Below are 69,990 nucleotides of genomic sequence, written 5' to 3'. Positions count from 1 at the left end.
ACTGCGGTTCAGATAGAGGGAGAGACACCCAGAATCTAACAGGAGGATATTTAGCAGAAAGCAGATACAGTGCAGTCTGACCCCAGTGAAACTCACACCGAAACTCCCAAGAAATAAACACACAAGAGTTACATTCATTCACAGAATGACCAACTGCGAAGGTCTGTTTACAAAGTTTAAACAGTGATTCCCTTTTATCTGTAAATATAATTGCATGAAATCAGACTTTACAAAACAAAAGTTGAAGATATTTTACCTGGGATGGTAATTGCCAAGAACAGGGCAGCTCGCAGACAATTCATTCTCTCTCTGGTTCTGCTCACGACCGTTCACAATCTAACCAACACTGGAACTCTCTCACTGCACACACACTCTCTCAACTCAAATCACTCGGAACGTTATTGAAGTCCCGCCTCTTGGGATTTAAGAGAGGAGGGACAGAGAGAGGGTGGGGGGGGGGTGAATTTAAAAGCAAAAGTATTCTCCAAAAACCCAGTATTAAAATTCTCAAGGTAATAGCTTGTTATCGACCTGGCTGCTCCTCGCCTAATTCTGAACAAATATTAACATGCAGACTGCAGCCCTTGTTTAAAAACGACAAGCACTGCCCCAGCACATCCAGTCCGTGCAGCTCTCCGCAGAGCAATCCACTCAGCTCCACTCCGACACGCCCTCAATACTGACCCTCCAACAGTGCAGCACTCCCACAGTACTGACCCTCTGACAGTGGAGCACTCCCTCAGTACTGACCCTCTGACAGTGCGGCACTCCCACAGTACTGACCCTCTGACAGTGCGGCACTCCCACAGTACTGACCCTCTGACAGTGCGGCACTCCCTCCGTACTGACCCTCTGACAGTGCAGCACTCTCTCAGTACTGACCCTCCAACAGTCCGGCACTCCCACAGTACTGACCCTCCAAGAGTGCAGCACTCCCACAGTACTGACCCTCCAACAGTCCGGCACTCCCACAGTACTGACCCTCCAACAGTCCGGCACTCCCACAGTACTGACCCTCCAAGAGTGCAGCACTCCCACAGTACTGACCCTCCAACAGTGCGGCACTCCCACAGTACTGACCCTCTGACAGTGTAGCACACCTTCAGTACTGACCCTCTGACAGTGCGGCACTCCCTCAGTACTGACCCTCTGACAGTGCAGCACTCCCACAGGACTGACCCTCTGACAGTGCGGCACTCCCACAGTACTGACCCTCTGACAGTGTAGCACTCCCACAGTACTGACCCTCTGACAGTGCGGCACTCCCACAGTACTGACCCTCTGACAGTGCAGCACTCCCACCGTACTGACCCTCTGACAGTGCGGCACTCCCTCAGTACAGACCCTCTGACAGTGTAGCACTCCCTCAGTACTGACCCTCTGACAGTGCGGCACTCCCTCAGTACAGACCCTCTGACAGTGTAGCACTCCCTCAGTACTGACCCTCTGACAGTGCAGCACTCACTCAGTACTGACCCTCTAACAGTGCAGCACTCCCACAGTACTAACCCTCTGACAGTGTAGCACACCTTCAGTACTGACCCTCTGACAGTGCAGCACTCCCTCAGTACTAACCCTCTGACAGTGTAGCACTCCCTCCGTACTGACCCTCTGACAGTGCAGCACTCCCTCCGTACTGACCCTCTGACAGTGTACCACTCCCTCCGTACTGACCCTCTGACAGTGCAGCACTCCCTCAGGACTGACCCTCTGACAGTGTAGCACTCCCTCAGTACTGACCCTCTGACAGTGCAGCACTCCCTCCGTATTGACTCCATGACAGTGCAGCACTCCCTCCGTATTGACTCTCTGACAGTGCAGCACTCCCTCCGTATTGACTCTCTGACAGTGCAGCACTCCCTCAGTACTGACCCTCTGACAGTGCAGCACTCCCTCAGTACTGACCCTCTGACAGTGCAGCACTCCCTCCGTATTGACTCTCTGACAGTGCAGCACTCCCTCCGTATTGACTCTCTGACAGTGCAGCACTCCCTCAGTACTGACCCTCTGACAGTGCAGCACTCCCTCAGTACTGACCCTCTGACAGTGCAGCACTCCCTCCGTATTGACTCTCTGACAGTGCAGCACTCCCTCCGTATTGACCCTCTGACAGTGCGGCACTCCCTCAGTACTGACCCTCTGACAGTGCAGCACTCCCTCAGGACTGACCCTCTGACAGTGTAGCACTCCCTCAGTACAGACCCTCTGACAGTGCAGCACTCCCTCAGTACAGACCCTCTGACAGTGCAGCACTCCCTCAGTACTGACCCTCTGACAGTGTAGCACTCCCTCAGTACAGACCCTCTGACAGTGCAGCACTCCCTCAGTACAGACCCTCTGACAGTGCAGCACTCCCTCAGTACTGACCCTCTGACAGTGCAGCACTCCCTCAGTACTGACCATCCGACAGTGCAGCACTCCCTCAGTACAGACCCTCTGACCGTGCAGCACTCCCTCAGTACAGACCCTCTGACAGTGCAGCACTCCCTCAGTACTGACCCTCTGACAGTGCAGCACTCCCTCAGTACAGACCCTCTGACAGTGCAGCACTCCCTCAGTACTGACCCTCTGACAGTGCAGCACTCCCTCAGTACTGACCCTCCGACAGTGCAGCACTCCCTCAGTACTGACCCTCTGACAGTGCAGCACTCCCTCCGTATTGACTCTCTGACAGTGTAGCACTCCCTCCATACTGACCCTCTGACAGTGCGGCACTCCCTCAGTACAGACCCTCTGACAGTGCAGCACTCCCTCAGTACTGACCCTCTGACAGTGCAGCACTCCCTCAGTACTGACCCTCTGACAGTGCGGCACTCCCTAAGTACAGACCCTCCGACAGTGCAGCACTCCCTCAGTACTGACCCTCTGACAGTGCAGCACTCCCTCAGTACTGACCCTCTGACAGTGCGGCACTCCCTCAGTACTGACCCTCTGACAGTGCAACACTCTCTCAGTACTGACCCTCTGACAGTGCAGCACTCCCTCAGTACTGACCCTCTGACAGTGCAACACTCCCTCAGTACTGACCCTCTGACAGTGTAGCACTCCCTCCGTACTGACCCTCTGACAGTGTAGCACTCCCTCAGTACTGACCCTCTGACAGTGCGGCACTCCCTCAGTACAGACCCTCTGACAGTGCAGCACTCCCTCCGTACTGACCCTCCGACAGTGCAGCACTCCCTCTGTACTGACCCTCTGACAGTGCAGCACTCCCTCCGTACTGACCCTCTGACAGTGCAGCACTCCCTCAGTACTGACCCTCTGACAGTGCAGCACTCACTCAGTACTGACCCTCCGACAGTGCAGCACTCCCTCCGTACTGACCCTCCGACAGTGCAGCACTCCCTCCGTACTGACCCTCCGACAGTGCAGCACTCCCTCTGTACTGACCCTCTGACAGTGCAGCACTCCCTCCGTACTGACCCTCTGACAGTGCAGCACTCCCTCAGTACTGACCCTCTGACAGTGTAGCACTCCCTCAGTACTGACCCTCTGACAGTGCAGCACTCCCTCAGTACTGACCCTCTGACAGTGCAGCACTCCCTCAGTACTGACCCCCTGACAGTGTAGCACTCTCTCAGTACTGACCCTCTGACAGTGCAGCACTCCCTCAGTACTGACCCTCTGACAGTGCAGCACTCCCTCAGTACTGACCCTCTGACAGTGCAGCACTCCCTCAGTACTGACCCACTGACAGTGCAGCACTCCCTCAGTACAGACCCTCTGACAGTGCAGCACTCCCTCAGTACAGACCCTCTGACAGTGCAGCACTCCCTCAGTACTGACCCTCTGACTGTGCAGCACTCCCTCAGTACTGACCCTCTGACAGTGCAGCACTCCCTCAGTGCAGACCCTCTGACAGTGCAGCACTCCCTCAGTACTGACCCTCTGACTGTGCAGCACTCCCTCAGTACTGACCCTCTGACAGTGCAGCACTCCCTCAGTACTGACCCTCTGACAGTGTAGCACTCCCTCAGTACTGAGAAACATACGTTCACACACACATCCACCCACACATGCATACTTACACACAAAGACATGGCCACACTCATCCACATGCCCTCAGACATGTGTTCACACACACACACAAAAAGTGTGTCCTCGTGTTATACTTCTCTCTCTCACACAGGCACAACCCCACCTGCAGACAAAATGAGAGGACGGTGCCTTGTGTAATTAGTGTTTTCGGTTTTTCAATGTTGTCCGTCAGTGCCAGCCGTCGACAAAGGAATTTCTGATGGAAAAGTGTTGCAAGAGTTTGTGTGCAGCTGTTAGATTTCAGCACATCTGCAACAGGACTCACTCATAATAAAGTCAAATTCTCCTCCACATGTGTTTCGAGTTTGACAAAACTGAGCACTGATGCTTCCAAACAGGTTTGGAAAACAATGAGCTGTGCAAATTGCTCGGACGGCTGCATCAGAACACTTGGAAACACATCAAGGGGACTCAGCCCCCCCCCACCTCCTCCTCCCTCTACTCTTGACTGATTCTCTCTCCCTTCTGTTATCCGACAATCCGAGATGTTTATGCCCAGGCTGGCAGGTGAATAGCTTTTGAAAAATGCAGGCGGGACTGTGGAGCAGATAGGGGGAGGGGGAGGGGAATTGGACCAACAAAGACAAATCACTTCGAGAAATTCAAAAGGTGCAGTTGTTTTTACTGGCTGGTGTGGAGTCTGGCCTGGAAATGATCTTTGTGATGCAGAGCAGGGGACTCCTGATGTCTACCTGCACATCTCTCCATATATCTGTCTCTCTCTCTCTCTCAATGTCTACCTATGTCTCTCTCCCTTTCTCTCCATAAATAAACATATCAAAGATAGTTGCACACACATGCCTGTCTCTCCCTACCTTCACCTATCGGTCTTTCTCTCCCTATGTTTCTCTCACTTCCCCTCTCTCTGTAAATGTACGCCTCATTATTCCGAACTGATCAGTGGGAGCAACAACACAAGCTCCCAGCTTGACCAATTCACTTCAAAGGTACCTTTGTAACCTTGCAGAACAGTCCCCCAGGATGGAGTAAAGGGGCACAGAACAGTTCCCTCGATGAGCAAACTCTTCTTTTAAAAAAAAGCATCGTTCGCCCCGCTTAAAAATTCAGTGCACACGTTGGGAGTGACACGGTGCCTTGCTAACTGGGATTGTGTGTTGAGACCTCCCTCTGCTGGCTCAATCTGCAGCCGCACACATCGCAGAGTGATGGGGTGAATCTCACTTGTGCACAGCTTGTAAAAAGACAGGGCAGGTTGAGAAAGTGGAGAACAGGCCAGTGAAAGGATCCTGCACTTTATAAATAGAGGCATCGAGTACAACAACAAGGAAGGTTTGGTGACCTGTTATAAACAACAAGAATTTGCATTTGTGTAGCACCTGTAACGCAATAAAACATCCCAAGGTGCTTCACAGTAGGGATTATCAAACAGAATTTGACCCCCAGCCACATCAGGAGATATTAGGGACCGGGGACCAAAAGCTCGGTCAAAGAGGTCGGTTTTTTAAGGAGCGTCTTAAAGGAGGAGAGAGAGAGGCGGAGAGGTTTAGGGAGGGAATTCCAGAGCTTAGGGCCCCAGGCAGCTGAAGGCACGGCCGCCAATGGTGGAGCGATGGGAATCGGGGGATGGGCAAGAGGGCGGAATTGGAGGGAGCGCAGAGATCTCAGAGGGTTGTCGGGACTGGAGGAGGTTACAGAGATAGGGAGGGTTGTAGGGACTGGAGGAGGTTACAGAGATAGGGAGGGTTGTCGGGGCTGGAGGAGTTTACAGAGATAGGGAGGGTTGAAGGGACTAGAGGAGGTTACAGAGATAGGGAGGTTTGTAGGGACTGGAGGAGGTTACAGAGATAGGGAGGGTTGTAGGGACTGGAGGAGGTTACAGAGATAGGGAGGGTTGTCGGGACTGGAGGAGGTTACAGAGATAGGGAGGGTTGTAGGGACTGGAGGAGGTTACAGAGATAGGGAGGGTTGTCGGAGCTGGAGGAGGTTACAGAGATAGGGAGGGTTGTAGTGACTGGAGGAGGTTACAGATATAGGGAGGGTTGTAGGGACTGGAGGAGGTTACAGAGATAGGGAGGGTTGTCGGAGCTGGAGGAGGTTACAGAGATAGGCAGGGTTGTAGAGACTGGAGGAGGTTACAGAGATAGGGAGGGTTGTAGAGACTGGAGGAGGTTACAGAGATAGGGAGGGTTGTAGAGACTGGAGGAGGTTACAGAGATAGGGAGGGTTGTAGAGACTGGAGGAGGTTACAGAGATAGGGAGGGTTGTAGAGACTGGAGGAGGTTACAGAGATAGGGAGGGTGTGAGGGACTGGAGGAGGTTACAGAGATAGGGAGGAGTTGTAGGGGCTGGAGGAGGTTACTGAGATAGGGAGGGTGTGAGGGGCTGGAGGAGGTTACAGAGATAGGGAGGGTTGTAGGGACTGGAGGAGGTTACAGTGATAGGGAGGATTGTAGGGACTGGAGGAGGTTACAGAGATAGGGAGGGTTGTAGGGACTGGAGGAGGTTACAGAGATAGGGAGGGTTGTAGGGACTAGAGGAGGTTACAGAGATAGGGAGGATTGTAGGGACTGGAGGAGGTTACAGAGATAGGGAGGGTTGTAGGGACTGGAGGAGGTTACAGAGATAGGGAGGGTTGTCGGGACTGGAGGAGGTTACAGAGATAGGGAGGGTTGTCGGAGCTGGAGGAGGTTACAGAGATAGGGAGGGTTGTAGTGACTGGAGGAGGTTACAGAGATAGGGAGGGTTGTAGGGGCTGGAGGAGGTTACAGAGATAGGGAGGGTTGCAGGGGCTGGAGAAGGTTACAGAGATAGGGAGGGTTGTAGTGACTGGAGGAGGTTACAGAGATAGGGAGGGTTGTAGGGACTGGAGGAGGTTACAGAGATAGGGAGGGTTGTTGGAGCTGGAGGAGGTTACAGAGATAGGCAGGGTTGTAGGGACTGGAGGAGGTTACAGAGATAGGGAGGGTTGTAGAGACTGGGGGAGGTTACTGAGATAGGAGGGTGTGAGGGACTGGAGGAGGTTACAGAGATAGGGAGGAGTTGTAGGGGCTGGAGGAGGTTACTGAGATAGGGAGGGTATGAGGGGCTGGAGGAGGTTACAGAGATAGGGAGGGTTGTAGGGACTGGAGGAGGTTACAGAGATAGGGAGGGTTGTAGAGACTGGAGGAGGTTACAGAGATAGGGAGGAGTTGTAGGGGCTGGAGGAGGTTACTGAGATAGGGAGGGTGTGAGGGGCTGGAGGAGGTTACAGAGATAGGGAGGGTTGTAGGGACTGGAGGAGGTTACAGAGATAGGGAGGGTTGTAAAGACTGGGGGAGGTTACAGAGATTGGGAGGGTTGTAAAGACTGGGGGTGGTTACAGAGATTGGGAAGGTTGTGAAGACTGGGGGAGGTTACAGAGATAGGGAGGGGTTGTAGGGGCTGGAGGAGGTTACTGAGATAGGGAGGGTTGTAGGGGCTGGAGGAGGTTACAGAGATAGGGAGGGTGTGAGGGGCTGGAGGAGGTTACAGAGATATTGAGGGTTGTAGAGACTGGGGGAGGTTACAGAGATTGGGAGGGTTGTAAAGACTGGGGGAGGTTACAGAGATTGGGAGGGTTGTAAAGACTGGGGGAGGTTACAGAGATTGGGAGAGTTGTAAAGACTGGAGGAGGTTACTGAGATAGGGAGGGTTGTAAAGACTGGAGGAGGTTACTGAGATAGGGAGGGTTGTAGGGGCTGAAGGAGGTTACTGAGATAGGGAGGGTTGTCGGGGCTGGAGGAGGTTACAGAGATAGGGAGGGTGTGAGGGACTGGAGGAGGTTACAGAGATAGGGAGGGTTGGAGAGACTGGAGGAGGTTACAGAGATAGGGAAGGTTGTGAAGACTGGGGGAGGTTACAGAGATTGGGAGGGTGGTAAAGACTGGGGGAGGTTACAGAGATTGGGAGGGTTGGAAAGACTGGGGGAGGTTACAGAGATAGGGAGGGTTGTCGAGACTGGGGGAGGTTACAGAGATTGGGAGGGTTGCAGAGACTGGGGGAGGTTACAGAGATAGGGAGGGTTGTAGAGACTGGGGGAGGTTACAGAGATAGGGAGGTGTGTAGAGACTGGGGGAGGTTACAGAGATAGGGAGGGTTGTAGAGACTGGGGGAGGTTACAGAGATTGGGAAGGTTGTAGAGACTGGGGGAGGTTACAGAGATTGGGAAGGTTGTAGAGACTGGAGGAGGTTACAGAGATAGGGAGGGTTGTAAAGACTGGGGGAGGTTACAGAGATATGGAGGGTTGTAGAGACTGGGGGAGGTTACAGAGATTGGGAGGGTTGTAGAGAATGGGGGAGGTTACAGAGATTGGGAGGGTTGTAAAGACTGGGGGAGGTTACAGAGATAGGGAGGTTTGGAGAGACTGGGGGAGGTTACAGAGATTGGGAGGGTTGTAGAGACTGGGGGAGGTTACAGAGATTGGGAGGGATGTAAAGACTGGGGGAGGTTACAGAGATTGGGAGGGTTGTAAAGACTGGGGGAGGTTACAGAGATAGGGAGGGTTGTAAAGACTGGGGGAGGCTACAGAGATTGGGAGGTTTGTAAAGACTGGGGGAGGTCACAGAGATTGGGAGGGTTGTAAAGACTGGGGGAGGTTACAGAGATTGGAAGGGTTGTAAAGACTGGGGGAGGTTACAGAGATTGGGAAGGTTGTAAAGACTGGGGGAGGTTACAGAGATAGGGAGGGTTGTAGGGACTGGAGGAGGTTACAGAGATAGGGAGGGTTGTAGAGACTGGGGGAGGTTACAGAGATAGGAAGGGGTGTAGAGACTGGAGGAGGTTACAGAGATAGGGAGGGTTGTCGAGACTGGGGGAGGTTACAGAGATAGAAAGGGGTGTAGAGACTGGAGGAGGTTACAGAGATAGGGAGGGTTGTAGAGACTGGGGGAGGTTACAGAGATAGGGAGGATTGTAGAGACTGGGGGAGGTTACTGAGATTGGGAGGGTTGTAAAGACTGGGGGAGGTTACAGAGATTGGGAGGGTTGTCAAGACTGGGGGACGTTACAGAGATAGGGAGGGTTGTAAAGACTGGGGGAGGTTACAGAGAAAGGGAGGGTTGTAAAGACTGGGGGAGGTTACAGAGATAGGGAGGGTTGTAAAGACTGGGGGAGGTTACAGAGATTGGGAAGGTTGTAAAGACTGGGGGAGGTTACCGAGATTGGGAGGGTTGTAAAGACTGGGGGAGGTTACAGAGATAGGGAGGGTTGTAAAGACTGGGGGAGGTTACAGAGATAGGGAGGGTTGTAAAGACTGGAGGAGGTTACAGAGATAGGGAGGGTTGTAAAGACTGGGGGAGGTTACAGAGATTGGGAGGGTTGTAAAGACTGGAGGAGGTTGCAGAGATAGGGAGGGTTGTAGAGACTGGGGGAGGTTACAGAGATAGGAAGGGGTGTAGAGACTGGGGGAGGTTCCAGAGATAGGGAGGGTTGTAGAGACTGGAGGAGGTTGCAGAGATAGGGAGGGTTGTAAAGACTGGAGGAGGTTACAGAGATAGGGAGGGGTTGTAGGGGCTGGAGGAGGTTACTGAGATAGGGAGGGTTGTAGGGGCTGGAGGAGGTTACAGAGATGGGGAGGGTGTGAGGGGCTGGAGGAGATTCCAGAGATAGGGAGGGTTGTAGAGACTGGGGGAGGTTACAGAGATTGGGAGGGTTGTAAAGACTGGGGGAGGTTACAGAGATTGGGAGGGTTGTAAAGACTGGGGGAGGTTACAGAGATTGGGAGGGTTGTAAAGACTGGAGGAGGTTACTGAGATCGGGAGGGTTGTAAAGACTGGAGGAGGTTACTGAGAAAGGGAGGGTTGTAGGGGCTGGAGGAGGTTACTGAGATAGGGAGGGTTGTAAAGACTGGGGGAGGTTACAGAGATTGGGAGGGTTGTAGAGACTGGGGGAGGTTACAGAGATAGGGAGGGTTGTAAAGACTGGGGGAGGTTACAGAGATAGGGAGGGTTGTAAAGACTGGAGGAGGTTACAGAGATCGGGAGGGTTGTAAAGACTGGAGGAGGTTACAGAGATAGGGAGGGTTGTAGAGACTGGAGGAGGTTTGAGAGATAGGGAGGGTTGTAAAGACTGGGGGAGGCTACAGAGATTGGGAGGGTTGTAAAGACTGGGGGAGGTTACAGAGATAGGGAGGGTTGTAGAGACTGGGGGAGGTTACAGAGATCGGGAGGGTTGTAGAGACTGGGGGAGGTTACAGAGATAGGGAGGGTTGTAGAGACTGGGGGAGGTTACAGAGATGGGGAGGGTTGTAGAGACTGGGGGAGGTTACAGAGATTGGGAGGGATGTAAAGACTGGGGGAGGTTACAGAGATTGGGAGGGTTGTAAAGACTGGGGGAGGTTACAGAGATAGGGAGGGTTGTAAAGACTGGGGGAGGCTACAGAGATTGGGAGGTTTGTAAAGACTGGGGGAGGTCACAGAGATTGGGAGGGTTGTAAAGACTGGGGGAGGTTACAGAGATTGGAAGGGTTGTAAAGACTGGGGGAGGTTACAGAGATTGGGAAGGTTGTAAAGACTGGGGGAGGTTACAGAGATAGGGAGGGTTGTAGGGACTGGAGGAGGTTACAGAGATAGGGAGGGTTGTAGAGACTGGGGGAGGTTACAGAGATAGGAAGGGGTGTAGAGACTGGAGGAGGTTACAGAGATAGGGAGGGTTGTCGAGACTGGGGGAGGTTACAGAGATAGAAAGGGGTGTAGAGACTGGAGGAGGTTACAGAGATAGGGAGGGTTGTAGAGACTGGGGGAGGTTACAGAGATAGGGAGGATTGTAGAGACTGGGGGAGGTTACTGAGATTGGGAGGGTTGTAAAGACTGGGGGAGGTTACAGAGATTGGGAGGGTTGTCAAGACTGGGGGACGTTACAGAGATAGGGAGGGTTGTAAAGACTGGGGGAGGTTACAGAGAAAGGGAGGGTTGTAAAGACTGGGGGAGGTTACAGAGATAGGGAGGGTTGTAAAGACTGGGGGAGGTTACAGAGATTGGGAAGGTTGTAAAGACTGGGGGAGGTTACCGAGATTGGGAGGGTTGTAAAGACTGGGGGAGGTTACAGAGATAGGGAGGGTTGTAAAGACTGGGGGAGGTTACAGAGATAGGGAGGGTTGTAAAGACTGGAGGAGGTTACAGAGATAGGGAGGGTTGTAAAGACTGGGGGAGGTTACAGAGATTGGGAGGGTTGTAAAGACTGGAGGAGGTTGCAGAGATAGGGAGGGTTGTAGAGACTGGGGGAGGTTACAGAGATAGGAAGGGGTGTAGAGACTGGGGGAGGTTCCAGAGATAGGGAGGGTTGTAGAGACTGGAGGAGGTTGCAGAGATAGGGAGGGTTGTAAAGACTGGAGGAGGTTACAGAGATAGGGAGGGGTTGTAGGGGCTGGAGGAGGTTACTGAGATAGGGAGGGTTGTAGGGGCTGGAGGAGGTTACAGAGATGGGGAGGGTGTGAGGGGCTGGAGGAGATTCCAGAGATAGGGAGGGTTGTAGAGACTGGGGGAGGTTACAGAGATTGGGAGGGTTGTAAAGACTGGGGGAGGTTACAGAGATTGGGAGGGTTGTAAAGACTGGGGGAGGTTACAGAGATTGGGAGGGTTGTAAAGACTGGAGGAGGTTACTGAGATCGGGAGGGTTGTAAAGACTGGAGGAGGTTACTGAGAAAGGGAGGGTTGTAGGGGCTGGAGGAGGTTACTGAGATAGGGAGGGTTGTAAAGACTGGGGGAGGTTACAGAGATTGGGAGGGTTGTAGAGACTGGGGGAGGTTACAGAGATAGGGAGGGTTGTAAAGACTGGGGGAGGTTACAGAGATAGGGAGGGTTGTAAAGACTGGAGGAGGTTACAGAGATCGGGAGGGTTGTAAAGACTGGAGGAGGTTACAGAGATAGGGAGGGTTGTAGAGACTGGAGGAGGTTTGAGAGATAGGGAGGGTTGTAAAGACTGGGGGAGGCTACAGAGATTGGGAGGGTTGTAAAGACTGGGGGAGGTTACAGAGATAGGGAGGGTTGTAGAGACTGGGGGAGGTTACAGAGATCGGGAGGGTTGTAGAGACTGGGGGAGGTTACAGAGATAGGGAGGGTTGTAGAGACTGGGGGAGGTTACAGAGATGGGGAGGGTTGTAGAGACTGGGGGAGGTTACAGAGATTGGGAGGGTTGTAGGGACTGGGGGAGGTTACAGAGATAGGAGGGAGGGTTGTAGAGACTGGGGGAGGTTGCAGAGATAGGGAGGGTTGTAGGGACTGGGGGAGGTTACAGAGAAAGGGAGGGTTGTCGAGACTAGGGGAGGTTACAGAGATAGGGAAGGTTGTAAAGACTGGGGGAGGTTACAGAGATAGGGAGGGTTGTAAAGACTGGAGGAGGTTACAGAGATAGGGAGGGTTGTAAAGACTGGGGGAGGTTACAGAGATAGGGAGGGTTGTAAAGACTGGAGGAGGTTACAGAGATAGGTAGGGTTGTAAAGACTGGAGGAGGTTACAGAGATAGGGAGGGTTGTAAAGACTGGGGGAGGTTACAGAGATAGGGAGGGTTGTAAAGACTGGGGGAGGTTACAGAGATTGGGAGGGTTGTAGAGACTGGAGGAGATTACAGAGATAGGGAGGGTTGTAAAGACTGGGGGAGGTTACAGAGATTGGGAGGGTTGTAGAGACTGGGGGAGGTTACAGAGATTGGGAGGGTTGTAGGGACTGGGGGAGGTTACAGAGATTGGGAGGGTTGTCAAGACTGGGGGACGTTACAGAGATAGGGAGGGTTGTAAAGACTGGGGGAGGTTACAGAGAAAGGGAGGGTTGTAAAGACTGGGGGAGGTTACAGAGATAGGGAGGGTTGTAAAGACTGGGGGAGGTTACAGAGATTGGGAAGGTTGTAAAGACTGGGGGAGGTTACCGAGATTGGGAGGGTTGTAAAGACTGGGGGAGGTTACAGAGATAGGGAGGGTTGTAAAGACTGGGGGAGGTTACAGAGATAGGGAGGGTTGTAAAGACTGGAGGAGGTTACAGAGATAGGGAGGGTTGTAAAGACTGGGGGAGGTTACAGAGATTGGGAGGGTTGTAAAGACTGGAGGAGGTTGCAGAGATAGGGAGGGTTGTAGAGACTGGGGGAGGTTACAGAGATAGGAAGGGGTGTAGAGACTGGGGGAGGTTCCAGAGATAGGGAGGGTTGTAGAGACTGGAGGAGGTTGCAGAGATAGGGAGGGTTGTAAAGACTGGAGGAGGTTACAGAGATAGGGAGGGGTTGTAGGGGCTGGAGGAGGTTACTGAGATAGGGAGGGTTGTAGGGGCTGGAGGAGGTTACAGAGATGGGGAGGGTGTGAGGGGCTGGAGGAGATTCCAGAGATAGGGAGGGTTGTAGAGACTGGGGGAGGTTACAGAGATTGGGAGGGTTGTAAAGACTGGGGGAGGTTACAGAGATTGGGAGGGTTGTAAAGACTGGGGGAGGTTACAGAGATTGGGAGGGTTGTAAAGACTGGAGGAGGTTACTGAGATCGGGAGGGTTGTAAAGACTGGAGGAGGTTACTGAGAAAGGGAGGGTTGTAGGGGCTGGAGGAGGTTACTGAGATAGGGAGGGTTGTAAAGACTGGGGGAGGTTACAGAGATTGGGAGGGTTGTAGAGACTGGGGGAGGTTACAGAGATAGGGAGGGTTGTAAAGACTGGGGGAGGTTACAGAGATAGGGAGGGTTGTAAAGACTGGAGGAGGTTACAGAGATCGGGAGGGTTGTAAAGACTGGAGGAGGTTACAGAGATAGGGAGGGTTGTAGAGACTGGAGGAGGTTTGAGAGATAGGGAGGGTTGTAAAGACTGGGGGAGGCTACAGAGATTGGGAGGGTTGTAAAGACTGGGGGAGGTTACAGAGATAGGGAGGGTTGTAGAGACTGGGGGAGGTTACAGAGATCGGGAGGGTTGTAGAGACTGGGGGAGGTTACAGAGATAGGGAGGGTTGTAGAGACTGGGGGAGGTTACAGAGATGGGGAGGGTTGTAGAGACTGGGGGAGGTTACAGAGATTGGGAGGGTTGTAGGGACTGGGGGAGGTTACAGAGATAGGAGGGAGGGTTGTAGAGACTGGGGGAGGTTGCAGAGATAGGGAGGGTTGTAGGGACTGGGGGAGGTTACAGAGAAAGGGAGGGTTGTCGAGACTAGGGGAGGTTACAGAGATAGGGAAGGTTGTAAAGACTGGGGGAGGTTACAGAGATAGGGAGGGTTGTAAAGACTGGAGGAGGTTACAGAGATAGGGAGGGTTGTAAAGACTGGGGGAGGTTACAGAGATAGGGAGGGTTGTAAAGACTGGAGGAGGTTACAGAGATAGGTAGGGTTGTAAAGACTGGAGGAGGTTACAGAGATAGGGAGGGTTGTAAAGACTGGGGGAGGTTACAGAGATAGGGAGGGTTGTAAAGACTGGGGGAGGTTACAGAGATTGGGAGGGTTGTAGAGACTGGAGGAGATTACAGAGATAGGGAGGGTTGTAAAGACTGGGGGAGGTTACAGAGATTGGGAGGGTTGTAGAGACTGGGGGAGGTTACAGAGATTGGGAGGGTTGTAGGGACTGGGGGAGGTTACAGAGATTGGGAGGGTTGTAGGAACTGGGGGAGGTTACAGAGATTGGGAGGGTTGTAAAGACTGGTGGAGGTTACAGAGGGGTGGAAGGGGTGTGAGGGCCATGGATGGGTTTGAAAACAAGGATGAGAATTTTAAAATTAAGATGTTGCTTGACGGGGAACCAGTGTAGGTCAGTTAGTACAGAGGGTGATAGGTGTACGGGGCGTGGTGCAAGGTAGGACACGGGGCAGCAGAGTTTGGATGACCTCAAGTTTAAACACTGGTTCGGCCTCAGCTGGAGTACTGTGTCCTGTTCTGGGCACCACGCTTTAGGAAGGATGTGAAGGCTTTAGAGAGGGTACAGAAAAGATTTACGAGCATGGTCCCAGGGATGAGGGACTTGAGTTACATGAAGAGACTGGGGAAGCTGGGGCTGTTCACTGTTGAGAAGAGAAGGTTGAGAGGTGATTTGATAGAGGTGTTCAAAACCATGAGGGGTCTGGACAGAGCAGATAGAGAGAACCTGTTCCCATTGGTGGAAGGGTCGAGTACGAGAGGACACAGATTTAAGCTGATTGGCAGAAGAAGCAGTGGTGCCATGAGGAAAAACTTTTTCACACAGCGAGCAGTGAGGATCTGGAATGCACTGATTGAGAGTGTGGTTGGAGGCAGATTCAATCGAGGCTTGAAAAACTTTGCGGGGCTACAGGAAAAGGATGGGGGAGTGGGACGAGCCAGGTTGCTCTTGCAGAGAGCTGGCACAGACTCGATGGGGTGAATGGCCTCTTTCAAGGAAAGATGAGGGGAAGGCAACTGGCAAGAGGGAAAGCGAAGGGGCAAAGCCCCAAAGCCACAGTTCACAGTGTGCTGGAGTACGCACTGAAACAATGGGACAGTGCAGACTCACTGCAACAAGTTAATGGCTGAACAACCACACACACCCTTCAACTCTCTGTGGAATTATATTAACAATGCCCTTTTCTGACAACCGAAAGCAACAAGTGACACCCTTCCTGTTTTTGCCACTGTGCTCAAACTGTTTGCCAAATGCAAATACTCGCCTTATGTCGCTTTGTGTTTGTGTGTGCTCACCTTCATATATGTCCAGTTGTGTTTATATATGTCTGGTTGTATTTGTATATGTCCAGTTGTGTTTGTATATGTCCAGTTGTGTTTGTATATGTCTGGTTGTATTTGTATATGTCCAGTTGTGTTTGTATATGTCTGGTTGTATTTGTATATGTCCAGTTGTGTTTGTATATGTCCAGTTGTGTTTGTATATGTCCAGTTGTGTTTGTATATGTCTGGTTGTATTTGTATATGTCCAGTTGTGTTTGTATATGTCTGGTTGTATTTGTATATGTCCAGTTGTGTTTGTATATGTCCAGTTGTGTTTGTATATGTCCAGTTGTGCTTGTGTATGTCCAGTTGTGTTTGTATATGTCTGGTTGTATTTGTATATGTCCAGTTGTGTTTGTATATGTCTGGTTGTATTTGTATATGTCCAGTTGTGTTTGTATATGTCTGGTTGTATTTGTATATGTCCAGTTGTGTTTGTATCTGTCCAGTTGTGTTTGTATATGTCCAGTTGTGTTTATATATGTCCAGTTGTGCTTGTATATGTCCAGTTGTGTTTGTATATGTCTGTTTGTATTTGTATATGTCCAGTTGTGCTTGTATATGTCCAGTTGTGTTTGTATATGTCTGTTTCTATTTGTATATGTCCAGTTCTGTTTGTATATGTCTGGTTGTATTTGTAAATGTCTGTTTGTATTTGTATATGTCCAGTTGTGTTTGTATATGTCTGGTTGTATTTGTATATGTCTGGTTGTATTTGTATATGTCCAGTTGTGCTTGTATATGTCCAGTTGTGTTTGTATATGTCTGGTTGTATTTGTATATGTCTGGTTGTATTTGTATATGTCCAGTTGTGTTTGTATATGTCTGGTTGTATTTGTATATGTCCAGTTGTGTTTGTATATGTCTGGTTGTATTTGTATATGTCCAGTTGTGCTTGTATATGTCCAGTTGTGTTTGTATATGTCCGGTTGTGTTTGTATATGTCTGGTTGTATTTGTATATGTCCGGTTGTGTTTGTATATGTCTGGTTGTATTTGTATATGTCTGTTTGTATTTGTATATGTCCAGTTGTATTTGTATATGTCTGTTTGTATTTGTATATGTCTGTTTGTATTTGTATATGTCCAGTTGTATTTGTATATGTCTGTTTGTATTTGTATATGTCCAGTTGTGCTTGTATATGTCCGGTTGTGTTTGTATATGTCCGGTTGTATTTGTATATGTCCGGTTGTGTTTGTATATGTCTGGTTGTATTTGTATTTGTATATGTCTGGTTGTATTTGTATATGTCCAGTTGTGTTTGTATATGTCTGGTTGTATTTGTATGTGTCTGGTTGTGTTTGTATATGTCTGGTTGTATTTGTATATGTCCAGTTGTGTTTGTATATGTCCGGTTGTATTTGTATATGTCTGGTTGTGTTTGTATATGTCTGGTTGTATTTGTATATGTCTGGTTGTATTTGTATATGTCCAGTTGTGTTTGTATATGTCCGGTTGTGTTTGTATATGCCTGGTTGTATTTGTATATGTCTGGTTGTGTTTGTATATATCTGGTTGTATTTGTATATGTCTGGTTGTGTTTGTATATGCCTGGTTGTATTTGTATATGTCTGGTTGTATTTGTATATGTCTGGTTGTGTTTGTATATGTCTGGTTGTATTTGTATATGTCTGGTTGTGTTTGTGTGTGCTTGCATTTGTATATTGTAATTAAAGTTGTTCTGTTTTTGTTAAAAAAAATATATATTTTTCTGAGAATTCAAACTGAGGAAATGTTGGACCAGTTTTATTTTTCAAGATGGTCCATCAAGTGAACACTGAAAGAACTTATTTGACAACAACAATTTACTGGTTGTCGCATGACTCAAGTTAAAAATAGAACAGGAACCTTGGTAACTGGGGAGGATGTGTACAGAGAAGTGACAGAGCAGAAGGTGGACTTTCTGTTTCCGGCTTCACTTTTGAATTGTCTGGAGTTGGGAATGAATTGTCTAAAAGGGGTTGGAGTTTTAAAAAATAAAACTGGAGGACAGACGCTCAGCTCAGCCCAGCCTGTTCCATCGCTTTAAAAAGCCTGCAGAAAAAGGGAGAGAACCTCCAAGGAGAGAAGAGAATTCCCAAGGAAGGAGGGAAGACCACAACCCAGCTCAGCTTTCCAGCACCTCTCTAAAAGACCCTGAGAAGTCCACTGTGTCAACTCATCTCGTTTCCTGTCTTTGAAGAAAAGCCTGATAAATTAATTCACAATGCAGCGTGAAAAGAACTTTTCTAAAAGTTCCCAGTGAACCGTCTATGTGTACTCAGAGGCCAGACTGTATGCCAGCTTTGGAACACAACAAATCTCATTTGCTATTTTCTTCAAGAAAAAGCAAGTATTCAGCCCAAGTGTGTTATTTTGTCTGTAACAGAGCTCTAAACAAAAATCCCTTTTATTTTTCGAGTTAACCAATGCGTGTGTGTGAGGGGCTAAGGTAAAAAGGGAACTTTAAAATTTCAATCTGTGTGTTTATGTTTTACATCATTACTGGTTAAGACTTGTTTTATAATAAACTAACAATTTTGTTGTACATTAAGGAATACATTGATCCCTGTACCCATTGAACCCTGAACCCATTGGACCTGTTCCCATTTTGTCCTTTGCCTATTGAATCTGATGTTGTCTGAACTCAGAACCCATCCTCTGTCCATTAGATTCTCTGTCCATTCAACCCTCTGGCCATACAACACATTGTCAGCCATGGTTCGGTGGGTCACACCCTTGGATCTAAGTTTGGGAGGTTGTGAGTTTAAATCCCACTCCAGGACCTGAGCTCAAAATCTAGGCTGTCACCCCCTTGCAGTACTGAGGAAACCCTGCACTGTTGGAGGTGCCGTGTTTCGGGCTGTGATGTTAAACTGAGGCCCCCCCCCCCCCCGCCCCGCCCACCCCACGTCTGCCCTCTCGGGTGGGTGTCAAATATCCCACAACCACTATTTGGAAGAAGAGTGGGGGAGGGGGAGTTCTCCTCAGTGTCCTGGGGCCAATATTTATCCCTCAACCAGCATCGCAAAAGCAGATGGTCGAATGGTTATCACATTGCGATTTGTGGGATTTTGCTGTGCGCAAATTGGGTTTCCTGCATTACAACAGTGACTACAGGGAAAGTACCTTAATGGCAGTAAGGTGCTTGAGGTTGTGAAAGGCACTATATAAATGCAAGTCATTTATATATGGATAGGTGTAGATGGATTACATGCTTGTGAAGCGCCTTGGAACACTTCTCCGCATTCAAGGCGCTTTATAAATGCAATTTGTTGCCGTTGTTGTTGTACGCCGCCCGGGTATCTCCAGCGTTTTCGGACTCTCATCTTGATTGTCCCACTCTTCTCTCCTGGTGCAAAGATGTCCCAGTCGTTCTCCGCAGCTCTGTGCAAGATCTTTTTAAATGAGCTCGTGCAGTGAGAATTTTCGGAACGGCTTCCGGTGATGAACGAAGTCGATGTGATTTCATAAACACCTGGCCTTTCCTGACTTGATAAACAAGGGCGGTTAATGTTTCAGTCACGGAACTCGCAGTTACTCAGACACGATCTGCCCAAACTGTGAGTTAACCCACTCCCAGCTCCTCCCCGACAAGCATAAGCTTTGTGTGTCGCAAAGACGTGCGGCTCAGCAAGATCCCAGGGTACATCCCTGTTCCCTCCCGGATTGACTGATGGTTTACAAGGCCTGTGTTCTCAGCACACGGCTATGAAACATGGGAGACTTACAGCTACCATGGTAAAAAGCTCAATAGTTCCCATCTTCACTGTCTGCGGCCCATTTTGGGTATAACCTGGCAAGTAACCAGACAATCCTGCCTCACATACCCAAAGCATTTTCTGGTGTATGCAGCCCGAGGGGTTTCTCACGGGTTCCAGCCCCTCCGTTCACTATGGTGGGAGGACCTTACACTGTGGTCTTTCCCCATTGAGCCTGCGGCTGCCCCAAGCTTTAGTGCGTCCCTCAGCACGTAGTCTTGTACCTTGGAATGTGCCAGTCTGCAACTCGCGGTCGTGGACAACTCTTTTCACTGGAAGAACAGCAAGTTTCGGGCAGACCAAAGAGCGTCTTTCACCGAGTTGATGGTCCTCCAGCAGCAGTTGATGTTTATCTCGGTGTGCGTCCCTGGGAACAGCCCGTAGAGCACAGACTCCTGTGTTACAGAGCTGCTTGGGATGAACCTCGACAAAAACCACTGCATCTCTTTCCACACTTGCTTTGCAAAGACACATTCCAGAAGGAGGTGGCAACCGTCTCTTCCCCACCACAGCCACCTCGAGGGCAGCGTGTGGAGGGGGCGAGACTCCAGGTGTGCAGGAAGGATCTGACGGGGAGGGCCCTTCTCACCACCAGCCAAGCTACGTCTTGGTGCTTGTTTGAAAGTTCTGGTGATGAGGCATTCCGCCAAATGACTTTGACGGTCTGCTCGGGGAACCATCCGACAGGATTCACCATCTCCTTTTCCTGTAGGGCCTTGAGGACATTCCGTGCAGACCACAGCCTGATGGATCGGTGGTCAAAGGTGTTTTCCCGCAGAAACTTTCCCACGAAGGATAGGTGGTACAGCACGGTCCAACTGGATGGAGCGTTCCGCAGCAATGTGACCAGACCCATCCTTCACAACACCGGGGACAGATAGAACCTCAGCACACAGTGACACTTGGATTTGCATACTGGGACTCCGCACACAGCTTGATGCAGCCGCACCCAAAGGTGGTCATCAGGATGAGGGAGACGTTGGGTACGTTTTTCCCCCTTTATCTAGACTCTATGTGGGCAATGGTTGACTACTAATGCAAGCAAAACCAATGCCAGGCATGTAACTAAGCCTGTGTTCAAGATAGTGACGAGAAAGTAAGTTAATAAATTAGTCTTCTCATTTAAAGCTTCTTCACAAAAATGCACGAGTTGTTGTTTTGATTAATAGTAAGATAAATTTTGTAATACCTTTATCTTTCCAAAATGTTCTCACCTTCCCCCTATGTAGGACAAATATTGGTAATGTTGTACCCCCACACGAAAAGTTCAGACACTCCTGATCGAGAGGTTATGTGACTAGACAAGAATCAAGAGTTCAAATCCCACCATGACTGCTGGGGAATATAAATACAGTTAACTGAGAAAAATGCGAGTCTTATTAGTGACCATTGAATTACTGGATTGTGGCAAAAGAACTATCTGGCTCACTAATGTCCTTCACGAAGGAAATCTGCCGTCCTTATCCGGTCTGGCCTACATGTGACTCCACAGCAATGTGGGTGACTCTTAACTGCCCTCTGAAAAGGCCTGGCAAGGCACTCTGTTGTTAAGCGATGGACAATAAATGTTGGTGTTGAAAGCAACACCCACATCCTGTGAATGAGTAAGGCAAAAGTCAGACTCCTGACGTCAGCTGCTGGTCTCGGGTTACCGAGTGCCTCGCACTGTGCCAAGTCCTTTCATCTCTGCAGGTCAGGTCTGTCATTGGCAGAGTGAAGCAACTCTAACTCACATGTTTCATTAAGTGTTGCTGTTGTAGTTTTAGATCTGAGTCTGCAGGAACTGCCTTGTGCAAAGGGTGAGGTGCAGGCAGACTAGTAAAAACCCAACTGAAAACAGGGTGAGGAATATCTCCCTCCTCGTCAGGGGATGGTTAACGCTTTCTGAGAGACCACGAGGCATCAATAGATAGCATTCACAATTCTGAGTGCTGTGGTCTCGAGACCCACTCCAGGGACCACCGCGCATAATCAGGGTCTGTAACATGGTCACCTCCAGTCAGGACATTCCCCCGTCGGCGGAGGAGAGGGCCCTGGTCGTCCGGATAGATCGGTGGGCGGAGGAGTAGCCGAAGCCCCCCGGGACGCCCCTTACTGCGGGTGGAGAGGGGGCTCGGGAGTGCGGAGCGATCCCGGCCGAGCTGACCCCCGCTCGGCCGGAACTGCTCATCGGACCCAGGCCCCGAAGCCCTCCTCGGCAGCCGGTCCCGCACAACCCGAGCTGCCTCTCGGAAATGCCCTCCGTGCCATTCCAATCGGCGAGGGGGGGTTTCCTGTACGGGCTGCTCCTGCACACTCTCCACTTCCTCGCCCTCGTCAGCTGGCCGGACACGCCCTGGCGGTCCGCCTTGAAATCTGGCGGCGAGGGGAAACCCCGATGGAGGTCTCTCTATGCGGGAGTCTTCCCCCTTTACATCGGGGACCTGGGGTGGAGGGTGCTGCACAGGGCAGTCCCATGCAATAGACCTTTAAGCAGGTTCACAGACTCCCAGGCCGCCTGTACTTTCTGCGGCCTGGACGAGTCCGTGTTCCACATTTACACGGAGTGTGCGAGGTTGCAGCCCCTCTTTGAGTATCTGAAGGGGCTGCTCCTCAAGTTCTGGCTGCACTTCAGCCCCACGCTCTTGATCTTTGGGCACCCGGTGTGGGGGGGCTTGGGCCGGGAGGAGGATCTCCTCGTCGGTCTGCTCCTGGGCCTGGCCAAGGTGGTAATTCACAGGTCCAGGTTGCGGGCCGTCGGGGGGGGTCCGTCCTCCCCGATTGCCTGCCCCTCTTCCGCAGTTACGTTCGCGCCCGGGTGTCCCTGGAGAAGGAGCATACGATGTCCACCGGTACGCTTGAGGCCTTCCGCGACCGGTGGGCACCGCAGGGACTGGAGTGCATGGTCGACGCCGTGAATGGCATTTTAATTTGAGTTTTTTTTATTTATCTGTCTTTAATGAAGTAAAAAACAAACAGGGTTCGAGAGAGAGGAAAGCGCCGGCTCCCATTGTGTGAACATGGTACAATGTCGCCACATGGTGGCGATTACCTGTTACTACAGAGAATAGATGAAATGCCTGGCGGTGGGTTGGAACGGAAATCTGGTACTCCCATATTCCTGTACCTGAGTAATTGAGACACTGAGTTGTGCCGTTGCCAGGTGAAGCCACCCAGGGAATGGGCCTTCCTGTCACTTATTCACACCGCCACCCACTGACTGCTGAGGCAGTAAAGAAAGACTTGCATTGAGATAGAACCTTTCTCAGCCGAGGACGTCCCGAAGTGCTTCACAAACTTAGAAGCACTTTTGAAGTGCGGTCACTGTTGTAATGTACTCAATTTGCACACAGCAAGATCCCACAAGCAGTGTGATAATGACCAAATCATTTGATTCTTCTTGATGTTGGTTGAGGATAGGTGTTGGCCACATCACCCATTCAGTACTGACCCTCTGACAGTGCAGCACTCCCTCAGTAATGACCCTCTGACAGTGCAGCACTCCCTCAGTACTGACCCTCTGACAGTGCAGCACTCCCTCAGTACTGACCCTCTGACAGTGCAGCACTCCCTCAGTACTGACCCTCTGACAGTGCAGCACTCGCTCAGTACTGACCCTCTGACAGTGCAGCACTCCCTCAGTACTGACCCTCCGACAGTACAGCACACCCTCAGTACTGACCCTCTGACAGTGCAGCACACCCTCAGTACTGACCCTACGACAGTGCAGCACTCCCTCAGTACTGACCCTCCGACAGTGCAGCACTCCCTCAGTACTGACCCTCTGACAGTGCAGCACTCCCTCAGTACTGACCCTCCGACAGTGCAGCACTCGCTCAGTACTGACCCTCTGACAGTGCAGCACTCCCTCAGTACTGACCCTCCGACAGTACAGCACACCCTCAGTACTGACCCTCTGACAGTGCAGCACACCCTCAGTACTGACCCTACGACAGTGCAGCACTCCCTCAGTACTGACCCTCCGACAGTGCAGCACTCCCTCAGTACTGACCCTCTGACAGTGCAGCATTCCCTCAGTACTGACCCTCTGACAGTGCAGCACTCCCTCAGTACTGACCTTCCAACAGTGCAGCACTCCTTCAGTACTGACCCTCTGACAGTGCAGCGCTCCCTCAATACTCACCCTCCAACAGTGCAGCACTCCCTCAATACTGACCCTCTGACAGTTCAGCATTCCCTCAGTAGTGACCCTCTGACAGTGCATAACTCCCTCAGTACTGACCCTCCGACAGTGCAGCACTCCCTCAGTACTGACCCTCTGACAGTACAGCATTCCCTCAGTACTGACCCTCTGACAGTGCAGCACTCCCTCAGTACTGACCCTCTGACTGTGCAGCACTCCCTCAGTACTGACCCTCTGACAGTGCAGCACTCCCTCAGTACTGACCCTCTGACAGTGCAGCATTCCCTCAGTACTGACCCTCTGACAGTGCAGCACTCGCTCAGTACTGACCCTCTGACTGTGCAGCACGCCCTCAGTACTGACCCTCTGACAGTGCAGCACTCCCTCAGTACTGACCCTCTGACAGTGCAGCACTCCCTCAGTACTGACCCTCCGACAGTGCAGCACTCTCTCAGTACTGACCCTCTGACTGTGCAGCACTCCCTCAGTAATGACTCTCTGACAGTGCAGCACTCCCTCAGTACTGACCATCTGACAGTGCAGCACTCCCTCAGTACTGACCCTCTGACAGTGCAGCACTCCCTCAGTACTGACCCTCCGACAGTGCAGAACTCCCTCAGCACTGACCCTCCAACAGAGCAGCACTCCTTCAGCACTGACCCTCCGACAGTGCAGCACTCCCTCAGCACTGACCCTCTGACAGTGCAGCACTCCTTCAGCACTGACCCTCCGACAGTGCAGCACTCCCTCAATACTGACCCTCTGATAGTGCAGCACTCCCTCAGTACTGACCCTCTGACAGTGCAGCACTGCCTCAGTACTGACCCTCTGACAGTGCAGCACTCCCTCAGTACTGATCCTCTGACAGTGCAGCACTCCTTCAGCACTGACCCTCCGACAGTGCAGCACTCCCTCAGTACTGACCCTCCGACAGTGCAGCACTCCCTCAGTACTGACCCTCTGATAGTGCAGCACTCCCTCAATACTGACCCTCTGACAGTGCAGCACTCCCTCAGTACTGACCCTCTGATAGTGCAGCACTCCCTCAATACTGACCCTCTGACAGTGCAGCACTCCCTCAGTACTGACCCTCTGACAGTGCAGCACTCCCTCAGTACTGACCCTCTGACAGTGCAGCACTGCCTCAGTACTGACCCTCTGACAGTGCAGCACTCCCTCAGTACTGACCCTCTGATAGTGCAGCACTCCCTCAATACTGACCCTCCGACAGTGCAGCACTCCTTCAGCACTGACCCTCTGACAGTGCAGCACTCCCTCAGTACTGACCCTCTGATAGTGCAGCACTCCCTCAATACTGACCCTCTGACAGTGCAGCACTCCCTCAGTACTGACCCTCTGACAGTGCAGCACTCCCTCAGTACTGACCCTCTGACAGTGCAGCACTCCCTCAATACTGACCCTCTGACAGTGCAGCACTCCCTCAATACTGACCCTCTGACAGTGCAGCACTCCTTCAGCACTGACCCTCTGACAGTGCAGCACTCCCTCAGTACTGACCCTCTGACAGTGCAGCACTCCCTCAGTACTGACCCTCCGACAGTGCAGCACTCCCTCAGTACTGACCCTCTGACAGTGCAGCACTCCCTCAGCACTGACCCTCTGACAGTGCAGCACTCCCTCAGTACTGACCCTCTGACAGTGCAGCACTCCCTCAGTACTGACCCTCCGACAGTGCAGCACTCCCTCAGTACTGACCCTCTGTCAGTGCAGCACTCCCTCAGTACTGACCCTCTGATAGTGCAGCACTCCCTCAATACTGACCCTCCGACAGTGCAGCACTCCCTCAATACTGACCCTCCGACAGTGCAGCACTCCCTCAGTACTGACCCTCTGACAGTGCAGCACTCCCTCAGTACTGACCCTCTGACAGTGCAGCACTCCCTCAATACTGACCCTCTGACAGTGCAGCACTCCCTCAGTACTGACCCTCTGATAGTGCAGCACTCCCTCAATACTGACCCTCTGACAGTGCAGCACTCCCTCAGTACTGACCCTCTGATAGTGCAGCACTCCCTCAATACTGACCCTCCGACAGTGCAGCACTCCCTCAGTACTGACCCTCTGACAGTGCAGCACTCCCTCAGTACTGACCCTCTGACAGTGCAGCACTCCCTCAATACTGACCCTCTGACAGTGCAGCACTCCCTCAGTACTGACCCTCTGATAGTGCAGCACTCCCTCAATACTGACCCTCTGACAGTGCAGCACTCCTTCAGCACTGACCCTCCGACAATGCCATTCCTGCTCAGTACTTGCACTAATCTTTCAGTAAAGTCTGATTGTTGAAAGAAATACTCTAAACTCCATCAGTGCCATTATGTTTTGGAATAGTTTAATTCCTTTCTACCTGATATATCAGCGCAATCAAAATCATTATTAGTATTATTTTCAAAATAATGTGACAAATCATCGGGATCATGTGTTTGAAAATCCGTGTGATAACTTTCCATGAGCAAAGTATTCAAAGTCCATGTAACAATCGCAATGAATACAGGATTTAAAATTCGTACAACAATCACAGTGAACAACGGATTCAAAATCAGTGTGACAATCATAGTGAGCAAGGGATTTGAAATCAGTGTGGCACTCATGTTGAACCAGGGATTTAAAGTCAGTGGGACAATCATGGTGAACAAGGGATTTAAAGTCAGTGTGAGAATCATAGTGAACAAAGGATTTAAAATTCGTGTGGCAATCATGGTGAACAAGTCTTTTAAAATCAGTGTGACATCATCGTGAACAAGGCTTTTAAAATCAGTGTGACAAGCATGGTGAGAACGTGTTTTAAAATCAATGGGATAATCATAGTGAACAAGGGATTTGAAATCAGTGTGACAATCGAGGTGAACAAAGATATTAAAATCCGTGTGACTGTCATAATGAATAAGGGATTTAAAATCAGTGTGACAATCATGGCGAACAAGTGATTTGAAATCAGTGTGGCAATCATGGTGAACCAGGGATTCGAATTCAGTGTGGCAATCATGGTGAACCAGGGATTTGAAATCAATGTGGCAATCATGGCGAACCAGGAATTTGAAATCAGTGTGGCAATCGTGGTGAATAAAGATATTAAAATCCGTGTGACTGCCATAGTGAACAAGGGATTTGAAATCAGTGTGGCAATCATGGCGAACAAGTGATTTGAAATCACTGTGGCAATCATGGTGAACCAGGGATTCGAATTCAGTTTTGCAATCATGGTGAACCAGGGATTTGAAATCAATGTGGCAATCATGGTGAACAAAGATATTAAAATCCGTGTGACTGTCATAGTGAGTAAGGGATTTAAAATCAGCGTGACAATCATGGCGAACAAGCGATTTGAAATCAGTGTGGCAATCATGGTGAACCAGGGATTCGAATTCAGTGTGGCAATCATGGTGAACCAGGGATTTGAAATTAATGTGGCAATCATGGTGAACCAGGAATTTGAAATCAGTGTGGCAATCGTGGTGAACAAATATATTAAAATCTGTGTGACTGTCATAGTGAACAAGGGATTTAAAATCAGTGTGACAATCATGGCGAACAAGCGATTTGAAATCAGTGTGGCAATCATGGTGAACCAGGGATTCGAATTCAGTGTGGCAATCATGGTGAACCAGGAATTTGAAATCAGTGTGGCAATCATGGTGAACAAAGATATTACAATCTGTGTGACTGTCATAGTGAACAAGGGATTTAAAATCAGTGTGACAATCATGGCGAACAAGCGATTTGAAATCAGTGTGGCAATCATGGTGAACCAGGGACTCGAATTCAGTGTGGCAATCTTGGTGAACTAGGGATTTGTAATCAATGTGGCAATCATGGCGAACAAGGGATTTGAAATCAGTGTGGCAATCGTGGTGAACCAGGGATTTGAAATCAATGTGGCAATCATGGTGAACCAGGGATTCAAAATCAGTGTGGCAATCATGGTGAACCAGGGATTCAAAATCAGTTTGGCAATCATGGTGAACCAGGGATTCGAATTCAGTGTGGCAATCATGGTGAACCAGGGATTCGAAATCAGTTTGGCAATCATGGTGAACCAGGGATTCGAAATCAGTTTGGCAATCATGGTGAACCAGGGATTTGAATTCAGTGTGGCAATCATGGTGAACCAGCGATTTGAAATCAGGGTGGCAATCATGGTGAACCAGAGATTTGAAATCAGTGTGGCAATCATGGTGAACCAGCGATTTGAAATCAGGGTGGCAATCATGGTGAACCAGGGATTTGAATTCAGTGTGGCAATCATGGTGAACCAGGGATTTGAAATAAGTGTGGCAATCATGGTGAACCAGCGATTTGAAATCAGGGTGGCAATCATGGTGAACCAGGGATTCGAAATCAGTTTGGCAATCATGGTGAACCAGGGATTTGAAATCAGTTTGGCAATCATGGTGAACCAGGGATTTGAATTCAGTGTGGCAATCATGGTGAACCAGCGATTTGAAATCAGGGTGGCAATCATGGTGAACCAGGGATTTGAAATAAGTGTGGCAATCATGGTGAACCAGGGATTATGAAATCAGTGTGGCAATCATGGTGAACCAGGGATTTGAAATAAGTGTGGCAATCATGGTGAACCAGGGATTATGAAATCAGTGTGGCAATCATGGTGAACCAGGCATTTGAAATAAGTGTGGTAATCATGGTGAACCAGGGGTTTGAAATCAATATGGCAATCATATTGAACAATGGTTTGCAGCACATCTTTCCGAGCCCTTTCAGTGAGAACGATGTTCGTTCTAAATGATCAAGAAAGTGAATACGGCAAGTATTTGTTCCCCATCAGATGGCTGATAATCCTCGAGATCTGTTGTGAAATGATGTGGAAAGGAACAAGAAGACAGTTTTATTCTGGGAAAACGATACTTTTATTTTCACTGACAGAGTTCCTTGACATTGGAAGAATGAGTCCCAGATTTTGGAAAAATATTTTCACCTTTTGTGAAGTGCAGGGTATTTTCACTGAGAATTCCGAGGATTGCGTGTGTTTCAGAGAGAAACTTTGTGACGGTGGGTATATGTTTGCGAGCCTCAGTGTCAGGGTTTCTATGTGTTAGTGTCCACATCTGTGTGTCTTACATTACAAAGGATTAAAAACTTCTGTCAGGTCACCCTTCTCTCTGGAGAAAAGAGAGCTCATTCAAACTTCTCATTCTTGGTATCATCCCTGTGAATATCTTTGTACCTTCTCCAGTGTCTCTCTATCCTTGGAGTAATTAACAAGTCGCTTGGACAAATGTGGATTTTCATTAGGGAAAGACCACAAGGATTTGGCAAATGGTTTTATCTAGCTTTCTGGAGTTTTTGGACGAGGTAACGTAGTTGATGCGGTGGATCTGGTGTACATTGACTTCCAAAAAGCATTTGATAAAGTGCCACACAACAGACTTGTGAACAAAGTTCTAGCCCACTGAATAAAAAGGACAGTGGCATCATGGAGATGAAATTGGCTGAGTGACAGGAAACTGAGAGTATTTTATTTATTTATTTATTTAGAGATACAGCACTGAAACAGGCCCTTCGGCCCACCGAGTTTGTGCCGACCATCAACCACCCATTTTTTATACTAATCCTACATTAATCCCATATTCCTACCACATCCCCACCTGTCCCTATATTTCCCTACCACCTACCTATACTAGGGGCAATTTATAATGGCCAATTTACCTATCAACCTGCAAGTCTTTGGCTGTGGGAGGAAACCAGAGCACCCGGAGGAAACCCACGCAGACACAGGGAGAACTTACAAACTCCACACAGGCAGTACCCAGAATTGAACCCAGGTCGCTGGAGCTGTGAGGCTGCAGTGCTAACCATTGCACCACTGTGTCACCCGTGAACAGCTGTGTTTCAGTTGTTCTTGTGTGTGTGTACATGTGTGCGAGAGTGAGAGAGTGTGAGTGTGTGAGAGTGTGAGTATGTGTGGGAGTGTGAAATGTGAGAGTGTGAGTGCGAGTGTGTGTGAGAGACTGTGCGAGTGTGTGTGTGAGAGTGTGGTGGGTATGAGTGTGAGTGTGAGAGTGTGGTGGGTGTGAGAGTGTGTGAGAGTCTGTGTGAGTGCGAGAGAGTGTGTGTGAGAGTATGTGAGTGTGTGTGAGAGTATGTGAGAGTGAGGGTGTGTGTGAATGTGAGTGTATGTGTGTGAGTGTGCGTGTGAGAATGTGAGTGTGAGAGTGTGTGCGAGTGTGTGAGAGAATGTGTGAGATGTGTGTGTGAGAATGTGTGTGGGTGTAAGTGTGAAAGTGTGTGTGTGTGTGTGAGTGAGAATGTGTGTGTGAGTGTGTGTGTGTGAGAGTGAGTGAGAATGTGTGTGTGAGTGTCAGAGTGTGTGTGCAAGTGTGAAAGTGTGTGTGGGTGTGAGAATGTGTGTGTGAGTGTGAGTGAGTGAGAATGTGGGTGTGAGAATGTGTGTGTGTGTGAGAGAGTGAGTGAGAATGTGTGTGTGAGAATGTGTGTGTGTATGTGAGAGTGAGTGAGAGTGTGTGTGTGTGTGAGTGAGTGAGAATGTGTGAGAGAGTGAGTGAGAGTGTGTGTGTGAGTGTCAGAGTGTGTGTGCAAGTGTGAAAGTGTGTGTGGGTGTGAGAATGTGTGTGTGAGTGTGTGAGAATGTGTCTGGGTGTGAGAATGTGTGAGTGAGTGTGTGTGTGTGTGTGAGAGTGAGTGTGTGTGTGAGAGTGAGTGAGAATGTGTGTGTGAGTGTGTGTGTGTGTGAGAGTGAGTGAGAATGTGTGTGTGAGTGTCAGAGTGTGTGTGCAAGTGTGAAAGTGTGTGTGGGTGTGAGAATGTGTGTGTGAGTGAGTTAGAATGTGTGAGTGTGTGAGAATGTGTCTGGGTGTGAGAATGTGTGTGGGTGTGAGAATGTGCGTGGGTGTGTGAGTGTGCGTGGGTGTGAGAATGAGTGTGTGAGTGTGTGAAAGTGTGTGTGTGAGTGTATGAGTGTGTGTGTGCGTGAGAATGAGTGTGAGTGTGTGAAAGTGTGTGTGTGAGTGTGTGTGTGAGTGTGTGCGTGTGTGAATGTGCATGTGTGTGTGAGTGTACGAGTGTGTGTGTGAGAATGAGTGTGAGTGTGTGAAAGTGTGAGTGTGTGTGCGAGTGTGAGAGAGAGTGTGTGTGTGAATGTGCATGTGTGTATGAGTGTACGAGTGTGTGTGGGTGTGAGAATGAGTGTGAGTGTGTGAAAGTGTGTGTGTGAGTGTGAGAGAGTGTGCATGTGTGAATGTGCATGTGTGTGTGAGTGTACGAGTGTGTGTGGGTGTGAGAATGAGTGTGCGACTGTGTGAAAGTGTGTGTGTGAGTGTACGAGTGTGTGTGGGTGTGAGAGTGTGTGTGCGAGTGTGAGAAAGTGTGTGCGTATGAGAATGTGCATGTGTGTGAGTGTACGAGTGTGTGTGTGTGTGAGAATGAGTGTGAGTGTGTGAAAATGTGTGTGTGAGTGTGAGAGTGTGTGTGGGTGTGAGAATGAGTGTGCGACTGTGTGAAAGTGTGTGTGTGAGTGTACGAGTGTGTGTGGGTGTGAGAGTGTGTGTGCGAGTGTGAGAAAGTGTGTGCATATGAGAATGTGCAAGTGTGTGAGTGTACGAGTGCGTGTGTGTGTGAGAATGAGTGTGAGTGTGTGAAAGTGTGTGTGAGAGTGTGTGTGCGAGTGTGAGAGAGTGTGCGTGTGTGAATGTGTGTGTGAGTGTACGAGTGCGTGTGTGTGTGAGAATGAGTGTGAGTGTGTGAAAGTGTGTGTGTGAGTGGACGAGTGTGTGTGGGTGTGAGTGTGAGAAAGTGTGTGCGTATGAGAATGTGCATGTGTGTGAGTGTACGAGTGTGTGTGTGTGAGAATGGGTGTGAGTGTGTGAAAGTGTGAGTGTGAGAGTGTGTGTGTGTGTGAGAATGGGTGTGAGTGTGTGAAAGTGTGAGTGTGAGAAAGTGTGTGCGTATGAGAATGTGTGTGAGTGTACGAGTGTGTGTGTGAGAATGGGTGTGAGTGTGTGAAAGTGTGTGTGTGAGTGTGAGAGTGTGTGTGTGTGTGAGAATGGGTGTGAGTGTGTGAAAGTGTGAGTGTGAGAGTGTGTGTGGGTGTGAGAATGTGTGAGTGTGAGAGTGTGTGTATGAGTGTGTGTTAAATGTGTGAGTGTGAGTGTGTGAGACAGACTCACTGTTTAATTGGGATGTACAGACTGAGTGGTGTTGATGTGACGACAAACACGGAAACCCTGGATAATCAACCATTGTTTCACAGTGAAATTTCTGCTATTTTCAAACACATTTACTCACTGTGAATCAGAACGTGCTCTCCAGTAAAAAACAGCCATCTCCCGCTGAAGAAGTCAGCAGCTAAACCGTGAATCCTGGTGATGAAAGGACCCCAAGGTGTGTAGAGAAAGTCAAAACTGTGTGAGGCACAAAAACAGTCAGGAATTAATTCGACCCCATGACGATGATTTTTTCAGCACCTCCCCTTAGGCTCAGTTACACTCGGTTGATCAAACTCTCAGTCAGAACTCGGCCTTCGAACCCCATAAATCAGACAGAAACTCCACAGTGAGGGAGTGCTGCACTGTCGGAGGGTCATTACTGAGGGACTGCTGCACTGTCGGAGGGTCAGTATTGAGGGAGAGCAGCACTGGCGGAGGGTCAGTATTGAGGGAGAGCAGTACTGTCGGAGGGTCAGTATTGAGGGAGCGCAGCACTGTCGGACGGTCAGGACTGAGTTGTGCTGCACTGTCGGATGGTCAGTACTGAGGGAGTGCTGCACTGTCGGATGGTCAGTACTGAGGGAGTGCTGCACTGTCAGAGGGTCAGCATTGAGGGAGAGCAGCACGGTCGGAGGGTCAATACTGAGGGACTGCTGCACTGTCGGAGGGTCAGCATTGAGGGAGTGCTGCACTGTCGGAAGGTCAGTATTGAGGGAGAGCAGCACTGTCGGACGGTCAGGACTGAGTTGTGCTGCACTGTCGGAGGGTCAGTACTGAGGGAGTGCTGCACTGTCGGAGGGTCATTACTGAGGGACTGCTGCACTGTCGGAGGGTCAGTATTGAGGGAGAGCAGCACTGTCGGAGGGTCAGTATTGAGGGAGCGCAGCACTGTCGGACGGTCAGGACTGAGTTGTGCTGCACTGTCGGATGGTCAGTACTGAGGGAGTGCTGCACTGTCAGAGGGTCAGCATTGAGGGAGAGCAGCACGGTCGGAGGGTCAATACTGAGGGACTGCTGCACTGTCGGAGGGTCAGCATTGAGGGAGTGCTGCACTGTCGGAAGGTCAGTATTGAGGGAGAGCAGCACTGTCGGACGGTCAGGACTGAGTTGTGCTGCACTGTCGGAGGGTCAGTACTGAGGGAGTGCTGCACTGTCGGAGGGTCATTACTGAGGGACTGCTGCACTGTCGGAGGGTCAGTATTGAGGGAGAGCAGCACTGGCGGAGGGTCAGTATTGAGGGAGAGCAGTACTGTCGGAGGGTCAGTATTGAGGGAGCGCAGCACTGTCGGACGGTCAGGACTGAGTTGTGCTGCACTGTCGGATGGTCAGTACTGAGGGAGTGCTGCACTGTCAGAGGGTCAGCATTGAGGGAGAGCAGCACGGTCGGAGGGTCAATACTGAGGGACTGCTGCACTGTCGGAGGGTCAGCATTGAGGGAGTGCTGCACTGTCGGAAGGTCAGTATTGAGGGAGAGCAGCACTGTCGGACGGTCAGGACTGAGTTGTGCTGCACTGTCGGAGGGTCAGTACTGAGGGAGTGCTGCACTGTCAGAGGGTCAGCATTGAGGGAGAGCAGCACTGTCGGAGGGTCAGTACTGAGGGAGTGCTGCACTGTCGGAGGGTCAGTATTGAGGGAGAGCAGCACTGTCGGACGGTCAGGACTGAGTTGTGCTGCACTGTCGGAGGGTCAGTACTGAGGAAGTGCTGCACTGTCGGAGGGTCAGTACTGAGGGAGTGCTGCACTGTCAGAGGGTCAGTACTGAGCGAGTGCTGCACTGTCGGAGGGTCAGTACTGAGGGAATGCTGCACTGTCGGAGGGTCAGTACTGAGGGAGTGCTGCACTGTCAGAGGGTCAGTACTGAGGGAGTGCTGCACTATCAGAGGGTCAGTACTGAGGGAGTGCTGCACTGTCAGACGGTCAGTACTGAGGGAGTGCTGCACTGACGGAGGGTCAGGACTGAGGGAGCACCGCACTGTCGGAGGGTCATTACTGAGGGAGTGCTGCACTGTCGGAGGGTCAGTACTGAGGGAGTGCTGCACTGACGGAGAGTCAGGAATGAGGGAGTGCTGCACTGACGGAGGGTCAATACTGAGCGAGTGCTGCACTGTCAGAGGGTCAGTACTGAGGGAGTGCTGCACTGTCGGAGGGTCAGTACTGAGGGAGTGCCGCACTGTCGGAGGGTCAGTACTGAGGGAGTGCTGCACTGTCAGAAGGTCAGTACTGAGGGAGTGCTGCACTGTCGGACGGTCAGTACTGAGGGAGTGCTGCACTGTCAGAGGGTCAGTACTGAGGGAGGGCTGCACTGTCGGAGGGTCAGTACTGAGGGAGGGCTGCACTGTCAGAGGGTCAGTAGTGAGGGAGTGCTGCACTGTCGGAGGGTCAGTACTGAGGGAGTGCTGCACTGTCAGAGGGTCAGTACTGAGGGACTGCTGCACTGTCAGACGGTCAGTACTGAGGGAGTGCTGCACTGTCAGAGGGTCAGTACTGAGGGAGGGCTGCACTGTCGGAGGTTCAGGGGGACGGGATATGGGGATGGGGAGGGAGATGGGGAGGGGGACAGGGTGGGAGATGGGGAGGGGGACAGGGTGCAAGATGTGAAGGGGGACGGGGGAGGGGGACGGGGGAGGGGGACGGGGATGGAGACGGGGAGGGAGACGGGGAGGGGGACAAGGAGGCAGACGGGGAGGGGGGACTTGAAGGGGGACGGGGAAGGGGGACGGGGAAGGGGACGGGGAGGGGGGACGGGGTGGGAGACGGGGAGGGGGACAAGGAGGGAGACGGGGAGGGCGGACTTGACGGGGGATGGGGAGGGGGGATGTGGAGGGGGGACGGGGTGGGAGACGGGGAGGGGGGATGGGTTGGGAGATGGGGAGGGGGACGGGGAGGGGGGACGGGGTGGGTGACGGGGAGGGGGACGGGGAGGGAGGACGGGGTGGCAGATGGGGAGGGGGATGGGGAGGGGGACGGGGAGGGAGATTGGGAGGGGGACGGGAAGGGGGGGCGGGGAGGGGGGACGGGGAGGGGGGACGGGGTGGGTGACGGGGAGGGGGACGGGGAGGGGGGAACGGGGTGGCAGATGGGGAGGGGGATGGGGAGGGGGACGGGAAGGGAGATTGGGAGGGGGACGGGAAGGGGGGGCGGGGTGGGAGACGGGGAGGGGGACAGGGTGCGAGATGTGAAGGGGACGGGGATGGAGACGGGGATGGAGACGGGGAGGGGGACAAGGAGGCAGACGGAGAGGGGGGAGTTGAAGGGGGATGGGGAAGGGGATGGGGAGGGGGAAGGGGTGGGAGACCGGAACGGGGACGGGGAGTGGGACAAGGAGGGAGACGGGGAGGGGGGACTTGAAGGGGGATGGGGAGGGGGACGGGGAGGGGGGATGGGGTGGGAGATGGGGAGGGGGGACGGGGAGGGGAACGGGGAGGGAGATGGGGTGGGGGACGGGGAGGGAGATGGGGAGGGGGACAGGGTGCGAGATGTGAAGGGGGACGGGGGACGGGGATGGAGACGGGGACAAAGACGGGGAGGGGGACAAGGAGGCAGACGGGGAGGGGGGACTTGAGGGGGAACGGGGTGGGAGACGGAGAGGGCGACGGGGAGGGGGACAAGGAGGGAGACGGGGAGGGGGGACTTCAAGGAGGATGGGGAGGGGGACGGGGAGGGGGGACGGGGTGGGAGATGGGGAGGAGGACGGGGTGGGAGATTGGGGGCGGACGGGGTGGGAGATGGGGAGGGGGATGGGGAGAGGGACGGGGAGGGGGGACGGGGTGGGAGATGCGGAGGGGGATGGGGAGAGGGACGGGGAGGGGGGACAGGGAGGGAGATGGGGAGGAGGACGGGGTGGGAGATTGGGGGCGGACGGGGTGGGAGATGGGGAGGGGGACGGGGTGGAAGATGGGGAGGGGGACGGGGAGGGGGGACGGGGTGGGAGATGGGGAGGGGGACGGGGAGGGAGATGGGGAGGGGGACGGGGTGGGAGATGGGTAGGGGGACGGGGAGGGGGATGGGGAGGGGGGACGGGGAGGGGGATGGGGAGGGGGGACGGGGAGGGGGGACGGGGTGGGAGACGGGGAGGGGGACGGGGAGGGAGACGGGGTGGAAGATGGGGAGAGGGACGGGGAGGGGGGACGGGGTGGGAGATGGGGAGGGGGACGGGGAGGGAGATGGGTAGGGGGACGGGGAGGGGGGACGGGGAGGGGGACGTGGTGGGAGAAGGGGAGTGGGACGGGGAGGGAGATGGGTAGGGGGATGGGGAGGGGGATGGGGAGGGGGACGGGGTTTGGGAATGGGGAGGGGGACAGGGTAGAGATGGGGAGGGGGACGGGGGACGGGGAGGGGGACGGGGATTGGGAATGGGGAGGGGGACGGGGAGGGGGACAGGGTAGAGATGGGGAGGGGGACGGGGGATGGGGAGGGGGACGGGGAGGGGGATTGGGGATGGGGAGGGAGATGGGGCGGGGGACGGGGAGGGGGGCAGGGTGGGAGATGGGGAGGGGGACGGGGTGGGAGATGTGGGGGGAGACGGGGATTGGGGATTGGGAGGGGGATGGGGAGGGGGATGGGGAGGGGGATGGGGATTGGGAATGGGGAGGGGGATGGGGAGGGGTACCGGGAGGGGGATTGGGGATGGGGAGGGGGACGGGGTTTGGGAATGGGGAGGGGGACGGGGAGGGGGACAGGGTGGAGATGGGGAGGGGGATGGGGGATGGAGAGGGGGACGGGGAGGGGGACGGGGATTGGGGATGGGGAGGGAGATGGGGCGGGGGACAGGGAGGGGGGCAGGGTGGGAGATGGGGAGGGGGACGGGGTGGGAGATGTGGGGGGAGACGGGGATTGGGGATGGGGAGGGGGATGGGGAGGGGGATGGGGAGGGGTACCGGGAGGGGGACGGGGATTGGGGATGGGGAGGGAGATGGGGAGGGGGAGGAGGACGGGGAGGGGGAACTGGGAGGGGGACGGGGAGGGGGGACGGGGAATGGGGACGGGGTGGGAGATGGGGATGGGGATGTGGATTTGGATGAGGAGATGGATTGGGAATGCTGCCTACCTGAATCGAGAGGGTGAGACACGTTGAGCCTCCATCATCAGATCCATCACTGTGGATCCAAGGGGCACCTTTAACAGCTGCCAATGGGTGAAACTGTTGGACACAGCATCCATTACTGTGTAATTCACACTGATGTCATGTGTGGGGGAGCTGGGCGAAGGGAGGGTGAGGTTCGGGGAGGGGAGGGTGAGGTTCGGGAAGGTGAGGGTGAGGTTCGGGGAGGGGAGAGTGAGGTTCGGGGAGGGGAGGGTGATGTTCAGGGAGGGGAGAGTGAGTGTGGGGAAGGTGAGGGTGGAGGGGGGAATAGTGGGGATGGTGCTGGGGGTTTTGGGGGCAATTGCGACGCGTCCCATTCGGGCATTGAGCAGGAGGTTATCTGCAAAGTGAAACAGCATCAGGTTAGTCCACCTTGAGTAAATCTTCCATCGGAGAGGGAGAGAGGGGGGGGGGGACGGGGAGGGAGAGGGAGTGAGAGGGGGAGAGAGAGAGAGGGAGAGAGAGAGAGGGAGAGAGAGGGTGAGGGGGAGAGAGAGAGGGGGAGAGAGAGGGAGAGGGAGAGAGAGGGAGGGGGGAGAGAGAGAGGGGAGGAAGGGGAGGAGATTGAGGGGGGGAGGGAGAGAGGGGGAGAGTGAGGGGAGAGAGAGAGCAAGAGAGATGGAGTGAGAGAGAGGGAGAGAGAGCAAGAGGGAGAGAGAGCGAGAGGGAGAGAGAGCGAGAGGGAGAGAGAGAGGGGGGAGAGAGAGAGAGAAGGAGAGAGAGGGGGAGAGAGAGGGGGAGAGAGAGGGGGAGAGAATGGGGAGAGTGAGAGGGGAGAGAGAGAGCGAGAGAGATGGGGGGGAGAGAGGGAGAGAATGGGGCGAGAGAGAGGGAAGAGAGAGAGCGAGAGAGATGGGGGGGAGAGAGAGAGGGGGGGAGAGAGAGAGAGAGACAGGGAGAGGGGGAGGGGAGAGAGAGAGAGGGAGAGTGGGAGAGAGAGGGAGGGAGGAGAGAGAGGGGAGGAGAGAGAGAGAGGGGAGAGTGAGAGGGCGGAGAGAGGGGTTAGAGAGAGGGAGAAAGTGGAGGTAGAGACAGAGAGGGGGAAAGAGAGGGAAAGGGAGAAGGGGTAGGGGAGAGAGTGGGGAGAGAAAGAAGGGTGAGGGGGGTGAGATGTGGGAGGGAGAGATGTGGGAGAGAGAGAGGGGGAGAGAGAGAGAGGGGGAGAGAAAGAGGGGGAGAGAGAGAGAGAGAGAGGGGGAGAGAGAGAGAGAGAGAGGGGGGAGAGAGACGGAGAGACATGGAAGGGAGAGTGAGCGGAGAGAAAGTGGAGAAGAGAGAAACAGGGAGAGGGGAGAGCAGAAGAGAGAGACAGGAGTGAGGCGAGGAAAGGATAAAGGGAGAGTGAAGGAAAGGGACGGAGTGAGTGAGTGACAGAACGAAAGAAAGAAAGAGAGAGAGAGAGACAGAGAGAAGGAGGGAAAGGGAGAGACTGAGAGAGAGAGGGAGAGAGAGGAAGGCAGACAGAGGGAGAGAGAGAGAGACACCCTCTTTCTCCAGATCTTGGGACTTATCGACTAACCAATGTCCCACAAGCAGTTTGTTGTGTCGATGTCCAGGTAGGTTCGATTATACAAGGAAGGCACCACGAGTGACAGTGCCAGGGGGTTCTCAAACATTCCATTGGAGATTCCCTTGAGGAGTCTTTCCACAGAGCTTTGACAATCCCAGGATTCTGGAGGGATCAGATCATGATTGGCTGACAGTGCCTGACAAATGGAGCACACAATCAGATAATCTCTTTGAACACTGAGCAATACAACAACAAAATCTTCCATTCATCTAGCACCTTTAACATATGCAGCCATTGGACAGAAATTTGACCCCGAGCCACATCAGGAGATATTAGGGACGGGCGACCAAAAGCTCGGTCAAAGTGGTCGGTTTTTAAGGAGTGTCTTAAAGGAGGAGAGAGAGAGAGAGGCGGAGAGGTTAAGGGAGGGAATTCCAGAGGTTAGGGCCCCAGGCAGCTGAAGGCACGGCCACCAATGGTGGAGCGATGGGAATCGGGGGATGGGTGAGAGGCCGGAATTGGAGACATTCTCAATGCTGGGTCATAAGAACTCCTGACTCTCATAACAGCAAAAGAAATAGGAGCAGGAGAAGGCCATTCAACCCCTTGAACCTACTTTCTGTTCATTAAGATCATGGCCGATCTCCTACCTCAACTCCACCTTCCCGTCCTATCCCTCGATTCCCCTCAGTGCCCAAAAATCTCTCGATCTCAGTCTTGAATATACTCAATGACTGATCATCCACAGATCTCTGGGATAGAGAATTCCAGAGATTCACAACCCTCTGAGTGAAGACATTCCTCCCCATCTCAGTCCCCAATGGCCGAGCCCTTACCCTGAGACTGGGACCCCCCCCCCCAACTAATTCTAGACGCTCCAGTCAGGGGGGGAAGCGACCCCTCAGTATCTACCCTGTCAAACCCTCGCAGAATTTTATTTGTTGCAATGAGATCACCCCTCATTCTTCTAAACTCTGAAGACTATCAGCCCAGTCTACTCAATCTCCGACCATAGGACAAACCTCTCACTCCAGGAATCAGTCTGAAACCTTTGCTACACCTCAGGTACGGAGACCAAAACTGTACACAGTACTCCAGATGTAGTCTCACCAAAGCCCTATATCATTGCAGCAAGACTTCTTCGCTCTTGTACCCCAATCGTCTTGCAATAAAGGCCAATCCACGGCATTTGCATGATAATGTTCTGTGATTCATGTACAAGGACCTCCCAAATCCTTCTGAATACCAACATATACTAGTCTCTCACTTGTATCATGATCGATTGTAAATAGCTGAGGACCTAGCTCTGCTTATTGCGGTACACTATGCAATACAGCTTGTCCACTCGAAAATGACCCATATAGTACGTAATATATTCGCCAGCTTGCTGGATATTTTATATATCTGATTTATCTCAGAGCAATGCAGAGGTGACACTAGTTCTAAGTCAACAACTAGTTTATTTAAGTACTTTAAAATATCTCGGCACTTACAAGATTTCAGTACAATGTCTCCATCAGAATACAATCTCTATTTCTGGAGCATTCCAGCATCTAGTTTCTGTTGCCATCAATTCTGGGCTTAAGCAATCAAGCACAGTGAACACTGATCAGTGAACAGACTAATACAATCAAACCCAGATCAATCAAAGCATTGGAAACGACATAATCCGACCCTGTTTTCTATTAACCAGTCCTCAATCCCTGGATTACTAATTCAGGAATATGACTGCATTGATAAGGGGCAAAAGGCAGACACAGGAATAAATGCTTGACATTCCATGTGCCAAGACTGTATAAATGAGAGGAGCATTACCTGAATTGCAAGCCCAGTTGTGCTGAGGTCTCCAATTACCCCGTCATGTTGAACATTGGCAAGGATCCGGTCAATTACATTCTGCAATGCCCTCTTCATCTTGGGAGTACCATGGTGTTGGCTTTCAAAACTCACACACCTCAAAGCAAGGGCAGCCACTGCGAGGGTATCTAGGATTTTTCCAAACATCAATTGTAAAAAAAAGATGGCACAGATGTATATCGATCTATGTCACGTATCTCACACAGACCATACCTGGAGCACTGTGCACAGTTCCAGTCTCGATATCCCTTGGTTAGACCACACTTGGAGCACTGTGCACAGTTCCAGTCTCGATATTACCTGGCTTAGACCACACTTGGAGCACTGTGCACAGTTCCGGTCTCTGTGCACCTTGGTTAGACCACACTTGGAGCACTGTGCACAGTTCCGGTCTCCATATACCTTGGTTAGACCACACATGGAGCACTGTGCACAGTTCTGGTCTCCATATACTTTGGTTAGACCACACTTGGAGCACTGTGCACAGTTCTGGTCTCCACATACCTTGGTTAGACCACACTTGGAGCACTGTGCACAGTTCTGGTCTCCATATACTTTGGTTAGACCATACTTGGAGCACTGTGCACAGTTCCAGTCTCCATATACCTTGGTTAGACCACACTTGGAGCACTGTGCACAGTTCTGGTCTCCATATACTTTGGTTAGACCACACTTGGAGCACTGTGCACAGTTCTGGTCTCCATATACCTTGGTTAGACCACACTTGGAGCACTGTGCACAGTTCTGGTCTCCACATACCTTGGTTAGACCACACTTGGAGCACTGTGCACAGTTCTGGTCTCCACATACCTTGGTTAGACCATTCTTGGAGCACTGTGCACAGTTCTGGTCTCCACATACCTTGGTTAGACCACACTGGGAGCACTGCGCACAGTTCTGGTCTCCATATACCTTGGTTAGACCACACGGAGCACTGTGCACAGTTCTGGTCTCCATGTACTTTGGTTAGACCATACTTGGAGCACTGTGCACAGTTCTGGTCTCCACATACCTTGGTTAGACCACACTTGGAGCACTGTGCACAGTTCTGGTCTCCATATACCTTGGTTAGACCACACTGGGAGCACTGTGCACAGTTCTGGTCTCCATATACCTTGGTTAGACCACACGGAGCACTGTGCACAGTTCTGGTCTCCATGTACTTTGGTTAGACCACACTTGGAGCACTGTGCACAGTTCTGGTCTCTATATACTTTGGTTAGACCACACTTGGAGCACTGTGCACAGTTCCGGTCTCCACATACCTTGGTTAGACCATACTTGGAGCACTGTGCACAGTTCTGGTCTCCATATACCTTGGTTAGACCACACTTGGAGCACTGTGCACAGTTCTGGTCTCCGTATACTTTGGTTCGACCACACTTGGAGCACTGTGCACAGTTCTGGTCTCCATGTACTTTGGTTAGACCACACTTGGAGCACTGTGCACAGTTCTGGTCTCTATATACTTTGGTTAGACCACACTTGGAGCACTGTGCACAGTTCTGGTCTCCATATACTTTGGTTAGACCACACTTGGAGCACTGTGCACAGTTCCGGTCTCTACATACCTTGGTTAGACCATACTTGGAGCACTGTGCACAGTTCTGGTCTCCACATACCTTGGTTAGACCATTCTTGGAGCACTGTGCACAGTTCTGGTCTCCATATACTTTGGTTAGACCACACTCGGAGCACTGTGCACAGTTCTGGTCTCCATATACTTTGGTTAGACCACACTCGGAGCACTGTGCACAGTTCTGGTCTCCACATACCTTGGTTAGACCATTCTTGGAGCACTGTGCACAGTTCTGGTCTCCACATACCTTGGTTAGACCATTCTTGGAGCACTGTGCACAGTTCCAGTCTCCATATACTTTGGTTAGACCACACTTGGAGCACTGTGCACAGTTCTGGTCTCTAGATACCTTGGTTCGACCACACTTGGAGCACTGTGCACAGTTCCGGTCTCCATATAAAAAGGATATAGAGTTACAAGGATGATACCGGAACTGGGAGGTTGTAACTATCAGGAAAGTCTGAACAGGTTTTCTGCAGAAAAGAGAAGACTGAGGGAATGAACTGATAAAGGTGTTTAATATTATGAAAGGGTTTGATTGTGTCGACATAGAGAAGATGTTTCCACTTGTGGAGGTCAGACCAGAACCAGAGACCCAGCAATATAAGAGAATCACTAATAAATCCAATGGGGAATTCAGGAAAAACCCCTTTCCCCAGAGAGAGGTGAGAATGTGGAACTCGCTCCCACAGGGAGTGGTTGTGGTGAATAGTATCGATGTATTTAAGGGGAAGCTGGATAAACACAAGAGGGAGAAAGGAATAGAAGGATAGGGTGAGATGGAGAGAGGGTGGGAGGAGGCTCGTGTGGAGCAGAAACACCAGCACGGAGCAGATGGGCCGAATGGACTGTTTCTGTGTTGGAAATACTTTATAATAATTTGTGCTTTCAGTTGCTAAAAACTCACTTCCTTGGTCCGTGTTCCTGTCACAGTTTTGTCAATATTCTGTCATTCTAACCTCCCGTGACTGATTCTTCATAACATCGGCCGATTCCACCCCTGCCCCAGCACATCAGCTAACCAAACCCTCATCCCGGTGGCTGTTGTTATCTCCAGACACCTCCCACCTTGCACACTCTGTAATCAGACATGTATCCAGAAAGCTGCTAGTCTGTACCCGAACTCACATCAAATCCCTCTCATCAATCACCAAATGCACTCACTGAACTGCATAGTCCGCCAATACCTCCCCTTTAGAACTCTCACCATGTGTTCAACTCCCTCCCTATCTCTGTAACCTCCTCCAGCCCCTACACCCCTCCCTATCTCTGGAACCTCCTCCAGCCCCTACAACCTACCGATCTCTGGAACCTCCTCCAGCCCCTACACCCCTCCCTATCTCTGCAACCTCCTCCAGCCCCTACAACCTACCTATCTCTGTAACCCCCTCCAACCCCTTCAACCCTCCCTATCTCTGTAACCTCCTCCAGCCCCTACAGCCCTCCCTATCTCTGCAACCTTCTCCAGCCCCCATAACCCCTCCCTATCCCTGTAACCTCCTCCAGCCCCTACAACCCTTCCTATCTCTGCAACCTCCTCCAGCTCCTACAACCCTCCCTATCTCTGTAACCTCCTCCAGCCCCTACACCCCTCCTTATCTCTGTAACCTCCTCCAGCCCCTACAACCCTCCCTATCTCTGCAACCTCCTCCAGCTCCTACAACCCTCCCTATCTCTGTAACCTCCTCCAGCCCCTACACCCCTCCTTATCTCTGTAACCTGCTCCAGCCCCTACAACCCTCCCTATCTCTGCAACCTCCTCCAGCCCCTACAACCCTCCCTATCTCTGCAACCTCCTCCAGCCCCTGCACCCCTCCCTATCTCTGTAACCTCCTCCAGCCCCTATCACCCTCCGAGATCTCTGCACTCCTCCAATTCCGCCCTCTCGCCCATCCCCCGATTCCCGTCACTCCACCATTGGCGGCCGTGCCTTCAGCTGCTTGGGGCCCTAAGCTCTGGAATTCCCTCCCTAAACCTCTCCGCCTCTCTCTCTCCTTCTTTCATAATTTATTGAATTTGACAGCACAGTAAAAGGCCATTCAGTCCATCTCCTGTGTGCCAGTGTCAATGCCCCTCATGAGCCCCCTTCCAGCCTTCCTGCTCTTGCCCAACATCCTGTCATTCCATTTCCTTTCTCCCTCGGGTCTTTATCCAGCTTTCCCTTCCATGTATCCCCACTCTTGGACTCAACTGCTCCCTATGGCTGTGAATCCCGGCTTCTCTTTTAGAGTTGGGATCTCCCTGTGCGCGGATGGACTGCCACACGGCACAATACAGCCATAGGGAGGCCATTGGGCCCATCGAACCTCTGCCTTCTGGAGTGATGGATGGGATCGGAAGAGCTTGAGGATATTCCGAGCGTAAGGAGAGGCCTCAGGGGAAAAGGAAGTTCTTTCTCATCTCACCGACGGGATAGGTGAATCCTTCCTGATTGGAATGCTCAACAGCTGAGTCGAAAATCTTCTCAATGGTCCAGGAGGGGAGGCAAATGGAATTCTTGCACAGAGCAAGAACAGCGAGGCTAACCTGGTAGTAATCCGAGAGAGGCCAAAGGTGTGTATCTGTCGAAAAGAATATTATTTATCGTTACGGAGAACACAGGAGCAAGAACAACAACAACCTGCATTGAGGTAGCAGCTTCATTGCAGTAAAACATCCCAAGGTGCTTCACAGTAGGGATTATCAAACAGAATTTGACCCCGAGCCACATCAGGTGATATTAGGGACCGGCGACCAAAAGCTCGGTCAAAGAGGTCGGTTTTTTAAGGAGCGTCTTAAAGGTGGAGAGGTTTAGGGAGGGAATTCCAGAGCTTAGGGCCCCAGGCAGCTGAAGGCACGGCCGCTAATGGTGGAGCGATGGGAATCGGGGGATGGGGAAGAGGCTGGAATTGGAGGAGCACAGAGATCTCGGTGGGTTGTAGGGGCTGGAGGAGGTTACAGAGATAGGGAGGGTTGTAGGGGCTGGATGAGGTTACAGAGATAGGGAGGGTTGTAGGAGCTGGAGGAGGTTACAGAGATAGGGAGGGTTGTAGGGGCTAGGAGGAGGTTACAGAGATAGGGGGGGTTGCAGGGGCTGGAGGAGGTTACAGAGATAGGGAGGGTTGTATGGGCTGGAGGAGGTTACAGAGATAGGGAGGGTTGTAGGAGCTGGAGGAGGTTACAGAGATAGGAAGGGTTGTAGGGGCTGGAGGAGGTTACAGAGATAGGGAGGGTTGTAGGGGCTGGAGGAGGTTACAGAGATAGGGAGGGTAGTAGGGGCTGGAGGAGGTTACAGAGATAGGGAGGGTTGTAGAAGCTGGAGAAGGTTACAGAGATAGGGAGGATTGTAGAAGCTGGAGGAGGTTATAGAGATAGGGAGGATTGTAGAAGCTGGAGATGGGTACAGAGATAGGGAGGATTGTAGAAGCAGGAGAAGGTTACAGAGATAGGGAGGGTTGTAGGGGCTGGAGGAGGTTACAGAGATAGGGAGGGTAGTAGTGGCTGGAGGAGGTTACAGAGATAGGGAGGGTTGTAGAAGCTGGAGAAGGTGACAGAGATAGGGAGGGTTGTATGGGCTGGAGGAGGTTACAGAGATAGGGAGGGTTGTAGAAGCTGGAGGAGGTTACAGAGATAGGGAGGGTTGTAGAAGCTGGAGAAGGTTACAGAGATAGGGAGGATTGTAGAAGCTGGAGGAGGTTACAGAGATAGGGAGGATTGTAGAAGCTGGAGGAGGCTACAGAGATAGGGAGGATTGTAGAAGCTGGAGAAGGTTACAGAGATAGGGAGGATTGTAGAAGCTGGAGAAGGCTACAGAGATAGGGAGGATTGTCGAAGCTGGAGGAGGTTACAGAGATAGGGAGGGTTGTAGGGGCTGGAAGAGGTTACAGAGATAGGGAGGATTGTAGAAGCTGGAGGAGGTTACAGAGATAGGGAGGATTGTAGAAGCTGGAGGAGGGTACAGTGATAGGGAGGGTTGTAGAAGCTGGAGGAGGTTACAGAGATAGGGAGGATTGTAGAAGCTGGAGGAGGGTACAGAGATAGGGAGGATTGTAGAAGCTGGAGGAGGTTACAGAGATAGGGAGGGTTGTAGAAACTGAAGAAGGTTACAGAGATAGGGAGGATTGTCGAAGCTGGAGGAGGTTACAGAGATAGGGAGGATTGTAGAAGCTGGAGAAGGTTACAGAGATAGGGAGGGTTGTCGGGGCTGAAGGAGGTTACAGAGATAGGGAGGGTTGTAGGGGCTGGTGGAGGTTACAGAGATAGGGAGGGTTGTAGGGGCCGGAGGAGGTTACAGAGATAGGTACGGTTGTAGGGACTGGAGGAGGTTACAGAGATAGGGAGGGTTGTAGAAGCTGGAGAAGGTTACAGAGATAGGGAGGGTTGTTGGGGCTGGAGAAGGTTACAGAGATAGGGAGGGTTGTAGGGGCTGGAGAAGGTTACAGAGATAGGGAGGATTGTAGAATCTGGAGGAGGTTACAGAGATAGGGAGGATTGTAGAAGCTGGAGGAGGTTACAGAGATAGGGAGGGTTGTAGGGGCTGGAGGAGGTTACAGAGATAGGGAGGGTTGCAGGGGCTGGAGGAGGTTACAGAGATAGGGAGGGTTGTAGAAGCTGGAGGAGGTTACAGAGATAGGGAGGATTGTAGAAGCCTGAGAAGGTTACAGAGATAGGGAGGGTTGTAGGGGCTGGAGGAGGTTACAGAGATAGGGAGGGTTGTAGAAGCTGGATGAGGTTACAGAGATGGGGAGGATTGTAGAAGCTGGAGAAGGTTACAGAGATAGGGAGGATTGTAGAAGCTGGAGGAGGTTACAGAGATAGGGAGGATTGTAGAAGCTGGAGAAGGTTACAGAGATAGGGAGGGTTGTAGGGGCTGGAGGAGGTTACAGAGATAGGGAGGGTTGTAGAAGCTGGATGAGGTTACAGAGATAGGGAGGGTTGCAGGAGCTGGAGGAGGTTACAGAGATAGGGAGGGTTGTAGGGGCTGGAGGAGGTTACAGAGATGGGGGGGTTGCAGGAGCTGGAGGAGGTTACAGAGATAGGGAGGGTTGTATGGGCTGGAGGAGGTTACAGAGATAGGGAGGATTGTAGAAGCTGGAGAAGGTTACAGAGATAGGGAGGGTTGTAGGGGCTGGAGGAGGTTACAGAGATAGGGAGGGTAGTAGTGGCTGGAGGAGGTTACAGAGATAGGGAGGGTTGTAGAAGCTGGAGAAGGTGACAGAGATAAGGAGGGTTGTACGGGCTGGAGGAGGTTACAGAGATAGGGAGGGTTGTAGAAGCTGGAGGAGGTTACAGAGATAGGGAGGGTTGTAGAAGCTGGAGAAGGTTACAGAGATAGGGAGGATTGTAGAAGCTGGAGAAGGCTACAGAGATAGGGAGGATTGTGGAAGCTGGAGGAGGTTACAGAGATAGGGAGGGTTGTAGGGGCTGGAGAAGGTTACAGAGATAGGGAGGATTGTAGAAGCTGGAGGAGGTTACAGAGATAGGGAGGATTGTAGAAGCTGGAGGAGGGTACAGAGATAGGGAGGGTTGTAGAAGCTGGAGGAGGTTACAGAGATAGGGAGGATTGTAGAAGCTGGAGGAGGGTACAGAGATAGGGAGGATTGTCGAAGCTGGAGGAGGTTACAGAGATAGGAGGGTTGTAGAAGCTGAAGAAGGTTACAGAGATAGGGAGGATTGTAGAAGCTGGAGGAGGTTACAGAGATAGGGAGGATTGTAGAAGCTGGAGAAGGTTACAGAGATAGGGAGGGTTGTAGGGGCTGAAGGAGGTTACAGAGATAGGGAGGGTTGTAGGGGCTGGTGGAGGTTACAGAGATAGGGAGGGTTGTAGGGGCTGGAGGAGGTTACAGAGATAGGTAGGGTTGTAGGGACTGGAGGAGGTTACAGAGATAGGGAGGGTTGTAGAAGCTGGAGAAGGTTACAGAGATAGGGAGGGTTGTCGGGGCTGGAGAAGGTTACAGAGATAGGGAGGGTTGTAGGGGCTGGAGAAGGTTACAGAGATAGGGAGGATTGTAGAAGCTGGAGGAGGTTACAGAGATAGGGAGGATTGTAGAAGCTGGAGAAGGTTACAGAGATAGGGAGGGTTGTAGGGGCTGGAGGAGGTTACAGAGATAGGGAGGGTTGTCGAAGCTGGAGGAGGTTACAGAGATAGGGAGGGGTGTAGGGGCTGGAGAAGGTTACAGAGATAGGGAGGGTAGAACGGGCTGGAGGATGCTACAGAGATAGGGAGGATTGTAGAAGCTGGAGGCGGTTACAGAGATAGGGAGGATTGTAGAAGCTGGAGAAGGTTACAGAGATAGGGAGGATTGTAGAAGCTGGAGAAGGTTACAGAGATAGGGAGGATTGTCGAAGCTGGAGGCGGTTACAGAGATAGGGAGGATTGTAGAAGCTGGAGAAGGTTACAGAGATAGGGAGGATTGTAGAAGCTGGAGGCGGTTACAGAGATAGGGAGGGTTGTAGGGGCTGGAGGAGGTTACAGAGATAGGGAGGATTGTAGAAGCTGGAGAAGGTTACAGAGATAGGGAGGATTGTAGAAGCTGGAGGCGGTTACAGAGATAGGGAGGATTGTAGAAGCTGGAGAAGGTTACAGAGATATGGAGGATTGCAGAAGCTGGAGAAGGTTACAGAGATAGGGAGGATTGTAGAAGCTGGAGGCGGTTACAGAGATAGGGAGGATTGTAGAAGCTGGAGAAGGTTACAGAGATAGGGAGGGTTGTAGGGGCTGGAGGAGGTTACAGAGATAGGGAGGATTGGAGAAGCTGGAGAAGGTTACAGAGATAGGGAGGATTGTAGAAGCTGGAGAAGGCTACAGAGATAGGGAAGGTTGTCGGGGCTGGAGGAGGATTGTAGAAGCTGGAGAAGGTTACAGAGATAGGGAAGGTTGTTGGGGCTGGAGGAGGTTACAGAGATAGGGAGGATTGTAGAAGCTGGAGGAGGTTACAGAGATAGGGAAGGTTGTAGGGACTGGAGGAGGTTACAGAGATAGGGAGGATTGTAGAAGCTGGAGAAGGTTACAGAGATAGGGAGGGTTGTAGAAGCTGGAGAAGGTTACAGAGATAGGGAGGGTTGTCGGGGCTGGAGGAGGTTACAGAGATAGGGAAGGTTGTAGGGGCTGGAGGAGGTTACAGAGATAGGGAGGATTGTAGAAGCTGGAGGCGGTTACAGAGATAGGGAGGATTGTAGAAGCTGGAGGAGGTTACAGAGATAGGGAGGGTTGTAGAAGCTGGAGAAGGTTACAGAGATAGGGAGGGTTGTAGGGGCTGGAGGAGGTTACAGAGATAGGGAAGGTTGTAGGGACTGGAGGAGGTTACAGAGATAGGGAGGATTGTAGAAGCTGGAGGAGGTTACAGAGATAGGGAGGATTGTAGAAGCTGGAGAAGGTTACAGAGATAGGGAGGGTTGTAGAAGCTGGAGAAGGTTACAGAGATAGGGAGGGTTGTAGAAGCTGGAGGAGGTTACAGAGATAGGGAGGATTGTAGCGGCTGGGGAAGGTTACAGAGATAGGGAGTGTTGTAGAAGCTGGAGAAGGTTACAGAGATAGGGAGGGTTGTCGGGGTTGGAGAAGGTTACAGAGATCGGGAGGGTTGTAGAAGCTGGAGAAGGTTACAGAGATAGGGAGGGTTGTAGGGGTTGGAGAAGGTTACAGAGATAGGGAGGATTGTAGAAGCTGGAGAAGGTTACAGAGATAGGGAGGGTTGTAGAAGCTGGAGAAGGTTACAGAGATAGGGAGTGTTGTAGGGGTTGGAGAAGGTTACAGAGATAGGGAGGATTGTAGCGGCTGGAGAAGGTTACAGAGATAGGGAGGGTTGTAGAAGCTGGAGAAGGTTACAGAGATAGGGAGGGTTGTAGAAGCTGGAGAAGATTACAGAGATAGGGAGGGTTGTAGAAGCTGGAGAAGGTTACAGAGATAGGGAGGGTTGTAGAAGCTGAAGAAGGTTACAGAGATAGGGAGGGTTGTAGAAGCTGGAGGAGGTTACAGAGATAGGGAGGATTGTAGAAGCTGGAGAAGGTTACAGAGATAGGGAGGGTTGTAGGGGCTGGAGGAGGTTACAGAGATAGGGAGGGTTGTAGAAGCTGGATGTGGTTACAGAGATGGGGAGGATTGTAGAAGCTGGAGAAGGTTACAGAGATAGGGAGGATTGTAGAAGCTGGAGGAGGTTACAGAGATAGGGAGGATTGTCGAAGCTGGAGAAGGTTACAGAGATAGGGAGGGTTGTAGGGGCTGGAGGAGGTTACAGAGATAGGGAGGATTGGAGAAGCTGGAGAAGGTTACAGAGATAGGGAGGGTTGTAGAAGCTGGAGAAAGTTACAGAGATAGGGAGGATTGTAGAAGCTGGAGAAGGTTACAGAGATAGGGAGGGTTGTGGGGGCTGGAGAAGGTTACAGAGATAGGGAGGGTTGTAGAAGCTGGAGAAGGTTGCAGAGATAGGGAGGATTGTAGAAGCTGGAGAAGGTTACAGAGATAGGGAGGGTTGTAGGGACTGGAGGAGGTTACAGAGATAGGGAGGGTTGTAGAAGCTGGAGAAGGTTACAGAGATAGGGAGGGTTGTCGGGGCTGGAGAAGGTTACAGAGATAGGGAGGGTTGTAGGGGCTGGAGAAGGTTACAGAGATAGGGAGGATTGTAGAATCTGGAGGAGGTTACAGAGATAGGGAGGATTGTAGAAGCTGGAGAAGGTTACAGAGATAGGGAGGATTGTAGAAGCTGGAGGAGGTTACAGAGATAGGGAGGATTGTAGAAGCTGGAGAAGGTTACAGAGATAGGGAGGGTTGTAGGGGCTGGAGGAGGTTACAGAGATAGGGAGGGTTGTCGAAGCTGGAGGAGGTTACAGAGATAGGGAGGGGTGTAGGGGCTGGAGAAGGTTACAGAGATAGGGAGGGTAGAACGGGCTGGAGGATGCTACAGAGATAGGGAGGATTGTAGAAGCTGGAGGCGGTTACAGAGATAGGGAGGATTGTAGAAGCTGGAGAAGGTTACAGAGATAGGGAGGATTGTAGAAGCTGGAGAAGGTTACAGAGATAGGGAGGATTGTCGAAGCTGGAGGCGGTTACAGAGATAGGGAGGATTGTAGAAGCTGGAGAAGGTTACAGAGATAGGGAGGATTGTAGAAGCTGGAGGCGGTTACAGAGATAGGGAGGGTTGTAGGGGCTGGAGGAGGTTACAGAGATAGGGAGGATTGTAGAAGCTGGAGAAGGTTACAGAGATAGGGAGGATTGTAGAAGCTGGAGGCGGTTACAGAGATAGGGAGGATTGTAGAAGCTGGAGAAGGTTACAGAGATATGGAGGATTGCAGAAGCTGGAGAAGGTTACAGAGATAGGGAGGATTGTAGAAGCTGGAGGCGGTTACAGAGATAGGGAGGATTGTAGAAGCTGGAGAAGGTTACAGAGATAGGGAGGGTTGTAGGGGCTGGAGGAGGTTACAGAGATAGGGAGGATTGGAGAAGCTGGAGAAGGTTACAGAGATAGGGAGGATTGTAGAAGCTGGAGAAGGCTACAGAGATAGGGAAGGTTGTCGGGGCTGGAGGAGGATTGTAGAAGCTGGAGAAGGTTACAGAGATAGGGAAGGTTGTTGGGGCTGGAGGAGGTTACAGAGATAGGGAGGATTGTAGAAGCTGGAGGAGGTTACAGAGATAGGGAAGGTTGTAGGGACTGGAGGAGGTTACAGAGATAGGGAGGATTGTAGAAGCTGGAGAAGGTTACAGAGATAGGGAGGGTTGTAGAAGCTGGAGAAGGTTACAGAGATAGGGAGGGTTGTCGGGGCTGGAGGAGGTTACAGAGATAGGGAAGGTTGTAGGGGCTGGAGGAGGTTACAGAGATAGGGAGGATTGTAGAAGCTGGAGGCGGTTACAGAGATAGGGAGGATTGTAGAAGCTGGAGGAGGTTACAGAGATAGGGAGGGTTGTTGAAGCTGGAGAAGGTTACAGAGATAGGGAGGGTTGTAGCGGCTGGAGGAGGTTACAGAGATAGGGAAGGTTGTAGGGACTGGAGGAGGTTACAGAGATAGGGAGGATTGTAGAAGCTGGAGAAGGTTACAGAGATAGGGAGGATTGTAGAAGCTGGAGGAGGTTACAGAGATAGGGAGGGTTGTAGAAGCTGGAGAAGGTTACAGAGATAGGGAGGGTTGTTGGGGCTGGAGAAGGTTACAGAGATAGGGAGGGTTGTAGGGGCTGGAGAAGGTTACAGAGATAGGGAGGATTGTAGAATCTGGAGGAGGTTACAGAGATAGGGAGGATTGTAGAAGCTGGAGGAGGTTACAGAGATAGGGAGGGTTGTAGGGGCTGGAGGAGGTTACAGAGATAGGGAGGGTTGCAGGGGCTGGAGGAGGTTACAGAGATAGGGAGGGTTGTAGAAGCTGGAGGAGGTTACAGAGATAGGGAGGATTGTAGAAGCCTGAGAAGGTTACAGAGATAGGGAGGGTTGTAGGGGCTGGAGGAGGTTACAGAGATAGGGAGGGTTGTAGAAGCTGGATGAGGTTACAGAGATGGGGAGGATTGTAGAAGCTGGAGAAGGTTACAGAGATAGGGAGGATTGTCGAAGCTGGAGGAGGTTACAGAGATAGGGAGGATTGTAGAAGCTGGAGAAGGTTACAGAGATAGGGAGGGTTGTAGGGGCTGGAGGAGGTTACAGAGATAGGGAGGGTTGTAGAAGCTGGATGAGGTTACAGAGATAGGGAGGGTTGCAGGAGCTGGAGGAGGTTACAGAGATAGGGAGGGTTGTAGGGGCTGGAGGAGGTTACAGAGATGGGGGGGTTGCAGGGGCTGGAGGAGGTTACAGAGATAGGGAGGGTTGTATGTGCTGGAGGAGTTTACAGAGATAGGGAGGATTGTAGAAGCTGGAGAAGGTTACAGAGATAGGGAGGGTTGTAGGGGCTGGAGGAGGTTACAGAGATAGGGAGGGTAGTAGTGGCTGGAGGAGGTTACAGAGATAGGGAGGGTTGTAGAAGCTGGAGAAGGTGACAGAGATAAGGAGGGTTGTACGGGCTGGAGGAGGTTACAGAGATAGGGAGGGTTGTAGAAGCTGGAGGAGGTTACAGAGATAGGGAGGGTTGTAGAAGCTGGAGAAGGTTACAGAGATAGGGAGGATTGTAGAAGCTGGAGAAGGCTACAGAGATAGGGAGGATTGTGGAAGCTGGAGGAGGTTACAGAGATAGGGAGGGTTGTAGGGGCTGGAGAAGGTTACAGAGATAGGGAGGATTGTAGAAGCTGGAGGAGGTTACAGAGATAGGGAGGATTGTAGAAGCTGGAGGAGGGTACAGAGATAGGGAGGGTTGTAGAAGCTGGAGGAGGTTACAGAGATAGGGAGGATTGTAGAAGCTGGAGGAGGGTACAGAGATAGGGAGGATTGTCGAAGCTGGAGGAGGTTACAGAGATAGGAGGGTTGTAGAAGCTGAAGAAGGTTACAGAGATAGGGAGGATTGTAGAAGCTGGAGGAGGTTACAGAGATAGGGAGGATTGTAGAAGCTGGAGAAGGTTACAGAGATAGGGAGGGTTGTAGGGGCTGAAGGAGGTTACAGAGATAGGGAGGGTTGTCGGGGCTGGTGGAGGTTACAGAGATAGGGAGGGTTGTAGGGGCTGGAGGAGGTTACAGAGATAGGTAGGGTTGTAGGGACTGGAGGAGGTTACAGAGATAGGGAGGGTTGTAGAAGCTGGAGAAGGTTACAGAGATAGGGAGGGTTGTCGGGGCTGGAGAAGGTTACAGAGATAGGGAGGGTTGTAGGGGCTGGAGAAGGTTACAGAGATAGGGAGGATTGTAGAAGCTGGAGGAGGTTACAGAGATAGGGAGGATTGTAGAAGCTGGAGAAGGTTACAGAGATAGGGAGGGTTGTAGGGGCTGGAGGAGGTTACAGAGATAGGGAGGGTTGTCGAAGCTGGAGGAGGTTACAGAGATAGGGAGGGGTGTAGGGGCTGGAGAAGGTTACAGAGATAGGGAGGGTAGAACGGGCTGGAGGATGCTACAGAGATAGGGAGGATTGTAGAAGCTGGAGGCGGTTACAGAGATAGGGAGGATTGTAGAAGCTGGAGAAGGTTACAGAGATAGGGAGGATTGTAGAAGCTGGAGAAGGTTACAGAGATAGGGAGGATTGTCGAAGCTGGAGGCGGTTACAGAGATAGGGAGGATTGTAGAAGCTGGAGAAGGTTACAGAGATAGGGAGGATTGTAGAAGCTGGAGGCGGTTACAGAGATAGGGAGGGTTGTAGGGGCTGGAGGAGGTTACAGAGATAGGGAGGATTGTAGAAGCTGGAGAAGGTTACAGAGATAGGGAGGATTGTAGAAGCTGGAGGCGGTTACAGAGATAGGGAGGATTGTAGAAGCTGGAGAAGGTTACAGAGATATGGAGGATTGCAGAAGCTGGAGAAGGTTACAGAGATAGGGAGGATTGTAGAAGCTGGAGGCGGTTACAGAGATAGGGAGGATTGTAGAAGCTGGAGAAGGTTACAGAGATAGGGAGGGTTGTAGGGGCTGGAGGAGGTTACAGAGATAGGGAGGATTGGAGAAGCTGGAGAAGGTTACAGAGATAGGGAGGATTGTAGAAGCTGGAGAAGGCTACAGAGATAGGGAAGGTTGTCGGGGCTGGAGGAGGATTGTAGAAGCTGGAGAAGGTTACAGAGATAGGGAAGGTTGTTGGGGCTGGAGGAGGTTACAGAGATAGGGAGGATTGTAGAAGCTGGAGGAGGTTACAGAGATAGGGAAGGTTGTAGGGACTGGAGGAGGTTACAGAGATAGGGAGGATTGTAGAAGCTGGAGAAGGTTACAGAGATAGGGAGGGTTGTAGAAGCTGGAGAAGGTTACAGAGATAGGGAGGGTTGTCGGGGCTGGAGGAGGTTACAGAGATAGGGAAGGTTGTAGGGGCTGGAGGAGGTTACAGAGATAGGGAGGATTGTAGAAGCTGGAGGCGGTTACAGAGATAGGGAGGATTGTAGAAGCTGGAGGAGGTTACAGAGATAGGGAGGGTTGTAGAAGCTGGAGAAGGTTACAGAGATAGGGAGGGTTGTAGGGGCTGGAGGAGGTTACAGAGATAGGGAAGGTTGTAGGGACTGGAGGAGGTTACAGAGATAGGGAGGATTGTAGAAGCTGGAGGAGGTTACAGAGATAGGGAGGATTGTAGAAGCTGGAGAAGGTTACAGAGATAGGGAGGGTTGTAGAAGCTGGAGAAGGTTACAGAGATAGGGAGGGTTGTAGAAGCTGGAGGAGGTTACAGAGATAGGGAGGATTGTAGCGGCTGGGGAAGGTTACAGAGATAGGGAGGGTTGTAGAAGCTGGAGAAGGTTACAGAGATAGGGAGGGTTGTTGGGGTTGGAGAAGGTTACAGAGATCGGGAGGGTTGTAGAAGCTGGAGAAGTTTACAGAGATAGGGAGGGTTGTAGGGGTTGGAGAAGGTTACAGAGATAGGGAGGATTGTCGAAGCTGGAGAAGGTTACAGAGATAGGGAGGGTTGTAGAAGCTGGAGAAGGTTACAGAGATAGGGAGTGTTGTAGGGGTTGGAGAAGGTTACAGAGATAGGGAGGATTGTAGCGGCTGGAGAAGGTTACAGAGATAGGGAGGGTTGTAGAAGCTGGAGAAGGTTACAGAGATAGGGAGGGTTGTAGAAGCTGGAGAAGATTACAGAGATAGGGAGGGTTGTAGAAGCTGGAGAAGGTTACAGAGATAGGGAGGGTTGTAGAAGCTGAAGAAGGTTACAGAGATAGGGAGGGTTGTAGAAGCTGGAGGAGGTTACAGAGATAGGGAGGATTGCAGAAGCTGGAGAAGGTTACAGAGATAGGGAGGGTTGTAGGGGCTGGAGGAGGTTACAGAGATAGGGAGGGTTGTAGAAGCTGGAGAAGGTTACAGAGATAGGGAGGGTTGTAGGGGCTGGAGGAGGTTACAGAGATAGGGAAGGTTGTAGGGACTGGAGGAGGTTACAGAGATAGGGAGGATTGTAGAAGCTGGAGGAGGTTACAGAGATAGGGAGGATTGTAGAAGCTGGAGAAGGTTACAGAGATAGGGAGGGTTGTAGAAGCTGGAGAAGGTTACAGAGATAGGGAGGGTTGTAGAAGCTGGAGGAGGTTACAGAGATAGGGAGGATTGTAGCGGCTGGGGAAGGTTACAGAGATAGGGAGGGTTGTAGAAGCTGGAGAAGGTTACAGAGATAGGGAGGGTTGTCGGGGTTGGAGAAGGTTACAGAGATCGGGAGGGTTGTAGAAGCTGGAGAAGGTTACAGAGATAGGGAGGGTTGTAGGGGTTGGAGAAGGTTACAGAGATAGGGAGGATTGTAGAAGCTGGAGAAGGTTACAGAGATAGGGAGGGTTGTAGAAGCTGGAGAAGGTTACAGAGATAGGGAGTGTTGTAGGGGTTGGAGAAGGTTACAGAGATAGGGAGGATTGTAGCGGCTGGAGAAGGTTACAGAGATAGGGAGGGTTGTAGAAGCTGGAGAAGGTTACAGAGATAGGGAGGGTTGTAGAAGCTGGAGAAGATTACAGAGATAGGGAGGGTTGTAGAAGCTGGAGAAGGTTACAGAGATAGGGAGGGTTGTAGAAGCTGAAGAAGGTTACAGAGATAGGGAGGGTTGTAGAAGCTGGAGGAGGTTACAGAGATAGGGAGGATTGTAGAAGCTGGAGAAGGTTACAGAGATAGGGAGGGTTGTAGGGGCTGGAGGAGGTTACAGAGATAGGGAGGGTTGTAGAAGCTGGATGTGGTTACAGAGATGGGGAGGATTGTAGAAGCTGGAGAAGGTTACAGAGATAGGGAGGATTGTAGAAGCTGGAGGAGGTTACAGAGATAGGGAGGATTGTCGAAGCTGGAGAAGGTTACAGAGATAGGGAGGGTTGTAGGGGCTGGAGGAGGTTACAGAGATAGGGAGGATTGGAGAAGCTGGAGAAGGTTACAGAGATAGGGAGGGTTGTAGAAGCTGGAGAAAGTTACAGAGATAGGGAGGATTGTAGAAGCTGGAGAAGGTTACAGAGATAGGGAGGGTTGTGGGGGCTGGAGAAGGTTACAGAGATAGGGAGGGTTGTAGAAGCTGGAGAAGGTTGCAGAGATAGGGAGGATTGTAGAAGCTGGAGAAGGTTACAGAGATAGGGAGGGTTGTAGGGACTGGAGGAGGTTACAGAGATAGGGAGGGTTGTAGAAGCTGGAGAAGGTTACAGAGATAGGGAGGGTTGTCGGGGCTGGAGAAGGTTACAGAGATAGGGAGGGTTGTAGGGGCTGGAGAAGGTTACAGAGATAGGGAGGATTGTAGAATCTGGAGGAGGTTACAGAGATAGGGAGGATTGTAGAAGCTGGAGAAGGTTACAGAGATAGGGAGGATTGTAGAAGCTGGAGGAGGTTACAGAGATAGGGAGGATTGTAGAAGCTGGAGAAGGTTACAGAGATAGGGAGGGTTGTAGGGGCTGGAGGAGGTTACAGAGATAGGGAGGGTTGTCGAAGCTGGAGGAGGTTACAGAGATAGGGAGGGGTGTAGGGGCTGGAGAAGGTTACAGAGATAGGGAGGGTAGAACGGGCTGGAGGATGCTACAGAGATAGGGAGGATTGTAGAAGCTGGAGGCGGTTACAGAGATAGGGAGGATTGTAGAAGCTGGAGAAGGTTACAGAGATAGGGAGGATTGTAGAAGCTGGAGAAGGTTACAGAGATAGGGAGGATTGTCGAAGCTGGAGGCGGTTACAGAGATAGGGAGGATTGTAGAAGCTGGAGAAGGTTACAGAGATAGGGAGGATTGTAGAAGCTGGAGGCGGTTACAGAGATAGGGAGGGTTGTAGGGGCTGGAGGAGGTTACAGAGATAGGGAGGATTGTAGAAGCTGGAGAAGGTTACAGAGATAGGGAGGATTGTAGAAGCTGGAGGCGGTTACAGAGATAGGGAGGATTGTAGAAGCTGGAGAAGGTTACAGAGATATGGAGGATTGCAGAAGCTGGAGAAGGTTACAGAGATAGGGAGGATTGTAGAAGCTGGAGGCGGTTACAGAGATAGGGAGGATTGTAGAAGCTGGAGAAGGTTACAGAGATAGGGAGGGTTGTAGGGGCTGGAGGAGGTTACAGAGATAGGGAGGATTGGAGAAGCTGGAGAAGGTTACAGAGATAGGGAGGATTGTAGAAGCTGGAGAAGGCTACAGAGATAGGGAAGGTTGTCGGGGCTGGAGGAGGATTGTAGAAGCTGGAGAAGGTTACAGAGATAGGGAAGGTTGTTGGGGCTGGAGGAGGTTACAGAGATAGGGAGGATTGTAGAAGCTGGAGGAGGTTACAGAGATAGGGAAGGTTGTAGGGACTGGAGGAGGTTACAGAGATAGGGAGGATTGTAGAAGCTGGAGAAGGTTACAGAGATAGGGAGGGTTGTAGAAGCTGGAGAAGGTTACAGAGATAGGGAGGGTTGTCGGGGCTGGAGGAGGTTACAGAGATAGGGAAGGTTGTAGGGGCTGGAGGAGGTTACAGAGATAGGGAGGATTGTAGAAGCTGGAGGCGGTTACAGAGATAGGGAGGATTGTAGAAGCTGGAGGAGGTTACAGAGATAGGGAGGGTTGTTGAAGCTGGAGAAGGTTACAGAGATAGGGAGGGTTGTAGGGGCTGGAGGAGGTTACAGAGATAGGGAAGGTTGTAGGGACTGGAGGAGGTTACAGAGATAGGGAGGATTGTAGAAGATGGAGAAGGTTACAGAGATAGGGAGGATTGTAGAAGCTGGAGGAGGTTACAGAGATAGGGAGGGTTGTAGAAGCTGGAGAAGGTTACAGAGATAGGGAGGGTTGTTGGGGCTGGAGAAGGTTACAGAGATAGGGAGGGTTGTAGGGGCTGGAGAAGGTTACAGAGATAGGGAGGATTGTAGAATCTGGAGGAGGTTACAGAGATAGGGAGGATTGTAGAAGCTGGAGGAGGTTACAGAGATAGGGAGGGTTGTAGGGGCTGGAGGAGGTTACAGAGATAGGGAGGGTTGCAGGGGCTGGAGGAGGTTACAGAGATAGGGAGGGTTGTAGAAGCTGGAGGAGGTTACAGAGATAGGGAGGATTGTAGAAGCCTGAGAAGGTTACAGAGATAGGGAGGGTTGTAGGGGCTGGAGGAGGTTACAGAGATAGGGAGGGTTGTAGAAGCTGGATGAGGTTACAGAGATGGGGAGGATTGTAGAAGCTGGAGAAGGTTACAGAGATAGGGAGGATTGTCGAAGCTGGAGGAGGTTACAGAGATAGGGAGGATTGTAGAAGCTGGAGAAGGTTACAGAGATAGGGAGGGTTGTAGGGGCTGGAGGAGGTTACAGAGATAGGGAGGGTTGTAGAAGCTGGATGAGGTTACAGAGATAGGGAGGGTTGCAGGAGCTGGAGGAGGTTACAGAGATAGGGAGGGTTGTAGGGGCTGGAGGAGGTTACAGAGATGGGGGGGTTGCAGGGGCTGGAGGAGGTTACAGAGATAGGGAGGGTTGTATGGGCTGGAGGAGGTTACAGAGATAGGGAGGATTGTAGAAGCTGGAGAAGGTTACAGAGATAGGGAGGGTTGTAGGGGCTGGAGGAGGTTACAGAGATAGGGAGGGTAGTAGTGGCTGGAGGAGGTTACAGAGATAGGGAGGGTTGTAGAAGCTGGAGAAGGTGACAGAGATAAGGAGGGTTGTACGGGCTGGAGGAGGTTACAGAGATAGGGAGGGTTGTAGAAGCTGGAGGAGGTTACAGAGATAGGGAGGGTTGTAGAAGCTGGAGAAGGTTACAGAGATAGGGAGGATTGTAGAAGCTGGAGAAGGCTACAGAGATAGGGAGGATTGTGGAAGCTGGAGGAGGTTACAGAGATAGGGAGGGTTGTAGGGGCTGGAGAAGGTTACAGAGATAGGGAGGATTGTAGAAGCTGGAGGAGGTTACAGAGATAGGGAGGATTGTAGAAGCTGGAGGAGGGTACAGAGATAGGGAGGGTTGTAGAAGCTGGAGGAGGTTACAGAGATAGGGAGGATTGTAGAAGCTGGAGGAGGGTACAGAGATAGGGAGGATTGTCGAAGCTGGAGGAGGTTACAGAGATAGGAGGGTTGTAGAAGCTGAAGAAGGTTACAGAGATAGGGAGGATTGTAGAAGCTGGAGGAGGTTACAGAGATAGGGAGGATTGTAGAAGCTGGAGAAGGTTACAGAGATAGGGAGGGTTGTAGGGGCTGAAGGAGGTTACAGAGATAGGGAGGGTTGTCGGGGCTGGTGGAGGTTACAGAGATAGGGAGGGTTGTAGGGGCTGGAGGAGGTTACAGAGATAGGTAGGGTTGTAGGGACTGGAGGAGGTTACAGAGATAGGGAGGGTTGTAGAAGCTGGAGAAGGTTACAGAGATAGGGAGGGTTGTCGGGGCTGGAGAAGGTTACAGAGATAGGGAGGGTTGTAGGGGCTGGAGAAGGTTACAGAGATAGGGAGGATTGTAGAAGCTGGAGGAGGTTACAGAGATAGGGAGGATTGTAGAAGCTGGAGAAGGTTACAGAGATAGGGAGGGTTGTAGGGGCTGGAGGAGGTTACAGAGATAGGGAGGGTTGTCGAAGCTGGAGGAGGTTACAGAGATAGGGAGGGGTGTAGGGGCTGGAGAAGGTTACAGAGATAGGGAGGGTAGAACGGGCTGGAGGATGCTACAGAGATAGGGAGGATTGTAGAAGCTGGAGGCGGTTACAGAGATAGGGAGGATTGTAGAAGCTGGAGAAGGTTACAGAGATAGGGAGGATTGTAGAAGCTGGAGAAGGTTACAGAGATAGGGAGGATTGTCGAAGCTGGAGGCGGTTACAGAGATAGGGAGGATTGTAGAAGCTGGAGAAGGTTACAGAGATAGGGAGGATTGTAGAAGCTGGAGGCGGTTACAGAGATAGGGAGGGTTGTAGGGGCTGGAGGAGGTTACAGAGATAGGGAGGATTGTAGAAGCTGGAGAAGGTTACAGAGATAGGGAGGATTGTAGAAGCTGGAGGCGGTTACAGAGATAGGGAGGATTGTAGAAGCTGGAGAAGGTTACAGAGATGTGGAGGATTGCAGAAGCTGGAGAAGGTTACAGAGATAGGGAGGATTGTAGAAGCTGGAGGCGGTTACAGAGATAGGGAGGATTGTAGAAGCTGGAGAAGGTTACAGAGATAGGGAGGGTTGTAGGGGCTGGAGGAGGTTACAGAGATAGGGAGGATTGGAGAAGCTGGAGAAGGTTACAGAGATAGGGAGGATTGTAGAAGCTGGAGAAGGCTACAGAGATAGGGAAGGTTGTCGGGGCTGGAGGAGGATTGTAGAAGCTGGAGAAGGTTACAGAGATAGGGAAGGTTGTTGGGGCTGGAGGAGGTTACAGAGATAGGGAGGATTGTAGAAGCTGGAGGAGGTTACAGAGATAGGGAAGGTTGTAGGGACTGGAGGAGGTTACAGAGATAGGGAGGATTGTAGAAGCTGGAGAAGGTTACAGAGATAGGGAGGGTTGTAGAAGCTGGAGAAGGTTACAGAGATAGGGAGGGTTGTCGGGGCTGGAGGAGGTTACAGAGATAGGGAAGGTTGTAGGGGCTGGAGGAGGTTACAGAGATAGGGAGGATTGTAGAAGCTGGAGGCGGTTACAGAGATAGGGAGGATTGTAGAAGCTGGAGGAGGTTACAGAGATAGGGAGGGTTGTAGAAGCTGGAGAAGGTTACAGAGATAGGGAGGGTTGTAGGGGCTGGAGGAGGTTACAGAGATAGGGAAGGTTGTAGGGACTGGAGGAGGTTACAGAGATAGGGAGGATTGTAGAAGCTGGAGGAGGTTACAGAGATAGGGAGGATTGTAGAAGCTGGAGAAGGTTACAGAGATAGGGAGGGTTGTAGAAGCTGGAGAAGGTTACAGAGATAGGGAGGGTTGTAGAAGCTGGAGGAGGTTACAGAGATAGGGAGGATTGTAGCGGCTGGGGAAGGTTACAGAGATAGGGAGGGTTGTAGAAGCTGGAGAAGGTTACAGAGATAGGGAGGGTTGTCGGGGTTGGAGAAGGTTACAGAGATCGGGAGGGTTGTAGAAGCTGGAGAAGGTTACAGAGATAGGGAGGGTTGTAGGGGTTGGAGAAGGTTACAGAGATAGGGAGGATTGTAGAAGCTGGAGAAGGTTACAGAGATAGGGAGGGTTGTAGAAGCTGGAGAAGGTTACAGAGATAGGGAGTGTTGTAGGGGTTGGAGAAGGTTACAGAGATAGGGAGGATTGTAGCGGCTGGAGAAGGTTACAGAGATAGGGAGGGTTGTAGAAGCTGGAGAAGGTTACAGAGATAGGGAGGGTTGTAGAAGCTGGAGAAGATTACAGAGATAGGGAGGGTTGTAGAAGCTGGAGAAGGTTACAGAGATAGGGAGGGTTGTAGAAGCTGAAGAAGGTTACAGAGATAGGGAGGGTTGTAGAAGCTGGAGGAGGTTACAGAGATAGGGAGGATTGTAGAAGCTGGAGAAGGTTACAGAGATAGGGAGGGTTGTAGGGGCTGGAGGAGGTTACAGAGATAGGGAGGGTTGTAGAAGCTGGATGTGGTTACAGAGATGGGGAGGATTGTAGAAGCTGGAGAAGGTTACAGAGATAGGGAGGATTGTAGAAGCTGGAGGAGGTTACAGAGATAGGGAGGATTGTCGAAGCTGGAGAAGGTTACAGAGATAGGGAGGGTTGTAGGGGCTGGAGGAGGTTACAGAGATAGGGAGGATTGGAGAAGCTGGAGAAGGTTACAGAGATAGGGAGGGTTGTAGAAGCTGGAGAAAGTTACAGAGATAGGGAGGATTGTAGAAGCTGGAGAAGGTTACAGAGATAGGGAGGGTTGTGGGGGCTGGAGAAGGTTACAGAGATAGGGAGGGTTGTAGAAGCTGGAGAAGGTTGCAGAGATAGGGAGGATTGTAGAAGCTGGAGAAGGTTACAGAGATAGGGAGGGTTGTAGGGACTGGAGGAGGTTACAGAGATAGGGAGGGTTGTAGAAGCTGGAGAAGGTTACAGAGATAGGGAGGGTTGTCGGGGCTGGAGAAGGTTACAGAGATAGGGAGGGTTGTAGGGGCTGGAGAAGGTTACAGAGATAGGGAGGATTGTAGAATCTGGAGGAGGTTACAGAGATAGGGAGGATTGTAGAAGCTGGAGAAGGTTACAGAGATAGGGAGGATTGTAGAAGCTGGAGGAGGTTACAGAGATAGGGAGGATTGTAGAAGCTGGAGAAGGTTACAGAGATAGGGAGGGTTGTAGGGGCTGGAGGAGGTTACAGAGATAGGGAGGGTTGTCGAAGCTGGAGGAGGTTACAGAGATAGGGAGGGGTGTAGGGGCTGGAGAAGGTTACAGAGATAGGGAGGGTAGAACGGGCTGGAGGATGCTACAGAGATAGGGAGGATTGTAGAAGCTGGAGGCGGTTACAGAGATAGGGAGGATTGTAGAAGCTGGAGAAGGTTACAGAGATAGGGAGGATTGTAGAAGCTGGAGAAGGTTACAGAGATAGGGAGGATTGTCGAAGCTGGAGGCGGTTACAGAGATAGGGAGGATTGTAGAAGCTGGAGAAGGTTACAGAGATAGGGAGGATTGTAGAAGCTGGAGGCGGTTACAGAGATAGGGAGGGTTGTAGGGGCTGGAGGAGGTTACAGAGATAGGGAGGATTGTAGAAGCTGGAGAAGGTTACAGAGATAGGGAGGATTGTAGAAGCTGGAGGCGGTTACAGAGATAGGGAGGATTGTAGAAGCTGGAGAAGGTTACAGAGATATGGAGGATTGCAGAAGCTGGAGAAGGTTACAGAGATAGGGAGGATTGTAGAAGCTGGAGGCGGTTACAGAGATAGGGAGGATTGTAGAAGCTGGAGAAGGTTACAGAGATAGGGAGGGTTGTAGGGGCTGGAGGAGGTTACAGAGATAGGGAGGATTGGAGAAGCTGGAGAAGGTTACAGAGATAGGGAGGATTGTAGAAGCTGGAGAAGGCTACAGAGATAGGGAAGGTTGTCGGGGCTGGAGGAGGATTGTAGAAGCTGGAGAAGGTTACAGAGATAGGGAAGGTTGTTGGGGCTGGAGGAGGTTACAGAGATAGGGAGGATTGTAGAAGCTGGAGGAGGTTACAGAGATAGGGAAGGTTGTAGGGACTGGAGGAGGTTACAGAGATAGGGAGGATTGTAGAAGCTGGAGAAGGTTACAGAGATAGGGAGGGTTGTAGAAGCTGGAGAAGGTTACAGAGATTGGGAGGGTTGTCGGGGCTGGAGGAGGTTACAGAGATAGGGAAGGTTGTAGGGGCTGGAGGAGGTTACAGAGATAGGGAGGATTGTAGAAGCTGGAGGCGGTTACAGAGATAGGGAGGATTGTAGAAGCTGGAGGAGGTTACAGAGATAGGGAGGGTTGTTGAAGCTGGAGAAGGTTACAGAGATAGGGAGGGTTGTAGGGGCTGGAGGAGGTTACAGAGATAGGGAAGGTTGTAGGGACTGGAGGAGGTTACAGAGATAGGGAGGATTGTAGAAGCTGGAGGAGGTTACAGAGATAGGGAGGATTGTAGAAGCTGGAGAAGGTTACAGAGATAGGGAGGGTTGTAGAAGCTGGAGAAGGTTACAGAGATAGGGAGGGTTGTAGAAGCTGGAGAAGGTTACAGAGATAGGGAGGATTGTAGAAGCTGGAGGAGGTTACAGAGATAGGGAGGATTGTAGCGGCTGGGGAAGGTTACAGAGATAGGGAGGGTTGTAGAAGCTGGAGAAGGTTACAGAGATAGGGAGGTTTGTCGGGGTTGGAGAAGGTTACAGAGATCGGGAGGGTTGTAGAAGCTGGAGAAGGTTACAGAGATAGGGAGGGTTGTAGGGGTTGGAGAAGGTTACAGAGATAGGGAGGATTGTAGAAGCTGGAGAAGGTTACAGAGATAGGGAGGGTTGTAGAAGCTGGAGAAGGTTACAGAGATAGGGAGTGTTGTAGGGGTTGGAGAAGGTTACAGAGATAGGGAGGATTGTAGCGGCTGGAGAAGGTTACAGAGATAGGGAGGGTTGTAGAAGCTGGAGAAGGTTACAGAGATAGGGAGGGTTGTAGAAGCTGGAGAAGATTACAGAGATAGGGAGGGTTGTAGAAGCTGGAGAAGGTTACAGAGATAGGGAGGGTTGTAGAAGCTGAAGAAGGTTACAGAGATAGGGAGGGTTGTAGAAGCTGGAGGAGGTTACAGAGATAGGGAGGATTGTAGAAGCTGGAGAAGGTTACAGAGATAGGGAGGGTTGTAGGGGCTGGAGGAGGTTACAGAGATAGGGAGGGTTGTAGAAGCTGGATGTGGTTACAGAGATGGGGAGGATTGTAGAAGCTGGAGAAGGTTACAGAGATAGGGAGGATTGTAGAAGCTGGAGGAGGTTACAGAGATAGGGAGGATTGTCGAAGCTGGAGAAGGTTACAGAGATAGGGAGGGTTGTAGGGGCTGGAGGAGGTTACAGAGATAGGGAGGATTGGAGAAGCTGGAGAAGGTTACAGAGATAGGGAGGGTTGTAGAAGCTGGAGAAAGTTACAGAGATAGGGAGGATTGTAGAAGCTGGAGAAGGTTACAGAGATAGGGAGGGTTGTGGGGGCTGGAGAAGGTTACAGAGATAGGGAGGGTTGTAGAAGCTGGAGAAGGTTGCAGAGATAGGGAGGATTGTAGAAGCTGGAGAAGGTTACAGAGATAGGGAGGGTTGTGGGGGCTGGAGAAGGTTACAGAGATAGGGAGGGTTGTAGAAGCTGGAGAAGGTTACAGAGATAGGGAGCGTAGGCATGAGGCTGTGCAGGGATTTGAAAAGAAGGATGAGAATTTAAAAATTGAGTTGTTGCTTGACTGGGAGCCAGTGTACAACAGCATGGCTAGAGGACTGGCTGACAGGAAGCAGACAGTCGGGATTAATGGGTCATTTTCAGATTGGCAAACTCGTGGAGTGTCAGTGAGATCAGTGCTACGGCCTCAACTATTTACAATCTATATTAATGACTTGCATGAAGAGACTGAGTCTATTGTGGCCAATCTTGCGGCTGATACAAGGATAGGTAGGAAAGCAAGTTGTGAGGAGGACACAAAGAGTCTGCAAAGGGATAGAGATACGTTAAGAGTGCAGGCAAAAATTTGTCAGATGGAATATAATGCTGGAAAATGTGAGCTTCTCCTCTTTGGCTGGAAGAATAGAAAAGCAGAATATTATTGACATGGAGAGAGACTGCAGAATACTGCGGTACAGAGGGACCTGGTGCCCTTGTACATGAATCACAGAAAGTTAGCATGCAGCTACAGCAAGTCATTCGGAAAGGAAATGGAATTTATTGCAAGGGGAGATGGAGTATAAAAGTAGGGAAGTCTTGTTACAACTGTACACGGTGTTGGTGAGACCACATCTAGAGTACTGCGTACAGTTTTGGTCTCCATATTTAAGGAGGGATATACTTGCATTGGGGGCAGTTCAGAGAAGGTTCACTGGGTGGATCCCTGGGATGAAGGGGTTGTTTGATGAGGAGAGGTTGAGCAGGTTGGGTCTACACTCATTGGAGTTTAGAAGAATGAGAGGTGATCTTATTGAAAGGTAGAAGATTCTGAGGGGGCTTTGACAGGGTAGATGCTGAGAGGATGTTTCCCCTCGTGGGGGAGTCTAGAACGAGGGGGGGCACAGTTTCACAATAAGGGCTCTCCCTTTTAAGACGGAGATGAGGAGGAATTTCCTCTCTCTGAGGGTTGTTAATCTGTGGAATTCTCTTCCCAGACAGCAGTATAAGCTGGATCATTGAATATACTCAAGGCTGAGTTAAACAGAGTTATGACCAACAAGGGAGTCGAGGGTTATGGGAGGCAGGCAGGAAAGTAGAGTTAAGGCCAACTGGGACTCCCTCCCCTAGTTCTAGACTCTCCAGGCAGGGGGGGACAACAGCCCCTCAGTATCTACCCCGTCAAACCCTCGCAGAATTGGATAGGTTTCAATGAGATCACCCCTCATTCTTCTAAACTCCGGAGAGTATAAGCCCAACCCGATCAACCTTTCCTCATCGGACAACTCTCTCATCCCAGGAATCAGTCTCGTGAACCTTCGTTGCACTCCCTCTAAGGTAAGTATATCCTCCCTGAGGTAAAGAGACCCTAAACTGTACACAGTCCTCCAGGTGCGGTCTCACCAACGCTCTGTACAGTTGCAGAAAAACTCCCTCACTCTTATGCTCCAACCTCCTGTGCAGCACAGAAAGAGACCATTCCCCCCATCGAGTCTGTGCTGCCTCTGTGCTGAGCAATCCAATTCGTCCCGCTCCCCTGCTCTTTCCCCCATCCCCCTGCAAACTTCTCCCCTTCCAGTATTTCTCCAATCCCCCTTTTGAAAGTTACTATTGAATCTGCTTCCACCGCCCTTTCAGGCAGCGCGTTCCAGATCACAACAACTGACTGCGTCAAAAAAATTCTCCTCATCTCCCCCCCTCTGGTTCTTTTACCCATTATCCTCAATCTGTGTCCCTCTGATTACCGACCCTCCTGCCACTGGGAACAGTTTCTCCTCATTTACTCCATCAAAACCCCCTCATGATTTTGAACGCCTCGATCAAATCTCCCCCTTGACCTTCTCTGCTCGAAGGAGAACAATCCCAGCTTCTCCCCAGTCTCTCCACATTAACTGAAGTCCCTCATCCCTGGGACCATTCCAGTAAATCTCCCTCCGCACCCTCTCCAAGGCCTCGACATCCTTCCTAAAATTCTAACGACCAGAATTGGACACAATTCAGAGCCAGAGTTTTATAAAGGTTCAGCATAACTGCCTTACTTTTGAACACTGTGCCTCTATTTATAAAGCCTAGAATCTCCTATGCTTTCTTAACCTGCCCTACCACCTTTGAAGATTTGTGTACAGATACTCCCAGGTCTCTCTGTTCTTGAATACTACTTTTAAATTTGCAGCTTGTGTTGTCTCTCTTCATTCTTCCTCCCAAAAATGTATTCCCCTCACACTTTGCTGTCTTGAATTTCACCCATCATTCCATCAGCCTCTCGACATCCTCTTTAAGTCTGTCACAATCTTCCTCACCATTATTTATTCTTGATGGTCCAACATGAGCGAGCCATTGGCAACCTTCTGACCAGGGGCGAGGTTTGAGCTCGTCGCCCAGGTCCCTGAGGGTGAAAGGTCACGATCTGACCTTCCTGCCATTCCTCCCTCCTCTCTGCCGCTCTCATCTCTGGGTCCCCAGAACAGGGTTGTGATTGAAACCGCCTTCAACTCCTCACCTATGTTATCGATGTCAGTCTGAAGTTTGCTCATGAGTAGCATCACGAGGTTTAGCTGCTCGCCATCGGCCTCAACGTTCACTGGGTCATCACAAGAGGACAGGACAGCCATTGTATACCAGGCCGCAGTGCCAGTCGAAAATTCAGTGCCTGTTCACCAGAAGAGAAATTACAGGGAAATATTCATCACCTTGCAGAATTGGTGCGTAACTGGCAGCTTCAGGACAGAATAGTGCGTTGGGCAAAAGAACATGAGGGGATAAAAATGTTCTTTAACGCAGGGAGTGGTCAGCGATTGGAATGAGAGGACGGTTGAATCATATCCTTCAAAAAGGAATTGGAGAAAGAGATGGAGTAGCCAGAATTGCAGGGATATGGGGACTGGGTTGGGAAAATGGGACCAACTGGATTGCTCCGGCTGAATGGCCCCCTTTTATGATTCTACGTTTTGGTCGGAGGAATTAGGAGGCTACATGCTCCATGGAAAATAAGAATCAAAATGTGAGGGGGTGAGAGCTCGGGGCAGAGAGAGACAAATGGTTCAAAGTGCTAATGCTAGTTATTACGGCCATTAAAACGCTGGAGGTTTATTTCTACAGGGACATGATTTAAAAAGAGAGAAGTTATGTCAAACTTCTATGTAACCCGGGTAAGAACACAATTGGACTTCAGATCGGCCCATATCATAGACAGGGTACTGTCAATGGAGAAGGTGCAAAGAGTAATCACTCAGTAGTGATCCTCCGACAGTGCAGCACTCCCTCAGTAGTGATCCTCCGACAGTGCAGCACTCCCTCAGTAGTGATCCTCCGACAGTGCAGCACTCCCTCAGTAGTGATCCTCCGACAGTGCAGCACTCCCTCAGTACTGACCCTCTGACAGTGAGGCACTCCCTCAGTACTGACCCTCCGACAGTGAGGCACTCCCTCAGTACTGACCCTCTGACAGTGCGGCGCTCCCTCAGTACTGACCATCTGACAGTGCAGCGCTCCCTCAGTACTGACCCTCTGACAGTGAGGCACTCCCTCAGTACTGACCCTCTGACAGTGAGGCACTCCCTCAGTACTGACCCTCCGACAGTGAGGCACTCCCTCAGTACTGACCCTCTGACAGTGCGGCGCTCCCTCAGTACTGACCATCTGACAGTGCGGCGCTCCCTCAGTACTGACCATCTGACAGTGCAGCACTCCCTCAGTACTGACCATCTGACAGTGCAGCACTCCCTCAGTACTGACCATCTGACAGTGCAGCGCTCCCTCAGTACTGACCCTCTGACAGTGCGGCGCTCCCTCAGTACTGACCCTCTAACAGTGCGGCACTCGCTCAGTACTGACCCTCCAACAGTGCAGCACTCCCACAGTACTGACCCTCCTACAGTGCAGCACTCCCTCAGTACTGACTGTCCGACAGTGCAGCGCTCCCTCAGTACTGAGCCTCCAACAGTGCAGCGCTCCCTCAGTACTGACCCTCCGACAGTGCGGCACTCCCTCAGTACTGACCCTCTGACAGTGCGGCACTCCTTCAGTACTGACCCTTCGACAGTGCAGCACTCCCTCAGTCCTGAGCGTCCGACAGTGCGGCACTCCTTCAGTACTGACCCTCCGACAGTGCAGCACTCCCTCAGTCCTGAGCGTCCGACAGTGGGGCACTCCTTCAGTACTGACCCTCCGACAGTGAGACACTTCCTCAGTACTGACCCTCTGACAGTGCAGCACTCCCTCAGTACTGACACTGGACACGCTCTCTCACACACACACACACACACACACACACACACACATAGACGTTCCTACCATTCTCTAATGCCTTCCTCTTCAGCTGTCTCAGTATCTGTTGCTCTGCTGTTCGGTCATGTTGCCTGGCCAGGTTTAAAGCAATTAGCACACTGGGTTCCGGAGACGTTTCCTCCACGGTCCTGATCATCGATTGCAGGAGGGAGGCAACCAGCCTCCGATCCTGGACTAGAGTTTCTGACAGAAAGCAAAAATGTTCATTCTTATAGCACCTTTCACGTCAGGAATTCCCAAAGTGCTTCACAGACAATTCAGAACTCTCTGGAGTGTAGTCATTGGTTCTAGTCGAACCGCTCAGTTCTGCTCTCATTCCAGTCAATCTTGCTCACACCAATGCCCAAACTCGCTCACTCATTAATCAGACACTACCTTTGATAGTATCTCGGCCTCCAGTCTGCCCTGGAGTTTCCGTAA

At 51.4% G+C, this 69,990-nt stretch overlaps 2 protein-coding genes across 3 annotated transcripts in view; both read right to left on the bottom strand.

The window, feature by feature from the left end:
• LOC137352724 (basal cell adhesion molecule-like) overlaps positions 1–375 on the bottom strand; it is a 143,923-nt gene extending 143,548 nt beyond the window's left edge. For both annotated transcript variants that reach the window (XM_068018469.1, XM_068018468.1), the window contains exon 1: positions 257–375. In XM_068018469.1, coding sequence (XP_067874570.1) covers positions 257–302 — 46 coding nt within the window. In that variant the 5' untranslated portion in view covers positions 303–375. The remainder of the gene's footprint in view (positions 1–256) is intronic.
• Positions 376–27,937: 27,562 nt separating this feature from the next.
• On the bottom strand, positions 27,938–69,720 carry LOC137352929 (cobalamin binding intrinsic factor-like). Its single transcript, XM_068018784.1, has 8 exons — positions 69,577–69,720; positions 67,784–67,933; positions 44,146–44,301; positions 40,120–40,289; positions 38,314–38,500; positions 36,759–37,134; positions 31,791–31,906; positions 27,938–28,335 (listed from the first exon to the last, which is right to left on the bottom strand). Exons 1-8 carry the CDS (start codon positions 69,704–69,706, stop codon positions 28,268–28,270), a joined length of 1,353 nt encoding a protein of 450 aa, XP_067874885.1. The 5' UTR covers positions 69,707–69,720; the 3' UTR covers positions 27,938–28,267.
• Positions 69,721–69,990: the final 270 nt, after the last annotated feature.

The sequence above is a fragment of the Heterodontus francisci genome, chromosome 39 (genome assembly GCF_036365525.1).
Source record: "Heterodontus francisci isolate sHetFra1 chromosome 39, sHetFra1.hap1, whole genome shotgun sequence".
NCBI lineage: Eukaryota > Metazoa > Chordata > Chondrichthyes > Heterodontiformes > Heterodontidae > Heterodontus > Heterodontus francisci.
This window is presented reverse-complemented; position numbering and strand designations above follow the sequence as displayed.

What these genes read in the sequence shown, in the direction of transcription:
- LOC137352929 (XM_068018784.1), bottom strand. Translation starts at nt 69,706, where the DNA reads ATGATCAGGACCGTGGAGGAAACGTCTCCGGAACCCAGTGTGCTAATT. An exon ending in AGGATTCACCTATCCCGTCG is followed by an intron (nt 40,290 to 44,145) that starts GTGAGATGAGAA and finishes GAAAAATCCTAG; the next exon opens with ATACCCTCGCAGTGGCTGCC. An exon ending in AGAGCACGTTCTGATTCACA is followed by an intron (nt 28,336 to 31,790) that starts GTGAGTAAATGT and finishes ATTTCACAACAG; the next exon opens with ATCTCGAGGATTATCAGCCA.